Source organism: Rattus norvegicus, chromosome 3 (assembly GCF_021556685.1).
Source record: "Rattus norvegicus strain SHRSP/BbbUtx chromosome 3, alternate assembly SHRSP_T2T, whole genome shotgun sequence".
Taxonomy (NCBI): Eukaryota; Metazoa; Chordata; class Mammalia; order Rodentia; family Muridae; genus Rattus; species Rattus norvegicus.
In genome coordinates, this window is record NC_141536.1 from 14,602,324 (window position 1) to 14,673,791 (window position 71,468).

Consider the following 71,468-nt stretch of genomic DNA (forward strand, 5'->3'; position numbering starts at 1 on the left):
ATAGTTCAGTCTTCTGTTAAGAAGGAAAACAAACTGGTGGCTTAAACCTACAATCCCAGCAGTTGGGAGGTGGAGGCAGGAGGATGGAGTTCAAGGCCAGTTCTGTGGTATATAGCAAGATTGTCTCAAATGAAACAAAAGGGGAGAAAATCTCACAAAAAACCTAGGCACTGCTCTAACACATAGGCTCCTTGGAGTCAAAACAATTTAAACATCTCCTTGGCACAGAAGGAGCCCCTATGGCTGAGGGAAAACCTCATACTGGCTGAGCCCCTATGACAGGGAAAACCCTTGAAGTCTCTCTGGTTCCAGATCTCCCTTCAATGTCCTGATAGCCCTGGGCACCCAGGGGCCAGGCCAGCCTGCTACAGGGATAGCAGAAAGACAAGCTGTATGGCTTCTTAGTACCCTGCTTGTGGAGCCCGGTAGGGCTGCGGCATGACTCCCAGATTGATATGGAGAGGAAGACTTTTTAACGTGGAATCCAGTGAAATACACCATCAAGTGCACCGTGCTTTGGCGAATGTCCCTCCTCTCTTCCTTGAGATGCCACTCTCTGTGCTCCGCAAGATGGCCACCGTTCTAAAGGAAGATTAGGTGAGACCTACTAGATGGCTTTTTTTTTTTTCCGGAGTTGGGGACCGAACCCAGGGCCTTGCACTTGCTAGGCAAGTGCTCTACCACTGAGCTAAGTCCCCAACCCCTAGATGGCTTTTAATAACGAAATTATTTTTGGAGGGGCGGGGAGCAGGCTTATGGTGAGGGGACAGCTTGTGGTAGTAGTTGTCTCCTTTCAGCAATGAGGACTGGACCCAGGTCACCAGGCTTGGCAGCAAGTGAGTTGATCGATCCACTGAGTCATCGTGCTGGCCCTTACTGTGTTAAGACTGTCCTGTAATTGCCTATGGCTTTAGGAATTAATTCGCATGTAGCCCTCCAATGCCGTGACAGAACGGTTTGGAAAACTTTCCTTGCTGATGGATGTCTGTACTGTTTCCAGCTTCCGGATGCTACAGATGAAGCTGCTCTGAGCCATAGACCTGCTTCTGTGGTGTGTTTATTTAGTGAATGAGTGTTCCCCCGCCAATACATCTGTGTATCACGTGTAAAATGGTGCCAATAGAAGCCAGAAGAGGGCACTGGATTCCTTGGAACTAGATAGTTCTGAACAGCCGTCGGGTGCTGACCATTAAATCTAATGGTCTAATGGAAGAGCAGCCAGTGCTCTTAACCACTGAGCCATCTCTCCAGCCCCTTGTTTTTGTTTTCTGAGACAGGGTCTCACTCTGTAGCCCTGACTGTCCTTGAACATGCTATGGAGACCAGGCTAGCCTTGAATTCAAAGATCTGCATTGTGGAATTAAAAGCCTGCGCCATCATGCCCACCCCAAATTGTAGGGGTTGTGTTTTCCACTATTTTTAACCTTTTATGTATACAAGTGTTTTGCTTGCCTGTATATCTTGCACACCTGATGCATGTAGAGGTGAGAATAGGATGTTGGATCCCCTGCACCAGCATGATTGTGAGCCACCATGTGGTTGCTGGGAATTGAACTCAGGACCTTTGACTCAGTGCCCTTAACCACTGAGCCGTTTCTCCAACCCCATTTTTGACTTTTAATAGCCTTGCTACAGACTAGCCTTCAACTCACCCTCCTTCAGTCCCTCTCCAGTGCTGGCACAACAGGACTAAACCACCATACCTGGGACAAACTACTTACTATTTTTATTTTTGAGACAAGGTCTCACTATGTAGCCCTGGCTGACAGAAAGCCCAGACCAGACCTGGCTGGCCTCAGAACTCAAGAGATCTACCTGCCTCTGCTTCTTGAGTGCCCACCAAGCCAGCACAAGCTACACAGTATGTTTTCACTCAGAGGGAAGCAGACACAGGCTTAGAGATAGAACTGCTGATTCACACGGAAAATGTCTGGTTGACATCACTAGAACAAAGGGTTACTTACACAGCTCTTAGAAGAACTGGACTGCTTCAGGCTCTCAGCAAACTTGGACGTGGCCCCCTTCAAATTCATTCTAATGCTTGTGTTCATGCTGGGATCTCTGGCTTCCCTGACAACTCATCGAACAGGGGCCCTTTGTCATGTATTGTGTCCTCTGTGTCCCTGTCCCATATCCTCCCCATTCTCCACCCCACTTCCTTGGTCATTTGTAAATTACTTTTGTGTGTATGCATGTGTGCACCACAGTATGTGTATGAAGGTCACACAACAGCCTAAAACACCTTCTACCAGGAGGGGCTCAGGTCATCAGGTTTGGCACCAAGTGCATTTACTACTACTATTACTATGACAGCCTGTGGAGTGTTTCCCATCCTCCTCCCTTAGAGACAAGGTCTCACTGTGTGTTCAGGAACTCAATTTGTAGACCAGGCTGACCTTAAATTCAGATCTGTCTGCCTCTGTCTCCCTAGTGCTAGGACTAAAGGAATGTACGACCACGCCCAGCTAAGTGTCCAGTTAAGTATCATGAGATTTTTATCTACATAGCATGCTTGTGTATACTATGTGTACAGGGCCCACTGGAGCCTGGCCCTCTGGGAGGAACTGTCTGACACAAATGGTGGTAAATGCCGACCATTGAGCTGTCTCACTAGGCCACAAATGCCATTCAAATAAAAATTATGATTTTACTAATTTACTTTGAGGGTTTATGTATGTGGATGTAGATGTGGAGAGTTAATACACTGGTTGCCCCCAGCCTGTGGCTTGTTCCCTCAATGGAAGGTTCTAGGTGACAGGAACCAGAGTTCAAGGTTTAGGTCTAAGATTCACTCAGGTAATGTGTATTACTCAGAAGAAGGGGAAGAAGGGGAGACAGACATAGGAGCTTTGGCAAGAACCAGGATGGGGATAAAGCGGGCAGCGGGATGAGCAGTGGGGGCCCAGGCCTACCAGAAGGTAGATGTGTTCTCTGACAGACAAGACTAGAATGAGGTTAGGAGGGAAGTAGGGTGCTGTTGATGACCCAGTGGTTTTTGGCTTGAGTCTTTTAGAAGGATGGGGGTTACTTTTTGTGGGGTGACAGACAGAGATGTAGCTCCGGGAGGAAAGCCTGGAATTGCCCTTTGACATGTGTGACAGCCACTTCAATGGTCACCAGCTGTCCCCACAGAGAGGGTAAATTGTGCGTACAGGGACTCATCTGTGTTCAAGTACAAAGTGAGAGTCCTTGAACAAAGCTGAGACAGGCTGAGTGTGACAGACAGGTCTGAGCTGCCTGGGCCTCGAGCACCTGGGAGGCCTGGGCAAAAGCCGTGTGGAGACTGTGAAGCAGCTCCCAGAAGGAAGGGAGGCCCTTGCCACGGAGCAACCCCAATCTAAGCAACACCCAATAAAGGCGAAGTGCCCCCCTAAAGATGAGGGGTAGCTATGCAGGCAATGATGAGTTAATGTCCCCCAACACCCAAGCCCAGAGCAGAAAACCCCCGGCTCCACTGTCACATTTGAAGCGACTTTATTAGAAGGTTGCTCGTCTTTGACAAACTCCAGTTACAGCACAGACTATGCAGACTGGTGACTTTTGCATTGATCTTTGCATCCTATTTGGATTTTCCTCATCAGGCCATTCTGGGGCAATGGAGGCATGATTGCCAAGTGGCCAGCTGGCCACTCATTGAGCATGGGCAGTCTCGGGCCAGGAGCGAGACCAGGTCACAGGTTGGGGAAGGCAGGCCCTTCAGTCCTCACCCTCACACCAAATTCCTGGTGAATGAAGCACCTCACTGCCGTGTTTTCCAAAAGGGCAAAATAAAGAAAACCTCCCGGTCCAGGAAAGAATGTCAAGAAGTCGCCACCTTTCCCACTACCCTACCTGGCCTGAAGAGTCCTCCCTGTGCCTTTCCTTCTGTTTCCTGTGGGACGGACATGCCGTCAGTGTGGGCAGCAGGTAAGGTCACTCTGTGGCCACTTTCTACCTTGTCTCCCCATGCCCCACCAGCTGGTGACAGGAAGGTACAATCAACCATGAACATAAATATGAATAAAAAAAATGAACTTGAAAATGACAGGCTATTAATTAAACAAATCTATAAAAATAGTTAGGACATAACTCTGTTCAAATAAATACAAAATAAATAGGCTCCAAGCAGAGTGGCGCACGTGTGGAATGTGAGGCTGGTCCCCCTTGGCCCCACAGGGCCCTCAGAACACACTTTCCCCCAGGCTCTCCGAAAGTGTGGCACGTGCAGTGTCCAGCTTGTCCTTCTGAACCAAATCCTTTACCCAGTAAGACATAATTAAGGCCTTCAGCATCTTCTCACCAGAGCAGCAGACCTGGAGCAGACACCCTGCCCACCCTCTCACCACAGAACCACCATGAGTGTGGGCACGAGCTGGTGCCAGTCCTGACAGGGTTTAGGGGCAGCTCAGAGGACATTAGGCCCATGCAGGCAGCACAAATCCTCTGGGTTCCAGGTTCTAGCACTAGCTTTTAGCAAAGCCATGCACCATGGTGTCAGGCAGCCGGTGCCTGAGGACCTGGGCGCATCCAGGTGGCCTTGCTGGTGAGCTCAGAATAGGTGAGTGAGGACATAATGGTACTTCTCCAGCTTCCCGTACCACAGTCCTCATGGATGCTACAGCTTGGGAACCAGGTTTGGAAGAGCAGCACTGAGGGAAGATGGACAGAAGGATAAGAGTGGGGGTGGGCCCACTTCCTACCCCAGCGCATCAGTGGGAAGAGATGAGGGGCACAGGAATGCTCTTTGGACCAGAGGGATGCCATGGCTGAGGTCAGGTTGCGTGACGAGATGGAAGAGCTAAGCTGGCATCCAAGCTCGCTACCTGGCAGGCACTGTGGAAAACGTCCTGTCTCTAGGTGCAGGAGCCCACATCTTACTGACCCCTGGACCCCAAGGAATGTCCACAGGTCTTCCTTGGAAGAGACACAAAGGTCTGCCAGGTCAGCAGGACCAGCCCAGCGCTTGCAGCTCCCTGCCCGTCCCCTGCAGCATCCTGGGTTTCACAGCTTGGGTAAGTCAGCTTAGTGTTGGCACATTCACAGAATGAGGCGGCTGCACACCCTGGGCTGCAGCCCAGGGTCACCAAGTCCGCCACCCTCCCGTCACCGAGACTGCACGCCCAGGGTGATCTTCAGGTTCTCGTAGACCACGTAGCTGATGCTCACAGCTGGAATCACCTTCATGAAGTTGGGGGCCAGCCCCCGGTAGAGCCCAAAGGCCCCCTCAGTCCGCAGAATCTGTTTGAAGAGGCTGCTCATGGTTACCTCAGGTGCACCCTCAATGGAGGCTGTGGAGAGACGTCACTGGTCAGATGCCATCAGTCAGCCACCCCAAATGCTAGGGCATGAAAGCCAGCCCAGGTCCAGCCTTACCTTGTGCCTGCATCCGGGTCCTGACCAGGGCTAGTGGGTAGCTGGCCAGTTGGCCACAGGTACTGGAGATTGTGCCACAGGCCAGGAGAACAAACACGCCAGGGTCTGCACTGTTTACAGCATAGCGCTGTAGCCAGGTATTTTTCAATGTCTAGAGGGAAATGGGATCCAGGAGTTAGCTCTAAGGAGGCAGTGTGGGAGAAACCCTGGGGCTGGGACAGCTACTGAATCCACAGGAAAGCTGTTTCCTATCACATGGGATCTGAGAAGCCAAAGTAACCTGACTCACTTGGCCTGGGCCTTGCAGAACTCCTGACTTGCCTGCCTTTGGCATCCACTGTCACTTGAGGCTCTTGGCTAGGACAGGAAGCAGATTGAGGGCAGAGGGAGCACTATGTTCCCACACAGAGCACCTGGCTCTGTGCTCTCAAGTATGTAGAGATATATGTGAGTCCCCAGTGGCCACTGTTCTTGGTTTTGCCTGCTGAACCCCTTTAGGGTCCAGAACCTGGGACAGTGTTTGGGCCTGCTATGCAGTAGGTGGAGGGTGACAGGAGACCACTGCAGTAAAGAACTGACTCCCCCTCACCCCCTCTCTCTTATCTGAGCACCTCTAAAACAGAGGGTATTGGGACTAGGTGGTGCTTTACTTCCCTTTCTCTCCCAGGCCCTCACCTCATAGACAGCTAGATCGATGCCCGCATACGGGATGATCCCCAGCATGTTGGGGATGTAGCCTTTATAGAAGGCAGCCACACCCTCTTTAGCCAGGATCCTCTTGGCACAGTCCAGCATTCCCGAGTACTGGCCTGTTTTCCGCAGGGCCATTCGGGTCTTCAGAACCTACAAGGAAAGTATCAAGAAGCATAAACAATGCCTATTCCTCTTGGGGCCCATGACTACCGCCCACACCAGGGTGGTGGCCCTTACCTCCATTGGGTAGATGCTACTCTGGGCAATGGCCCCAGCCAAGGAGCCTGCCACTAGCCTTTCGTGGATCCTCAGCGTCTCCTGATCACTACCAACAAGGCGTTTCATCTAAAATAGGGAAAAACAAAGGGATGCACCCAGGGGCCACAGCACTTCCGGCCCCGCCCTTCCTCTTACAACCAGCTCTGGGTGAGACCTGTGACCCTGAAGCTACCTATGCTGACCCCTGATGGAAGAAGGCAGTAAGAGAGCTGGGTCATGCCCAGGCCATCGATCTTGCTATCCTTTAGGTACAAACACTGGCTCCAGCCTCAGGGACCTGCATAAGCAGCTGCCAGCTGTCCACCCTCTCCCAGGTCCTCACCTGCTCATATGCCATGAACTTGATGGCTGACTCAGGAGCAATTTTGAGGACATTGATGCCATTGCCCCTCCAGAGGGACTTGGCGCCCCCTTCTCGAATCATCTGTGTGAATCCACCTATGATGCACATGTTGTTGCTGCGGGAGGCATGGACCTGAGGAGGAAGAGAGATGAGAGGACTCAGCAGATCTGAGGGAAGACTCCACTGGCTACCCTGGGAGGAGCCTCTTCAGAAACCTCTTCCCTCTGAGTATTTCAGTTTAATGTCCTGAGGATTCAACAGGCATGGCTGGGGTTTTTTATTATTTCATTTGATTTTTTTAGTTAAGTTTTTGTCAGGCTTCCATACTATGTAGTGCAGGCTGGCCTTGACTTTCATCCTTCCTGAGTGCTAGGATTGATGGAGGTTTGCCCCACCAACCCAGAGAGGACAGCTCTTAATCTCTTCGGTATATCCCTGCAATTCTGTTACAAACAAAGTAAGAAGGAACTATTCACGCTTCTGTTTTTTTCAGAGGCTTAGGAAGGAGAAATGGCTACTTAAGGCCACCAAGCTGGGAGGAGGGGCCAGCACACGCTAGATTAAACTTTAAAGCTCCTCTAAATCTTTGGCAGTTTCTGGAAGATCCCGCTTAGTTACTTATGCCAAGGGGGGTAGGGGTGGTGCCCGCAACGACTCCAACTTCATTAGCTGGCGTGGGAAGTTCAGGCTTTTAAAGCAGAGCCACAGCTGAGGGAGGGAGGGGAGGCTGAGTTGACAATGAATGATGGGTAAAAATCTGCTCGCTTTTCTGCCCGCTTGCAGGGGCACCTTCAGTCTGTCCGGGGGGCTTCTGGGAGGATATGCTGTTTCTGGGTAGGCCTCCTGGCACAGAAAGTGCCAGACAGAAGCAAAATGAGGTAACTAGTCACTGTTCAGACAGACATCAAAGTCCACTAGTGTCCGCATGTGGGTTATTTCACAATGCTTTCCTGACATCAGACAAGCTAATCTCTGCCCTGTGGACGTGGAGTTGCATGCTCAGCCAAGGTAAAGGCACTGCTTCTTGATGGCCTCTAGGTCATGCAAGGATCTGCTCCCCCTGGCCTCCATGAGATCTCTTATCCATCCTGAGATGCACTTAAGGAATCAGGTCTTGCCACACTCCAAGTAACAAGCCCAAGTAAGGGGATATGCAGCTCATGTTTCTCTGATAAAATTAGACCAGCTAAATGCAAACCTAGGCCTGGAGCTACTGGTGCCTGCCAAGCATCGACTCCAACTTCATTAGCTGGTGTAGGAAGTTTGGGTTTTTAAGGCAGAGCCACAGCTGAGGGAGGGGAAGCCGAGCCACCAAAGAAGGATGGGTAAAGTCTCCCCGCTCGCCTGCTCACCTGCATGAGCACCTTCAGTCTGTCCAGGGGGGCAGTGCAGGTTCTGGAAACTGCCCCTGCACCACCTCCTGCCACCAGGTGCCTCCACCACATCCCTGTCTGCCTCTCCTCCACTGTGAACTCATCTGGGACTGTCAGATTCTCACCAACATCGAAGATCTATGGGGAAGACAAGCAGAGACATAGGCAACTTTACTCACGACATCCGTGGCCAAGGTGCTAGCCACCTGGCCATGGTCACTGCCTTCCACTCTCTCAAGTGGCCACACGAATGGTGAGGATGGCAGGAACTCCCCCTTTGCCCCGACAGTGGCTGCAGCTCTTGTACATGGTCTAGAAAGGAGCAGGTAATGATCAGGGAGAATGTGACATCGCTGATGGGTTGCCCTTTTAAAGGAAGCTCCTAGAACTTCCCGCAAGGACTTTAGGGCTAGACAGTACCAGGATCAGGGAAGCTGGGTACAAACCTTGCAACCCGATACAGAACCAGATTGCCAGCAGAACAGTGTTATGCAAGGCCTAAGCAAGCAGGGTGCTCACTGCCTGCGTAACACCTTTTCTCTGGAACTGGTCCCAGCCAGCTCTGCTGACCTCTGGGCTGTAGGCCAGAGACAGGCTAGCTGTTCTGAACCCTAGAATCAGCCACTTACTTTCCACCCAAGAAACCCTGACTTGGCGCTGTGGGTGCAAGGTAGATAAAGCAGGGCAACCCAGCTAGAACACCAGAAGTCTTTTAAGACAGACCAACATTTCTAGTTGGAGAACCACATCACATCTGTCTTCCTGAATGTGCACCACGCTATCAGAACAGAACAAACAAACAAACAAAACCAGTATGCAGGCCCTACGGGGCATGCTTATAAACCAAACCCCAAATTCAGAGTTTAACTCTAGCCTAGGCTGGCCTGTAACTCATGAGGCTCCTCTGCCTCAGCCAGAACATGTACTTTTGCCATAAAGAGAAATGATACTAAAAAAGAAATGCAGAGGAGGAGGAGGCATACTTAACAAGGTTTCTTCCCCCATCCCGTGTAAGGCAGACTGTTTCTGGGAGAAGCAGCAGCATAGGAGAAGGGAGGTAATTGGAGTGGACCGTAAGGGCGTGTGGGGATAGGAAGGAACACCTAGCAAAGGGTCAAGTGTTCAGGCTGGTCACTGTATGGAAGGAGGACTGAGTGGCAGGCAACATCTCACTGTATCATCACAACCCCCACCCAGCCCTGGAATGAGAGGATGCCAGACAAAGATGGCTGCCCAGTGGACAGTGCTCACCGTCGAGTGCTTCCAGTACAGGATGATCTCAGGGATGTTCTCCACAGGGTGCAGGAGGTGGTAGTCCCTCCACTCGTTCCAGTCGATGGTCATTGTCCCATTCTTATCCATGCTGGAAGCAGAAGCATGGTCACTCACACGTGTCACATCTGCCAGCTGTGTGCCCCACCACCTGGCTGGGATGAAGGCAGGTGCCACAGCCACCCAGGAGACCAAAGGCACCTTGCCCATGGGAAAGGGTAAGGTGGCTTATACCCCATTTTTCACAAAATGGAGATGTGCTGGCCCACAGGAACCCCATTCTGATCAGGGAGGGAGGCAATCACTGGGAGACACAGATACTTACTAGGTGACAGGGCCCCAGAAGTGGCCCGTCCGTATTCTGACAGACAGACAAAGGAGGATGCAGAGGAGAAAGGAGAAACAACACAAATGAATGCGCTTAGCAGGTTAGTGAAGCAAGCACACACCCAACAGCAGGGGTCAGCACAGCTTGAGGAAGTGGGCGGAAATGGGCTCCTGGGGCTGCTGTCCCTGTGACCAGCTGGCTGTCAACCCAGCCAGGCACAAACTGTTCTATTTGCATGGCTTTCCAGCAGCCCTGTGCTTACAAGGGAGCTGTTTCTCCGGCCAGCATATGTGGCTCAGAGTAAAGAACAAGCTACTACAGCAACCCAAGTCCAGGACCACACATGGTACAAGTCCCTCCCCAGGGGCAGAGAAAGAGTTCCGGGGACACTTCTCACCAATGTGAAATGCCCACAACTAATCTTGTCATTTTAAGGGTTGCTGGCAACAGGCTAATTCTAGATTTAGGACTCTTCCATGAGAGTAGGGCCGCAGCCTCAGGAGAAGCTTGCTTTGGGAAAGGGCTTCTTATCCCTCTTTCTAAACACAGGGCCAGTTTCAGGGAAGCAAGGCAACACTGAATAGTGCTGGATTAGTCCAAAAGCCGTTAAAGCCTCCCATAGGACAGAACTCAGCCACACTCCTCACCTCTTAAGAATCTTCTCCGCCTGCTGTTCAGAGATCTTGACACCCAGATCCCGCAGGGACTGCATGATCTCCTGAGCATCGATTCGCCCTGTGACGACAAGGTTGGTGAGCAGGGTCCGGCCTTCGGTAAGCCAAGGCCGCCCAGCAGGGGAGCTACAACAGGCCAACTCACCATCATTCTTTTTGTCCAGACTCTTAAACACCAGCCTCAGTTTTTTCTCATGGTCTTGGAGGTAATGTACAAACTCTTCGAAGTCCAGTTGCCCATCAAGGTCCTTGTCACCTGCTTGCACAATTTTCTAGAAAACCAAAGCAAGGACTTTAGGTGTTGCTCAACAGACTCTTATCACAACAGGGAAATAACTGTTCTCCAGAATGACCCAAGGTGTCCTCTCTCTAAGGATGTAAAAGCGGTGGGAATCATAGGGCATCATGTCAATTTTTTTTTTTTTGTTCTTTTTTTTTTTTTTTCCCGGAGCTGGGGACCGAACCCAGGGCCTTGCGCTTCCTAGGTAAGCGCTCTACCACTGAGCTAAATCCCCAGCCCCCGCATCATGTCAATTTACCCATTCACCAGAGCCACTACCCTGGTTCCCAAAGGCTATCCAGAAGCCAAGCAAGGGCCCACTCTGCTTTGGTGAAGAAATACTCCTCTGAGAAAGCCTTCAGAGAGGCCAGCAGGGCAGCCAGGTGCTTGCTCTCTCCAACATTCCGCAGACCAGCTTGTTACACAGCCAGCGCCAGTGGCTTGGCTCTCCTACAGAAGTCTGAAGGCAGACTTCAACCTACACTCCTGGCTGAGAGCTGGGGAGAGCCTTGGAATCCAGAGTCCCTTAGGAACCCTGCTACTTGCTCTATCCCGTGTGGCATTAGCCCAGTAACAATTTGGTGGCGAGGGTAAAGGTTCAGACAATGCCTACTTGGCAGAAACGTTGCCAGGGAACACTCTGGAGGGTATAGAGACAGACAGGAGGAGCCAAGGGCAACTATTCTTGGGCTCAGGCTTGATGGCACTGGGCACTGCCAGTCGGGTCCCTAGTCTCACAGGGATACAAGATATAGCCAAGCCCAGATTCCCAACCAGGCACTGAAGGCCAGGTAAGCTTTACTAGTTTAGGGGGCTAAGGCTTTAAGAGACCCTGATCTGCAGCCGCACCATCTGAGGCTAGCACAGAGGCTGTAACACCAGCTGGAGGTTCTCCCCTCAGCAGGGGATGGGGGGTGGGGATGCAAAAGGTCTTACTGCTCTCTCCAGTGAGAGGATAGCCCATTCCTCCCCACATGTTACAAAGCAAAGGAACAGCAGTTAGAGAATGGTGTTCACAGGAGGCCAGGGCCAGGGCCAGGGCCATCATGGGCATTCCTGAAGGACCTTCTGCTACCCTAAAGGTTAATCTCAAGACAGAGAGAACTCTGGGAGAAATAGCGGTCATTTCAGCACAGAAGCACTTAAGTTTTCATTTGTTCTTCATTACATTTAATTACACTTAGCCAGGAGTGGTGGTGTGTGCCTTTAATCCCAGAACTCCAAAAGCAGAGAGGCAGGTGGATCTCTGTGAATTCAAGGCCAGTCTGTTCTATCTAGTGAGTTCTAGGCCAGCCAGAACTACAGAATGAATGAGACTCTGTTACACCTCTGTCTGTCTGTCTGTCTGTCTGTCTGTCTATCAACAATCTATCTATCTATCTATCTATCTATCTATCTATCTATCTATCTATCTATCTAATTTATTGGGAAGAGCACTTTATATCCAAAACACAAAATCTCCTAAAGAAAATGCCTCTTGGTTCTCTTACGGACAAATCCATTCACTAGTCAAACCAACACATTAGGTCAAAGAGTTTTAGAAACCGATGGACCACTGGCTAGCTTGCATTCCCAGAAGGCGATCATCATGGTTTCCCTCTTACTTAGCCACTGACTTTTGGGGGAGGGTAGACATATATCCCAAGGAGCCAACAATGTTTGGGTGAGACATGTGGCATGTGGGACAGATGGAGCACTTCTTATCTGTCAGCTGGGATTATGTTAACTTCTCACCAACATCTGTGCTCTTAGCCAAGGGTCACCACCCATTATGTCAAGTAGAAAGGAAAAAGTCTCTCTCTCTTGCCCTGCCACCAAAGTACTCTGTTCTGGGGCAGTGCCCCATGACACAGACCACCCACAACTGTGCTAACTGTACTCTATTTAAAAATACTCCCCAACAGTTTGTCCTGCATCTGTGGGAGTGGGGGTGCACACCTATAATCCCAGCACTAGAGAGGCTGAGGCAGGAGTATTCCTGAGAGTTTGAGGTGATCCTGGTCTACACACCAAGACCCTGTCTGAAGAAATGCCAAGTGGTGCCATATGGCTTAACTTCCAACACAGGGAGCCAGAGAAAGGCAGATCTCTTTGTGTACCAGGCCAGCCGGGGCTACATAGAGACATTAAAAAAACGGGGAGGAAGGAAGACTTGCTTCTTCCCCCCTTGCAATTACTCCATTCTGTGTGTCTCCACTCTGAGATGCGCAAAACAACACACCAGCATTGGGGGACAACATGAAATTTAGTGCAAAGCAAACCCCAAGGTCAAGTTCCATTTCTCATCACACAAGGGCCAGGATCACCGCTGGCATCCTGTTCCCTGGGCCACCTAAGCACTTGAAAGTCCAAGTGGGAAGGAAGGCTGCCCAACATTCTAGCCTCTACACCCTGCCCTGGAGTCACAAAACTTCCCATGGCAGTGAGACAGCCCAGGCCTCTATGACATCTTGTACATTTTAGGAAGCTTCATCTCAGCCAAGGAAAAGAACTCCTATCTAGAGATTTCATCTCCCATAAGTGCCTTCCCTCCCAGTCCAGGAAATTACACAAAAACCAGCCATTGCCATGACAGTGACATAGAACTGCTGGCTACAGCCACAGAGGGATGGGGAAACACCCACATTTCAGACATTCTTCCCTCCAGGCCAGGAAGTCATGCCTAGGTACCATTCATCCCTTCACTCAAAAACCAGTCCCTGCCTGCTCCTCCTGGCACCAGCTCAGCATACAGACCTGCTTCCATTGGCGGTATGTGGAGAACTCCTGAGAGGGGATAAAGACACTGAGTTTGAAGATGGATTTCAGCTCGGTGGGAAGCCCCTTGGACTCAAAGTATTGGAATTCAGTCTGAGCCTCTCCAGCGATGGGCACATACAGGCACAGGCAGAGCATGCTGGTGAGACCCGGTGCTCAGCTACCACCAGGAGCAAGTGCCGGCAGAAGTCAAGAGTAGGGAATGCCGGGTTCCTGGGAAACTAGCACAAGATATGCCGGCCTCTGCTGTCACTGGCTGCTTAAGTCCTGCCCTTTTACTTAATTGAAAAAAATTCCGCCCACTGTGCGCGCAGTCAGCAGCCAATGAACAGTCCCCGGCAGCCGGCAGTATCAGGTTGCTCAAGAGCAGAAGAGCAAAGATCAGGACTGACGTCACTGCTTGCAGAGTTAACTCTTGGAGCCCAGGCAGCAGGCACTGCCTAAGGTCGCAGTCCCATGCCCAAACAAACCTTCACCCCAGCTGTCAACCCCTCCAAACAAACAAACCGCCAAGTGTCTGTTCTCATACAAGGCCCTCAAATGCGTCACCCTGTATAGCAGCTCTCTCCTCTTAGTAAATCATTCCCAACTGAAAACTCGGTGGAAACAGAGACTGAATCAGAGATGTTAAAAATCAACACAGGCTACCGCGGGAGAGAGATCTGAATGCCACGTCCCCAGCTGTCCTGGAACACAAACCCAACAATTCACACACATGCAGTGCCTGGGAATCACTTCCATCAATCACTGGGGTTAGCCAAGGTGAGACTTACAGTTGTCAAAGGTCATGCCCACTGAGAACACTTGAAACCTTGGTCTGATGGTAGCTCTGAGAACTCTGCTGTACCCCGCTGAAGCCTTTTAACATGAACTACAATTCCATGAACCAGGAGTATCGGCTCACATATCACATCCTAGCACTCTGGGGGCTGAAGGAGATTCTCCAGTTTGAGGCTGTCCTAAACTACACATTAAAACCTGTCTAAAAAACGGGGTAAAATGCTTGTTGGCCACACAGAAGGCTCTGGGTTTATCTGGACGGATTGGGAAGTGCCTGAGAGATTAGTAAAGTATACCTCTGGGCGTGTCTATGTAATTCCAGAGAAGATTAGCTAAGTGGGGGGGACTTACCCCGAGAGCCAAAGGAGTAAGGGGGGAGGGAGAGCAGAAAGCCAGCTGCTGTAGGCTGTTCTGATTCCTTGCCGTTATGATGGAACCAAGACAAATCCTTCCTCCCTAAAACTGTTCACAGTAACATAAACCTGACCAGTTGTTGGTCATGGTACCTCAGGCCTGTAATTCTAGCTCTCAGAAGGCTCAGGAGGATGACTGTAAGAGTTCAAAGCCAGCCTGGGCTACCGTGTAAGAATATCTCAGAAACTAATAAAACCACTAGCAAGACTTAGCAGCCAGAAGAGGGAGAGAATGAAATGAAACTGGCCTCCTCATCTACACTCACTGCCAATGGTTGTGGCCAATCCCATTATTCCTGTGTCCACTGCCAGCCCAGCTAGAGGTCCACACTTTAAGAAGAAAGTGCTGGGAGGACCTGAGTTCAAATCCCAGAAACCACATGGTGGCTCACAACCATCTGTAACAAGATCTGATGCCCTCTTCTGGTGTGTCTGAAGACAGCTATAGGGTACTTATATATAATAAATAAATCTTTTTAAAAAAGTGCTGGAAGGATCTGTTAAAGTTTTATTATTTGTATCTGTGTGTGTGTGTGTGTGTGTGTGTGTGTGTGTGTGTGTGTTGTGGGCTGTTGTGCACAAGCCACGTGCATGCAGGTATCCTCAGGGCAAGGGCACCATATTCCCTAGGGCTAGATGTACAGGTGGCTGTGAGAAGCGTGGTTGGGTGCAGGAAGCTCAGGTCCCCTGCAAAAGCAGCACATGCTCTTCACTGCTGAGCCGCCTTTCCAGCCCCCAGATACATCATTACTGAGGAAGATTCTTCACATGCCTGCTGCGTTCTGCTTCCGTTCCTTCCTTCCCTAGAAATGAGAGCTGCTGAGGGGAGATCACGTCACTATGACACGACAGGATCCGTCCCACCCCCATTCCTTCTACAATGTATCCCCCATCCCTTCCTAATATAGACTAAGTCTTCGCACTCCAGGGGTGGATTAAAACAGATAGCTACCATTTGGGGGCCAGCGAAGGTGAGAGGATTCTCAACTCCAAAGTGCTTCACTAAGACTCTATAAAGATACCATAATACCTTTAACCCCACACTCAGAAGGCAGGCAGGTGGGCCTCTGAGTTCAAAGCTAACCTGATCTACACGGAATAATCCTATGCAGAAGATTCTAGAATAAGATACGGCTGAATTATTGTGTAACACTGAAACAGAATCTGACGAACAGGGCACTTTGGGTTGGCTGAGACTTGGAGTGCCCTGGGTCTGATGAGGAGGCTTTATCTAGGCAGATTCTTGCTCAGACCCAGACACCAATGAAATTACTCAATCCAGAATGTTCTGCTTTGGAGTTATTTTAACACACATCTGAAGTCTACTGCTGGAGTCCCAAAGACAGAAGGCTTTAGCATATAACCTGGCCTTCACCTCTTGCCTGACTCACAGAATGGGCTTTGCCAGAAGTTTCTGTGAAGGCTGGTGAGATGGATGGTTCAGCAGGTAAAGCTGGTTGGCATCATCAACCCTGCCCACTTAGTTCAATTCCTGGGACAATGGTGGAAAGAGAGAGCAGATGCCTGCCTGTTGTTCTCCAACCTTACACACACACACACACACACACACACACACACACACACACACACACACACACACACACAAAATACAAAATGTAAATGGGGTGGAGATGGCTCAGAGATTAGCAGCAGCATTTGCTGTTCGTCCAGAGGATCTGGCTTCAAACTCCCAGCACTCACTCCCATGATTCACAAACATCTAACTCTAGTTCCAGGGGACAGAACCCGAGTGTGGGCATGCACGTGGTGCATGGACATACATACAGGCCAAACACCCATACACATAAAACGCAAATTAATTAAGAAGGATAGTGGTGGCACAAGCCTTTTAATCCCAGCACTCAGGCAGGTGGATCGCTGTGAATTCAAGGTCAGCCTGGTCTGAAGAGTGAGTTCCAGGACAGCCATGGCTACACAGAGAAACCTGTCTTGAAAAACAAAGAAACAAACCACAAAAACAAACCAAAAAGGGATTTTCTAGGCTATAATGGAGGTCTTTATCCTACACAGACCAATTGTTTTGGAGGCAAGGAATGCTCTCTGAAATGCCCTGCAAGTGATTATCGACGCGCCATTTCACAATGCTACCTCAATTCTAGTTCAACATTACTTCTGTTTCGTAGTTTGCTTCCTAGAAAACAACATTAGTTTGTTTTCTACGGTGATGGGGCCTGAACCCAGGGCCCAGAACGTCAGGCAAGTGCTCTACCCTGAGCCACACCCATAGGTCCAAAAGGGTTTGTTGGTGGTGGTTAATTTTGAGACAGTTTCTCTAGGTAGCCTGGGCTGGCCTTGCACGCCCAATCCTCTACCTTGCCTGCCTAGTGCTGAAATTATAGACGTGAACCGCCATTAATTTAAGAAACTCTGAAACATTTTTCTTTCACCACTGTGGTTGAATGCTTAGGTTGTATTCAGTAGAGGCCAGGCTGTGGCACTTATCTATATCCCTAGGAGACAGGGTTGGAGGCCAGCCTGGGCAACACAAGCAGTCTTTGCCGCTGTGTCCAAACCACATTCCCCGAAAGAAAACAAAGCAAAGCAGAGGTCTTCACAACGTAAGCCTGACTTAACGCCATCTTGTAATCCAGAACTCCATCTTCAACACAGAAATCGACTCTTCCAGAATGAGGCAGTCTCTGAATACCTTGTGTCCTGAGACTTCAGACTGTAGGCCACCAGGGGCTTCTGCAGTCATCTTTACCTAGAGCAAAGAACCCTGGAGAATGGTGTGCCCTAGTCTCAAGCCTAAGGGTGACAGAACGAACTCAGGCTTACAACCAGGCCAATTTCAGTTACAACAGCCACTTAGCCCAACACTGAGACCTCCCATGATCAACATATCACGGTGCATTTAAATGTGAGCCACACATGCGCAAACAGCGACGATCCAACTGGTGTCATTTCTAGGCAGTTCATGACCCTTGGGACCTAAGCACAGCACACTGTGCCCTTCTCTGCTCTTTTCCTTACTCTATCTAGTTTGGTGACCCAGATCTGTTTCCTGTCCTCTGATGCACATTTCTATGACTAATACAAAAATGATAGCAGTGGCACTAGAACCCTTAGGACTCTGGCATCAGACTTCATTTAATAGATAAAGGGACAGGTCTCTTCATGGGTATCTTTTCACTTGGATCTGCCAGGGCCACCATCAGTTCTCCTTATCCTGCCACTCCATCATGTGCCCCCTCTCCCCAGCCCCTCCCATAGGAACTTCCGGTAAGGGCTGGAATACACTAAGAGGGCAGGTACTGTGCCTCTAGGAGTGTAACGCTGGGTTGGAAAGTAATTCCCCGCTCATCTGCAATGACTCAAACCAAGCCAGAAATATTATGTGAAGGCAAGCCCCACCCTCAAGGCTCTCAAATATCATTGGCTGCTCTGTCATTTTATGATCACGTTGCCATGACAGCCCAGTGTAGCAGGTTTCCAACGAAACCTGCCTACACTTGGTAATTACACACACAATGAGCACAATCCTGGGATTCCGAGTAGACGCCCATCAGGATCTCAGCTCCACCGTGCAAGGGCACCTCCCACTGCAGACAAATGGCTTTCTTTCCCAACTTTGGATTAACTGTGAGACAAAGATAAAGGGGGAAACTGGAGCAGTTCTTATAATAAAGAGTTTGCAGGAACCTGGCTCACAGACACATATTTACGTGGGGGTGGGGTTGAGACTGAAACGGTAGGGCTTGGACAATGAGACGCCGGAGAGCTAAAGGTGCTCCAGACGGCTTTCCCAAGCCTGCTGGGCTTCTGCTGAGAAAGGCAGAGGCCGAGCATCCTGTGCACTTTGTGTGGTGTAAATGTTGACGGTTTCCATCCTTCATCACTGACTTTCAAAGAGTCAATGTTACCCAGAGATTCTCTCTCTGGTTTTGAACCACACCAGCTGTTCTATCTACCTCCCTCTTGCCCTTCCCACCCAGTGCACCAACCCATTTCCCTTCCAGAAAACAGAGCCAGTATATAGTGTGGGTCTCCGAAGGCCAGGCTAACATCCCACCCAAGGCAACTCCCTGGGGGAAAACCTGGCATAGGGCATCCATGCAGGCCAGGAAGTAGAGCAGTTACTAAATTAAAGTTCAAAATGGATAATTTTTTAAAAAGGCAGCCATTTAATTTAAGAGAGAAGACTAGCAGGGCTCAGCACGAGTTCCTCACAAAATCAGCACACCACCATTTCTAGTCCTGTGTAAAGTTGAGAAAGGGCAGAAAGTGGCACTCTCTCAGGCACGTTAAGCTCAAACGGCTTATGCAGGAGACGATCTCTGTGAGACCTTGACAGCACGGAGCTCAGCACAGTCTAAGTACTCCGCTCACTGTCAGTGCTCAACGACAGTAAAGTTCAGGGAGTAAACTCTCAGGGAGACCCAATGTGACATTTGGGAGCATCTATCATACCAAGCATTGGGTAGACTCTTGTTGCTTTCTGAGTGAGGAAGAAGATTCAGGAATAAACTCTGGGGTTGAATAAGGCTGTGCATGCTGGAGCCAGTCTCAGTCTGTTCTACGTGAGAGCTTGGCCAGTCCCATGAACAGCTTCCGGAAGGAAGGAAGGAAGGAAGGAAGGAAGGAAGGAAGGTAGATAGATTCTAGAAAGATTGGGGTCAAGCTTCAGCCTTCCTCTCTTTAAGTAATTCTGGACAAACCACAGAATTTCCTGTTCTTTACTTCTCCCACCTCCAAATCGGGAGTGCTGTCACCTACCTTGGCTCCTGGGAGGTCTGGATACAAGGTTGAAAGGTCCTGACACTCGGTGGACCCTGGTGGCTGTGGTCAATTCAAGAGTCATCAGCCTCTACCCTTCCATGACTCCAGGCTCTCCTAGGTAGGTTGCAGCCCAATTCCTGAACTTTCTCTGGGACCTAAAGTAAACCTTGGCCCACCAGGCAAGGGCAATGTGACCTTCAAAATGCTGACAAAATCTGTCCTCTTTCAGTCTACCATAGTGGGCACACACTTTTAATCCTAGAACTTAGGAGACAGAGGCAGGCAGATCTCTATGAGCTCGGAGGCCAGCCTGGTCTACATAAGTTGCAGGATAGCCAGTACTACATAGTTAAGACCCTGTCTAAATTCAAGGCACCTTCTCTTTCAACTGAACCAGTCACATTCTTCCGGTAAGCTAAGACAATATACTTTAGTTTGTCACTTTCTAATGGCTTGTTCAGTGAAACAGACACTCCTGAGGCTAATCTACTGAAATAAATCTTTCCCCTCAATGACCAAGCAGGTGCGGTTGCAGTGTTAAGAAAGTTTTTCAGTGGTGACAGACATCTTGGACCAAATTTGTGGCCTTCTCCATCACTCATCGTTTCTCCAGTACCAAACTAGATTTTTTAAGTTCTCCCTCCCACACCCATTCTTTTTCCCACTTCTGGGAAAATGACCCCAACCCAGCCCCTCAACTAGAATGTCTCTTGAAGGTGCTGTTACCTTAGGAAACTGTTCTGCAGGTCCGACCACCAGCAAGATGGTGGGTCTCTTTTCCGTGGCCTCAGCCCTTCCGCTTTGTTTCCCCAAAAAGGTGGACATCTGGTCTCCCTGAGCAGGGGCCTGAGTGCCTCTGACTCCATGATCGATGCCCTCTCTGGAGTCCTGGCACCCAGCTCTAGGGAGAAAGCTAGACAGAAAGTGCCACAGCATCTGTAGCATCCCAGCCTCCTCCGAATGCCAACTGCTGATGACTGCTCACTTCTTAGGGATGTGACCACAATACCAAGGGTCTTTAGCTACACGGTTGACTGGGGAGTTTCCAGGCTGAAGCTCTACATGCAGGGGCTGGTCCTGCTTTTTCAAATTCACTTGCTTGTGCCCAGCCTGAGAAGTAGCTCACTTAGGAGCCTCCCCGGCTGCTGGCAGTAAGAAGATCGGCTAGGCTACTTCAATCAAAACTCACTTCAGCAGGCAGGGGGATCAAAGGCCTGGCTCCGTTTTTGTTCTTTTTGTAAAGCAAAAATAATATCCAGATAGACCTCTCCCGGAGACGCAGACAACTTGGGGCTCCCAGTCATTCAGCCGTCCTCGCGTCCTCGCTCATTCCGTAAACCTAGGACAGAGCATCTAGTCTGCATTCTCACTGCAGCAGGGCCTGGCCAATCACCTCTGCCGACACTACTAGGTTCATTATCCCCGACCAGCATCAACCGTCCAATCACAGGCGGAGTATTTCCTGCTTGCAGCCCAGCTAGTCCACCGGGAGGCACAGACCAGGTTCATTTTGCAGAATCCCAGTAGGCTTATCTTTAGAAGCAGCTTCCCGTTCTCCCCGGGGTAGCTTCCAGAATGCCACTCACTACATTCAACATGATCCAGGGTCCTTAGCAACAACACCTCTTAAGCGACTGGCACCACTCCCTCCTCCCATTATTCAATTTTCTCCAACCCAAGCCAAGCAGAAAGCAAGCCTGCATTGATAGTTGTCTGCTGGAGATCACACTGACTTGTCAGGCAAGAGAGACTGCTCCCACCCTCACCCCCACTCCCCCACCTCCCCACCCCGGTTTACCTCTAGTCCCTCAAACCAGATCCAGACTTAATCTGTCCACTTCACTGGGCAAATGACAATGATTAATCTCTAATTGTTTTCAGTTTAACAGCAGACAAATGTAGAGACCAACTATCATGCTTCCCAGTGGTGATCAAAGTGTACCCTTCACATCTTACCTCCATGTGTGCCCACAAAAATTAACACGCACATACTTACACAAATACATAAATAAATAAAATTACATTAAAAGATGCAGCCCCCATCACCAACAAAGCTCATTAAACTCTTGGGAGAGGATGGAGATACCTACAACGTCACCCCCTACTACAAGAAATGTAGTCATAAGTACCAGCTCTAAAAGCTCTAGCTGTCTACACTGCAGTCCCACTTTTAGCTTATACTGTAGATACATTTGCCTATGTGAGAAATACACAGAAACCCACAAACACCTTCACACACACATATCTTCATTATGTATAAAATAATTTTCCAAAATGTTGCTTTTAAGTTTCCCTTTATTTGTGAGACTTCCATAATATATATATGTTTTGGTTTCTGGAGACAGGATTTCTCTGTGTAGCCTGGGCTGTCCTGGAACTCATTCTATAGACCAGGTCGGCCTCAGACTCAGAGCTCAACCTGCCTCTGCCTCCTGAGTGCTGGGATTAAAGGTGCGCACTCATTACCTGGTTGAGAATTTCATAAATGTATCCAAAGAAATATCTACTCATTCCCCCCAACTTCCCTCATATCCCCCTTCTACACGCCCATCTCTCTCTCTTTTTTAAAATAACCCACTAACTCCTGTTAGTGCGGTTCATAGGGTCTAGGAAAACCTATAAAGAGAATGGCCCTCCCTTCTTAGCACCTATCCACTTCCAGTGGTGCCTCAGTGTGGGGTGGAGCCCAGAGGCCATCTATCCCAGGATTCTGGCTGGCTTGATCTTGTGTAAGTCTTGAGCAAGTAGCCTTGGCTGCCGTGAGATCATGATCCTCATACAGCATGTGCAGAAGCCCACATGTCCCAACACTTCACCCCATCCTCCAGTTCCTACATTCTTTCTACCTCATCCTCCGAGAAGTTCTCTGAACACTGTTTAGGGATGGGCCCTGAGCTCAGTCTCTTTCTAAGGACTCTAAGCAGGTCCATATCTCCTCCTACTTCTGTCCAATATAAAAAAGCTTTTTTTAAAAAAGGAAAATGCCTTGCCCTGGGGTCCTTTATTTCCTTTCTGTACATAGGCGGTGAATTTGTGTGGAATGGGTTCAGCAGCTCAGGCTCTTTTCCCTTTGTCCCCACAAGGTGTGCTTCTCCGGGTGGCGCAGACTGGCGCTTCTTAGCTGGCTTTCTTGATAGTCTTTTTTTTTTTTTTTTTGGTTCTTTTTTTTCCGGAGCTGGGGACCGAACCCAGGGCCTTGCGCTTCCTAGGCAAGCGCTCTACCACTGAGCTAAATCCCCAACCCCCTTAGCTGGCTTTCTTAAGGCATTCAAGACCACCAGCCCAGGGACAGCACTGCCTACAATGAGCAGGCCCGATCCATCAAGAAAATGTACCACAAGCCCACAGGCCAATCTGATAGGGGCAACTTTCTCAATTTAGTGTCAATTCAAGCACCCTCTTCCGAAATGTCTCTAGCCTGTGTCAAGATGACATAGAAACTAGCCAGTACAGAGGTTCTTGAGTTTTTTAATAAACCGTGTAAGGGTGTTTGCCTACATTGTATCTGAGTACCACATACATGTCAGATGCCCACAGTAGCTGGAACAGGATGTCAGATGCCCTGAAACTAGAGTTACAGATGGTCATGGCCCACCATGTGTGCACCATGTGAGTCCAGGACCTCAGCCAGTGCTCTTACCTGCTGAGCTATCTTCTGCAGCCTTTCTTGGTTTTTGAGGTAGTCTTAACTATGTCACCCTGGTTAGCTTTGATCTATGTAGACCAGGCCTCAAATCACAGAGATCTTCCTGCTTCTGCCTCCTGACTGCTGGGTCTAAAGGCGTGCATCACCACAGCCTGCTAAATCTGTCCACATTTGCTTTGTTTTGTGTATATGTATATGCATGTGTGTCCAGGCATGTGCCAAGGCATGTATGTGGAGTCAGAGGACAACTTGCGTGAGTTGGTTCTCTTCTACCTTACGAATCCTGAGGAATCAAACTCAGGTCATCAGGCTTGGTAGCCTCTGAGCCATCTTGCCAGCCCAACAGCTGATTCTTTTAAGAGAAATGGCATCTAAATTATGGTACCCTCATGCAATAGAACCCTTATGCAAGAGTTAAAAACAAGACAGCTCTTACAGTGTGCTATTATGGGATGAACTGAAGATAAACTTTGTACAATTAAAAAAACACCAGTTATTTCTATATTTTCATATAGGACAATTACCTCTGAAAAGGACCACTAAATTCAAGAGGGCTGGGGCAGAGACTTAGGATTACGAGTGAAGGCTGCCCAACAAGAGTTCCCTTTTCCTTAAGTTTAACAACTGCTTCTACATTTCTCCTACCACATGGGTCCCAGGGAGTTAACTGACATAAGGCTTAGCGGCTTCTGTAACCACTGAGCCATCTTGCTGGGTGACTCAGTTTCACTGAATATTCTCTTCTATCTTTCAAAACCAAACAATGGGCCTGACTGAGGCTCATACACAAGCATCCACAAATATTTAAAAGGAAGCTGCAAGGCCAGAGAGGCAGTCAGCCTGGATCAGGCTTCCTAATGCCTACGGGAAACACTGAGGTACTGTGGTATCTGCTGTCTCCATGGATGCACACAAAACTTTCAAAGAAAGTTCTCTGTAATGACAAAATCTAAAGGTCTTCGATTGCAGGCTGAAATTCCAGCCATAACCTACAGCTCTGAGATCTTCAGTGACCTTAGTTGTATATGCTTTTTAAAAATGAAAATCAGATGGTTGCAGTGCAAGCCTTCAATCCCAGGACTGAACCTAGAGTCTCTGTGAGCAAGGGCTCTATCACTGAGTTCCTTGGAAAGCACTTTCCCCCGCAAGACAGAGTTTCTCCGTGTAACTCTGGCTGCCCTGGAACTCACTCTGTAGACTGCACTAGCCTCAAACTTACTGAGATCCATCCACCTGCCTCTGCCTCCCAAGTGCATGTGTGACACAACTGCCTGGCACAAGCACTTAAAAAACAAAACCAAACAAACCCTTTTTCATTTTTGGAAGGGGTCTCTAAGCTGCTCAGGCTGCCCTTGAACCCATTCTATACCAAGCAGGCCTTAAACTATTGGTTCTCCTGCTGTACCCCACACGAGAAGCTGAACTTATAGACCTTTGCCACCCAGCCCATCCCTGATTCAATATTCTTATCCGCAAAATGAGACATGAGACAGTAATAGGATGTTTTGTTACTTTGGGCCAGTCTAGAACCAAGACCCTTAAATAAGCACATCATATACATCTCACATATAGTCCTAGAGATTGAATTTAGGTCAAAGGGCATCCTTAGCCTAACAAGTCAATCCTTTTATAAATCTGAACACTGTGTAGGGGGAGGCTGAAGAAATGAAGGACAAAGTGGTGTTTGGGGTTCCCACCTACAAAACCCACATAGGTAGGTGTTGGCTTTAATTGAATAGACTTCTCCATACCATGAAGCTGAGTTACAAACACCAGGGCTTCCAGCCAGGGCAGGGTATCAAGGAACTAATTCACACTTTCCTGTGTGTAACAAGAAAAAAACTCAGAATACATGAAGTAATGTTTTCAAGCCACTGAACAGGCACAAAGGCCACCACTTCCTGAGAAATGTGCATAGGTGAGGCAATTCCTAGCACTGCCACTGCTTCCTGCCTGCAGTTCCCAGGCTCTCATGAGGAGGAAGGCCTGGGACAGAGCTGGGCAACCTCCCATGAAAGAGCTGCTGCTACCAGAGCAGTCTGAGTATTCAGGACTGGGTACCAAAGCGGAAACAGCTGCAGAGCTGCAGAGGGTCCCCTAGGAGTCAAAAGACACCACTGAGCTCACGGAACTGGTCCTGACCTCCCAGCCAGGGTGAAAACTTCAATATAGAGTTTAAGGAATAACACTCATGAGGGTCTGGCTTCATACAAGGGCAAAGTCATTAGACTGCACCTGTCAAAATAAGCCTTCTAATATTCGATCTGTTTCAAATAATCACAGCCAGACGAAGATTGAAGAATATTTATAGGAATAATAAGGGGCTGGAGAGACGGCTCAGAGGTTAAAAGCACTGACTGTTCTTCCAAAGGTCCTGAGTTCAATTCCCAGCAACCACATGGTGGCTCACAACCATCTGTAATGGGATCTGATGCCCTCTTCTGGTGTGTCTGAAGACAGCTACAGTATACTCACATACATTAAATAATTAAATCTTTTAAAAAAAAAAGTTAGCTGGCATTCAATGGGGTAAAATCCAAAGCCAGGCATACTTGGCTATAGTTTCAGTTACTCAGTGGCTGAAGCAGGAAGATCAAGCACTCAAGGACAGTCTTAGTGACCTTAGCTTTCACTGTTAAGTCAGGAAAGAACAAACTCAACACCAAGGAATCAATTAGGCCAGGGAGGAAGCCACGCCCCATGTATCACACTCTCCCTTCACTTGCACAGACCAGGATCTTGGAGCTGTGGTTTACTGTGTCTTCGCCAATGTTTTGTTAAACACCGCCATCTCTGCTGTACATCTCTTGTTTCCCCAGTGGTTAATTCGGTCCATTTCTAATGCCACGGCATCTAAATCGGAGCTCTGAGGAGATTACTGGTGCCCTGCGGACTATTTGTCAATTACAACTCTAATTCTGGGTATGAGATCCACCCACCTCCAGAGCAGGGCTGGCAAATCACCCCCCTATACCTGTGCACATCAGCAGCTCATTCAAAAGAGGGTGGTCATCTGCAGGGGTAAACCACACTTCAAGAACCTAGAAAACAGGGCTGGAGAGATGGCTCAGCGGTTAAGAGCACCCGACTGCTCTTCCAGAGGTCCTGAGTTCAATTCCCAGCAACCACATGGTGGCTCACAACCATCTGTAAAGAGATCCGATGCCCTCTTCTGGTGTATCTGAAGACAGCTACAGTGTACTTATATATAATAAATGAATAAAAAAAAAAAAAAAAAAGAACCTAGAAAACAAACTGACCGGATGAAAGCTGTTAGAAAAAGACCCTACGGGAATGGACCTAGTGGCAAACAGTCAAATGGCTGATTACAAATCACCCAAGAAGGGTGTGCAGGGTACAATGTGCTAGCACATCCCACAGGACAACTGTGGAGGGCCGAGAAGTGTCGCAGCACCATGGTGTGTGCACCCACGCTGGCCATGCCGTCTCAGTCTCCAAGTCTGGTCTACCTCTTTAACTACTGACTACTCCTCTCGTCTTATTTCCATCTCTGCCTAACATTCAGAACGGTGTTGTCAGAGGGAAGACTATCAACACTTTTTAATGAAGTAATGAAGCCAGGCTTCATTTGACAGAACGCCAGGTTGATTTGGGTGACTGGTTTCATAATGAGGGCTGATTATGCCAATGAGGTCAGAGGAAGGGCCTTGTCCACCAGCTAAATGGGTCAAACCTGAAGCTGTAGGTCAGTGGTTTCCAACGTTCCTAACGCTGCAACCCTTTAACAGTTCCTTACGTTGTAGTGACCCCCAACCATAGTTACGTCGTTATTTCACGTATGTAATTTTGCTACTGTTACGATCTTAATGTACGTGTCTGCAATACAGAATATGTGATATGCACCCCTGTGACGCGATCGTTCAATTACTCTCCAAGGGGTCTCACCCACAGGCTGAGAACCGCTGCTCTGAGGCTCTTACCAAAATGAGAACCAAAACCAACAAACCAAAGATGCAAAATGTGCAGAGCCGCAGGGGTTCAAAGCCATGTGGTCACGGCTGACTGTGCCTAGGCTGAGATGAACCAAACCAGCTACATCACCGGACTTCCTCCCTAAGCCACTCTGGGAGCCATGTAAGGCAGAGTGAACAGATTGGGACCCTCCCACCAACGACTCAGCCTTCCAATTGGAGACTGAGGAGCCAGCGCTTGTCTCCCCGGCACTGCTCAGGGGACAAAGGTGGCAATGATGAAAAGGAAGGAATCCCCTAACCTGCATCTTAGGAAGTAACCCTGGAAACCCCTGACTGTGGCAGGGAACAAGTCTACATAGCAACCTTTTCCAATGGTTGGCTCCTGCTGGTGAAATCCAGTTCACATCAAGGGCCCTCGTTCAAGGTGAATGCCTTTTAACAAAGATGTCTTTTTCTCTTCTCTAAAAGAAAAGAAGTGTACAAAATTAAGCAATTTTAAGCACAGGACTCTTGAGCCCTAGGATAAGAACGAAGTCAGTCTACACTGGAACACACCATAAGCTATGTTCTTCTAAGACCACGGTTCTCATTCAGATTAGATTATCTGTCTTGAGTATTATAGTCTGAAGGGAATGTAGGTATAAACTGAGAAGAGCATGTAAAAACCCACTTGCCTAAAATGGTCAAGACCTTCTCCGCCCCTCTGACATGCCACATCTCCTTGAGGATTCTAACCTCCTGCTCTCCTTTCTCATATGTCAAGAGGCGAACTGCAGACCCAGTGTTACAGCATTTGCCTGCTTTGCACAAGGCCCTGTGACTTGATCCCAGAGCTGCCAAAAACAATGTTTTTAGATTCTCAAAAACTGACTTGGGATCAAGCTAGATCAGGTCATGCCATCTGAAGCCCCAGCACATGGAAGGCAGAGGCAGGATGATTATTTGAGCCAGATATTCCCAGCCAACAGGGATAACACAGCAGAGTCAAATAGAACCAGCGTAACTTTCCAAGCCTGCCTGTGGGGCACTGTTCAGGACTGCAGGCTCAGGAGCAGAAGAGCCCAGCCGCGCTGGCACAGCACTGGGAAGATAAGGGCAGGCCCATCTCTGTGTCTTTAAGGCCAGGCAGAATACACGCGGAGATTCTGTCTCAAAAATCAGCAAACAGCAAGGACAAGTCCACCCAGAGACTGCCTTCTACAGACAGCAGAGCTGGTAAGGGAAGTTGGAAGAATTCTAAGAATGACTGGTTTGAACGAGACAGCTCTTGGAAACAATTAGAAATAGACGTAATTATGGAACAATTTGCTTCTAATCCTATTTTTTCCTTTTTCTATAGGTTAAAGATGAAGAAACTCTAGTACACAGCAAACAACTATAATGTGAAAGACAAATGAGGAAAATAGCAACCGTGTCCCAGCGTGTTACTATGGAGTGCTACAGGAATCTGCTTCCAGCACCTCTGTAGAACCCTGGACAAGCCATTTAACCTCTCCGTAAGCACAGTGTGGAGGCTGAACTACACACCTGAATGCATCCTAGATCTAATATCCTATGGGTTCAAAGTCCACCAGAAGGAATGTAACATTCCCAGCAGGCACAGATTGTTGGGAACAACTATAATTTCAATGCTTGGTGGGGTGGAGACAGAAGCCTGGACTACATAATGAGACCACTAAATACATACATACATGTGTGCATACATGTATGCATGCATACATACAATGAGATGGTAGTCGTGGCACACAAGCCTTTTATCTCAGCGCTCCAGAGGCAGAGGCAGGCAAATCTGAGTTCAAGGCCAACCTGGTCTACAAAGTAAGTTCCAAGACAGCCAGGGCTATACACAGACCCCCCTCCCCCAATCAACAACAACAACAACAACATCTAAATGGCTGTCTACAAATAAATATACATGACACGAACCAAAAGCCAAAAGCAGTGTTTTGTTGTGTAGAGATGAGCAAAGGGCCAACAGGATGATTCGAGTGTGTCACACAACTGATCTAACTCCTCCCTTGGGCTAGGGGTGTGGCTCAGTGAAAGAACATTGGCCTAGCATGGGCAAGACCCAAGGTTTGATCCCCAGCAAGGAACAAAACCAGAATGGAACTAACTGTTCCTCTACTGTTTTCACCACTGGCAATTCACTTGCTTCAGAACGTTCTCAAGAAAGTAGGGTTTGGGTCTCAGTCAGAACACTAACTCTGCAGGCGGAGGGAAGCTGGAGGAAGTTAAGCCAAGTTAAGTCTGGGAGATCAAAGAAATGTCCTAGCTTATGTTTTAAAACAATCGATGGGGCTGGAGAGATGGCTCAGTGGTTAAGAGCACTGACTGCCCTTCCAGAGGTCCTGAGTTCAATTCCCAGCAACCACATGGTGGCTCACAACCGTCTGTAATGGGATCCGATGCCCTCTTCTGGTGTGTCTGAAGAGAGCAACAGAGTACTCACATACATAAAATAAATAAATCTTAAAAAAAAAAAATCAGGGCTGGGGATTTAGCTCAGTGGTAGAGCGCTTACCTAGGAAGCGCAAGGCCCTGGGTTCGGTCCCCAGCTCCGAAAAAAAAAAAAAGAACCAAAAAAAAAAAAAAAAAATCGATGGGAGGCAAGCTACCTGGTATATAGCAGACTCAATATGGAGGCACACGCCTACAGTTCCTGCTGCTTGAGACTAAGGACAATTGCCTAGGCTACAGAATAATTTAAAGGCCAGTCTGGGCAACTTAGAACCCACTCTGACAACCCCTCTTCTAACCTCTACAGGCACCAGATACACGATGCACATACATACACACATGTATTCAAGCAAACATTCACACAGGAAATAAAAAAGTCTGAAAAAAATCATAATTTTTAATATAAACAAAACAAAACCTGGAGGCTAGCAGTGGTACACACAACTTTACTCGAAGCACTCAGGAGGCAGAGGCAGGCAGCCTCTAAGTTCCAGGCCAGCCTGGTCTTCAGAGCCAGTTAGTTCCAGGCCAGTCAGGGCTACAAGAAACCCTGTTTAGAAAAAGTTAGAGGGCAGTAGAGGATCCCTGTTTCCCCAAACACATGGTGGTGAGGATTTAATACTTGTTGCCATGTTCCAATGTCTCTTCTTTCTATCACATCATGTAGCAATAAAACTATTCCACGGGGGCTGGAGAGATGGCTCAGTGGTTAAGACCACTGACTGCTCTTCCACAGGTCCTGAGTTCAATTCCCAGCAACCACATGGTGGCTCACAACCATCTGTAATGGGATCCGATGCCCTCTTCTGGTGTGTCTGCAGACAGCTACAGTGACAGTGCACTCATAATAAATAAACCTTATAAAAAAAAAACAAAAACCAAAACTATTCCACGAAGTAGACCACTTAAGGCAAGGCCAGGAACAAACGTGCTGTTCAAAACCTTGAGACTTGCTGTGTAAGGCAGGACATTTCTTTGGTCTCAGAGACTTCTTATCATGGCAGACAACAGGTGTCACAGCATGACTCATTTGCAAGCTTCCTAGTGGTCAGAAAGAAATGGGAGCACAGTGTGTCTGGGTGAAGAGACAAAACCTGACTGCTATTTTGACACAAACTAGAGTCACCTGGGAAGAGGGGACTTCAAATTGAGCCAGAACCCCCCCCCCCCCCCAGCCCCTCAGGCCAGGGCCTTGCGCTTGCTAGGCTAGTGCTCTACCGCTGAGCTAAATCCCCAACCCCGAGGGCTTTTTCTTAATTGCTAATTTATATAGGCAGGGACACTGTGGGCAGTGCCATCTCTAGGCAGGTGGGCCTGGGCTGCATAAAAAAAAAAGTGGGTGAGCAAGCCACAGGAAGAAGGCCAGCAAGCTTCCGTGGTCTCTGCTTCAGGTCTTGCCTCTAGGTTCCTGACCCGACGTCCAGAACTGTACCGTGAAAGCAAAAACCAAATAAATCTTTCCTTCCCCCAAGTTGGTTTCAGTCAGCATTTTCACAGCAACAGAAAGCAACTGGAACAACAACAAAATCCACATTATTAAAGGTAGTCAAAATCTGGGGGAAAAATTGTATATAATATACATATACACACACATACAAACATATACACATATATGTGTGTGTATATACATATATGTGTATGTATGTGTACACACACACACACACACACACACACACACACACACACCTCCACTCCCCCACCTCCCTGCTGCTGGTTCCTCAGGCCAATGCAGGTTGCTGCTGGATTGCTAGTTGGAGATAAAATTGCCCCTAGGAACTTGATGCCTCTAATCAGCAGAAGCAGTCTAAAGAGATCCATATCCCTTTGCCTCTAACCTTCTTTCTCAACTCCCTCGGGTTGCGAGGGTAGGAAGGGATTGGGGTGGAGAAGAGTAGTAGGTAAAAGAACCCAGTAAAGTAGCTTACCAGTATGGCTACAGCAGTCATGTGTTACCTGAGAACATTTGATCACTCAGGAAACCTGACCACCCTTCCTTCCACATTTCTGTCTCTCCTTCGGATTAGGACACCTGTAATCTATTTTCTTGGTTCTTTTTTTTTTTTTTTTTTTTTTTTTCCCGGAGCTGGGGACCGAACCCATGTAATCTATTTTCTATCCCTGTGGATACCCCTATTCTGGATGTCACGTATACAGGCCATAAAATATATATCCTTCTGTGACTGGCTCCTTTTGCCTTTGCTGAGTCTTGGCAAATACTCACTTCTGGGAAGCCACACAGTGTATGTAAGGTGTACCATGTGAGCTGTGAGGCTAGTACCTCCAGCCTTTAGCAGGAACAGCAGAGATATGGGACGATAATGGCAAGTTTCCAAATTGCCTGTGTGTGCTGGGGGCAGAGGTCAACAAGGTCTTAACATTATACAGCCCGAGCTGGTTTTTAAACTTGCAATCTTCCCGCCTCCTAAATCCCGGGGTTACAGACTTACACCACCATGCCTGATGGCTTTCAAATCATCATTAATGTCTTTTTAGTCAGTGTTCAAAATAATGGGTTTCATTTTGGCTTTTCTTTTCCTCTTGGTTTTCAGGGCTTCTTCATTTAACCTGGAACTCATTCGGTCTCACCTGCCTCTGCCTCCTGAGTGCTGGGATAAAAGACATACACACAGCACCACTGCCCGGCTCATTTTAACATTTTCCTAGAAGGGTACTGGTTTCTGGATTCCTAAAGAGCTCCTGTGTGGCTGGTCTTCTGTTCTGGAAGGCCTGTCAGCACATGAGTAGCTGATACAAGACAACTAGTCTCAGATAACAAAGAACTAACATGATCCAGGTTGTAAGTTGGATGGTGACCGTCCTTGAAGGAGGATGCCACAGGAGAATCCTACCTCAGATGGAGAGCTGGACAGTAACCGCTTGCCCTTGGTGGTCAGTGACTCTTTCACATCCAGTTCTTGGGAGGCAGAGGCAGTTAGATGTCTGTGAGTTCAAGGTCAGCCTGGTCTGCACAGTGAGTTCCATCACAGCCATGGCCTCAGAGAATAACCATGTCTTGAAAGAAAAAGAAAAGGAAAAAAAAAAAACCACAAAAACAAAAACAAACTAGTTCTATTGGGAAATGGTTAAAGTCTATGCACTTAGTGTAATGAGATCAGCTTTACAGTAACACAGTTCTGTCCACTGACTTTACCCACGGCTCTATTTAGCTGGACCGTAAATGAATTCCAGCAGACGCTCTGTTTGCTTCATTCCCATGTGGTTTCTGGGAGAGTTCAACAATCAGTGACTCTCTGAACATCAAAGGGCTGCATCTTCGAGGCCCCACTCAGACAGAGGAGAGAGTAGTCCTACTCATGACAGCTTTGGGGGGTATTATTTTGGAGGCAAGGGCTCGACTGCACTTCAGGCTAGCCTTTTCCATTAGCCTCCCCAGTGCCACTATGCCCAGTTTCAAATATTTATCCACTTTTCAAATTGGCCCCATGATCGTGAATTTGAGCCAAGAGCCAATTTGACAACAATTTGGCACAATTGATTTAATAACTATATTGTCTACTATTTTCCAATGGGCCATTACATTGTTCCCAATGATGTCTATCCCCTCCCCAAAACAAAGGCTCTTCCTCAGCTGGCATAAAGCTCACACCTGTAACCCTAGCACTCTGAGGCTGAGGCAGGAGAATAAAGACAAATTCCAAGCCAGTCGGAGCTGTAAGAGACCCTGTCTCAACCTAAAGGAGATTTTAGGGGGATTAGAGATGGATCTCAATGGGAGAGTGTAGCCTAACAGGCACAAAGTCCTGGACCAGGTACTGTGGCACATACCTGGGATCGCAGCACTCAAGAGCTAGAAGGGTCAGAATTTCTAAGGTTAGTCTTGGCAACTTAGCAAATTCAAGCCCAGCCTGGGCTGAGTGAGATCCTTTCTCAGAAAATAAGTTATCTTTTCTATAGTCAAGACTAACTCTGTCTGGTTTTAGCCAACGTGAAAAAGGTAAGAAGTTTAGGAATGCTGTCTGGTTGAGTAATACCAGCTCAACACTAACAGTCATTTGATGATTTCAAGTCAACAGAGACTACCTCATGTGTATATGGCTCAGGTCAAGGAAAACACCAGGGCAGGGTGGGCTCTTATTCCTTGACCGGACAACTGGGATGGCCTTAAAGCTATACTTTAGAAGCAACATGTGTGGTTCTGAAAGGGCTGGGGATGTGGCTCAATGGAATACCCCTTGTTTAGACCCTGGGTTTGACCTTGCCAGCACAAAAGAGGGGGACATCTCATCTTTCTCAAGCTCTCCCCCAAAGCCAGGTGTGGATCTCACTTCGTTAGTTAAAGATGAGAGGAGTGTGCCTTGCAGTATTTGGCAAGCTGGGGTTGAACTCCTGGACTCAAATCATCTTCCTGCCCCAGCCAGGCTACAGCTACAGGCACATCCCACTACTAAAGACATCACCCTTTTGGATGTTTTTTCCCTTCCCTTGTAAAATGATGTAAAATCATGTTACTGTCATGTTTGTTTTTGTAGGATTCAAACTGTGCGCCTAGCTCTCTAGATCAGCAAACTTAACACAGCATCTGGAATGTTCTCCTACATGAAACCCTTGCCCACGTGAGAGCCCACAAGTCTAACTAGAAAACACAACTGCTTATGGGTAACACACACTGCTTCTTCCTCTGCTCGGCTGCCAAGTCTGAACCTATGTTTTACAACATAGATTTTGTTTGGTCACATGAAAATGCCAAAAATAGTCAATGCTATAATTAGCCCAAGCTGAGTCTCATCTCCTAAAGTCACTACCGGTGTCGTCATCTTTTATTCCCTTCCTTTTGTCCCCCGTCAGGCTTCCTCCTCAAATGCCCCTTACAAAGAAAACCTCCCTGGCTGACTGCCATGGACTTCTCTGCCCATTTCCATTTTAAGTAATTTTTCTGTCTCAGGCTCTTCCAGAACAAAGGCAGAAGAAGGCAAAACTTGCCGATTTATTTTTAAAGAAAACTTCACTTCAAGCTGTTATAAGCTAACAAGAGGCTTTCTGCAGTCACATGACTCCAGTACACTGCATCTGCTGATAAGGGCTCACAGAGGATTCCTGTGAAAACCTCCACCTCAGACCAGTTTCCCATGGGCCACAGGAAGCAGCTTCCAACTGTACAGTGTTTGTCAAGGCATGTCCCACAGCAGGCACCCCTTTCTACCCAGGGGGCGCCCCCAAGTCCTTTGGCTCTTACCAGTTATGTAAAAACAGCAGCGCTGCCTCTGTCTTGAGGCAGCTAATAGTAATGGATTCAACAGGAATTGGTGGGGTGTGTATGTGCGTGCCTTCCCCCCCACTCTGCTGTTTTGAGACAGGGTTTCTCTATGTAGCTTTGGCTGTACGGGAACTACTCCTCATATAGACCAGGCTGGTGGCTTCGTTGAACTCATAGAGATCTCCCTGACTCTGCCTCCTGGGTGCTGGGATTAAAGTTCACTGGCACCACCACCTAGCTAAAACTAACGTTTAAAAAAAAAAAGGGGGGGGGGGGTTGGGGATTTAGCTCAGTGGTAGAGTGCTTGCCTAGGAAGCGCAAGGCCCTGGGTTGGGTCCCCAGCTCCGAAAAAAAGAACAACAACAAAAAAAAAAAAAGAACCAAAAACAAAACCAAAAAAAAAAAAGATTTTTTTTTTTTTGGTTTTGTTTTTAAGCTAGGAGAATTGTGTGTTCAAGGCCAACCTGGCTACAGAGAAAAACCTTATCTCTAAATCTCTTGGGCTTACCCCAAGGATTCTGCTTCACTCAGTGCTGTCCTTGGACTTCTACGCTGATCCTAAGTAGGTTAAACACCTTGGGTGCTGATCCAAGATTTTCTTGTACATGACACTTTACGTGGCCACCTAAGTAACAAACTGGCATAATTCACTGCCACCTTACCAGGTTTTCTTTTTTTTTTTTTTTGGTTCTTTTTTTTTTTTCGGAGCTGGGGACCGAACCCAGGGCCTTGTGCTTCCTAGGTAAGCGCTCTACCACTGAGCTAAATCCCCAGCCCCCCAGGTTTTCTTTATATTTGGCTAGGAAATTCATAATTACTGTCTATACAAATGAACCGAACACCAACTTTGGCCACAAACTGTTTACCAGGCAAACTGCTCATTAGAACCACCCCAGATTGTATGACAGGCCAGGCCAGAATAATGAAATACTAGGTAAAGGGAAGTCACAGTTAAAGTCAAACTGAAAAATCAACAGTGAAACTGAAAGGGAAGAAAAAGCCACTGCTCAGGGCTTCTGGTGCAGAAAGGATAGGACTTGTTTCTTATAGACCCACAGATGGCCATTTCTCTGCCCCTGTCTCCCAGTCTAGGCCCACTCCTTTCCAGCCAACTATATCCTTAGAAGTATCTCACTTTCACTTTTTGGAAAAAAGTTCCAGTTGAGCTGTGGTGACACACACCTTTAATCCCAGCCCTCCAGAGACAAGAGGCAGGTGGATCTCTGATCTGGAGGCCAGCCTGGTCTACAGAGTGAGTTCCAGAACAGCCAGAACTACACAAAGAAACATTGTCTAGGAAAAAAAAAACAAACCACCAAACAAACAAACAAACAAAAAGGGAATCTTTCTTCACATTCTTTAATGTATCTGCACTCCAACTGAGCAAAGAGATCACGACCCAGTGTTCTGAAACAGCAGTAGGGGGCTGGGCCTAAGCCAGGAGAAAGAACTGTTCAGTCCTCATCACCCACATCTACACAGATCTGCCTAGAACCTCAGTTCCCATTTTTTCTTCCCCAACACCCACATGTCTCTGCGAGCAACCAGATTTGGGGCCTCGGTGGCATGGAAACGAGTGAAGAGGGGGGGCTGGGGTGCCAATGAGAATGGATGGATAGGAGTCGGTGTAGGGGGAGGGGGAGCACCAACTTGGCCTTGAGGTCCGAAAGGCAATCTTGAGATCTGTCCTTCTACCTTGAGGGAAGCAGAAGCAAGAAGGGGCTTTCTGTCCGTCAAAGAGACCCAAGGATGTCCACCTGTAGTCATGACGAGCCTGTCCCCGGCCCGAACACCCACCTGAGGAGCCCCACACTCAACACGGTGTGAATTCCCTTTCCATCTGTCAGTCGGGGGACACAATCCCCGAACACCCGGGCTGCTGCTCAGCTCCAGCAGTGTCCATCGAAACCTGACAGGCTCCAGAAAGTTGCCCGAGAAGTCCTGCCATCCTGACCCGTCCCCTCGGCGTGGGTCTACTCTCCCGGACCTCCGGGATCCTCCCCGCCCGCGCGGACGGCGCACGCAGACTTACCCGGAGCTCGCCCTCCGTGCGGTGCAGTCCCAGGCGCCGCAGCCCCACCGCCAGGTCGTTGACACACAGGCCGCCGTCGCGGTTGACGTCGAGTGTTTGGAAGAGGCTCCACAGGCGCAGTTGGTGGTCCGGGCCGCCACAGACTGCGCCGCCACACGGGTCCCCTACAGAAGCCGGCGACGAGGCGGACGACGAGGCGGTGGCGGTGGCGTCCGGCGGCGGGGAGGCCACGCAGCGGCACAACACACTGCTCACCATCGGGCGCGAAGCGGGGGCGCCGGACGCGGGGCTGAAGGCGGCAGGAGGGCGACCCGAGCGCGGAAGCACGCCGGCACTCCTGAGACAGCAAGCGCGGGCTCCGAGAAGCCGGCAGACTGGAGGGAGGGGCCGCTTCCGGGAGCCCCGCCCCGCGGCGCGCGGAGGCACTGACCGCGCCCTCTGGCGCACTGCCCACCAATCACAGGCCGGGATGTCGGCTTCGGGAATCAATGAGGGGGCGGGGCCACTGTGCCAGCTGGAAGTCGATTCAAACTGAGGGAGTCGGGGATTGGCTGAAGTTGGGTAATAGGCAAGCAGAAAGCCCTGTGTCCAATTCCTATTCAGAAGCTCTATTTAGACTGCGGAATGAGGCTGGGAGGGGCGTTTGTGTACGAAGAGATCGTAGCTATCTGTGGAAACGAAATGGGTATGAGGGCAACTGTGGGCTGAAGTTAGAAGACACAAAGCACCATTGAATAAAATGAAAATTTAATGGGCTAACGACTCAAGACCGAAAACACGAATCAAAATCAGGAGGCTAAGCTTCTAGTAGTCTCCTAAACTACCAATAAAACAGCTGAATTTCACAACGTAATAGTCGCGATACCAACAACTGAACGACAGTCTGATTTTCCAATGGAAGTGACTAATGTCCATGTGGGAGGACACCCTGAAGCGACAGACATGTCTTTAGACCAATGACCAGGCCAGATCTAGAAAAGAGGTGTGTCCTCTGAGAGGAATGGCAGGCCTGGAGAGCCAGTGATCGGCGAGACATTTGAGCCACGCCAAGCCTGGAGGGCGGGGTCTCTCAGGGATGTGCCGAGGGGCGGGAAGAAGGGAAGTGGGCGGATCTCCGCACACCCCAGCGGAAGAGGCAGATTCAGGAAGCCATTACGCAGCTGGCTGGCGGCGGTCGGGCCGGTCAGGGCTGGGCCCTACGCACTTTGCGTAGCGAGGGGGGTTACTTAAGGCCTGGTACTTGGCCTTGAACAAGCCCTGCCTTGTCCCCCTAAAGGGGGTGGGGGTGAGAGAGAGGCGAGGCTGAAAAAGAAGAGAAGAGAAATTGGGGCTGTTAAGGGCATTATAATTTCTTTAAAAGGAGAGGAAAGGGGAGGCTATGGCTGTCCCAGCCAAGAAGAGGAAGATGAACTTTTCAGAGAGGGAAGTGGAGATCATCGTGGAGGAACTGGAACTGAAGAAGCACCTGCTGGTGAACCACTTCAATGCTGGGGTCCCTCTGGCTGCTAAGAGTGCGGCCTGGCATGGCATCCTGAGAAGGGTCAACGCTGTGGCCACCTGCCGTAGGGAGCTGCCCGAAGTCAAGAAGAAGTGGTCCGACCTCAAGACCGAGGTCCGTCGCAAGGTTGCCCAAGTCCGAGCTGCTGTAGAAGGTGGCGAGGTTCCAGGGCCCACAGAAGAAGATGGAGCTGGTGGACCTGGGACAGGCGGTGGCAGTGGTGGCAATGGCACAGCCATAGCTCCTGTACTGCTGACCCCAATGCAACAGAGAATCTGCAACCTGTTGGGTGAGGCCACCATCATCAGCCTACCCAGTACCACAGAGATCCATCCCGTGGCCCTCGGACCCACGGCCACTACAGCCGCAGCCACGGTCACCCTGACACAGAGTGAGTGAGCTCTCCTGCTCAGTTCAGCTGCATACATGGGACGGGCCAGCAAGTGCTGGGACAGCTTGGGGCAAATTGGCTGCCAAGGGTCAAAAGTCAGATAGCGATCTTGGAAAGACCTTGAGGCCTTCCAAGAACTCCCCAGACTGAAATGATCGTGTTCTTTTAGGGTCTTTCTCAGCATGTGGATAGTTGGATGTCCATGACTTCCACATGCTGACCTATGTAGTGTTGAAGACAGAGACTAACTGTAGACCTACAGGACTCAGGACCTCATATTAATAGGCAGTCGGGATATACTCACTGAATGACTGACTGACTAGGACTAATACTGCCCAAGTGAGACATCCATTGTGCACAAAGACGTACTGTGTTTTCGGTATACAAACACACACCAGGCAGCATCGTGATTCCTGTTCACCAAGCAATTTATGCTGGGCACCAGAAATACCAAAGTATTTAACATTCCCTAGCGGCTAGACGGGTAGCTCAATGGTAAAGTCCTTGCTTAGCACTGCAAAAAAAAAAAAAAAAAAAAAAAACTAAATGTATAGGCCAATTCTGTTTTACTAGGGCAGATGAGGTTTATTGATGAATAGCTTTACTATGAAATGGGAAAACCCAAGGACTCACAAGAGGAAAGGGATTTCCCGGTGTGTGGGGAACACATGGTTGACGGCACTGAGAAATAGGGGAAATAGGAAGTGGGGGTACATGCTAGTAACTAGCATTCAAGAGGTGGACCCCTAGGGCTCAGTAGCCAGCGAGCCTCACTTAGAGAGTTCTAGGCCAGTAGAGGGACTCTGTTTTAAAAAAGGAAAAGGTGTGAATAGCACCTGAGGAATGACTCCTGAGGGTGTCTTTTAATCCCTCTCCGTATGTATACAAACACACATGTGTGCACACATGTGTACCAGCATATACATGGACATATATACACAGTTTTTAAAAAGATAAACAAGATTGACACCTCCCACATACATGAAGGCCAGAACAAGAAGGTCCCTTCAGAGGTTCTCTTCCATGAGTGCTGACAGAACTATCTGGTTGGGTTTTGTGTTTGAGATAAGGATGTGTGCCCACAACCCTGAATTCTGCTTAGTCATGATGGGATTTGAACTGGATCAATGGTGTGCTCTGAGACCAGAAGGGGATGAAAAACACTGGTCTAAGTCAGGTACTGTTCTGGAACAATATCTGCAAGGATGCTCAGGTATCTTAAGGACCAATGTGATTAAGGAGACAGGGAGACATTTTTCTGGACATGCGAGCTGCTCTGGCCCTCGTTCTTCTTTGATTGGTCACACAGGCTGGCCAGAATTGGCTCAAAGCAGGACAGAGAAGTGGTTCTGTTGTCCTCTCTGAAACTGAAGAGGACAGTGTCCACCTCTTGTCATTTGGAGGATTCATTGAGCTAATCAGTATGGAGTGGTGCGCAAATCTCCCAGTGTGGCATTCTGTATCAGGATTAGGATTTGCTGTTCTAATGCCGCCATTCTTGTTGGCGTCTCTGCATTTGTCAGAGCCAGTAGAGTAAAATCCTGAAACCCTATTGGAGAAGTATCTTGTGGTGGAACATATGCTTAGCATACACAAAGGCCTGGGTTCTATCCCAGCCTTCAGGGACAAAGAGAGCGGAACCTCTCAGATTCTGTGTTTTTATGTGAATACAGCAAGGGGGGGCGGTGAATTCCCTCTGACCCCTGCTGCACGGGGTTTAATGGCCCCCTCCCCAGGTTGCAGAGTCAGCAACATTCCTTCCAAAAGATGACCCACATCTGCTTTTGCTCTTTCTTCCCGGCAGTCCCCACTGAGACCACCTACCACACACTGGAGGAGGGAGTGGTGGAGTACTGCACAGCTGAAGCCCCTCAGCCCCTGCCGACAGAGGCCCCAGTTGAGATGATAGCCCAGCCTGCAGAGACCTCCGTCAAACCACAGGCACTCAAGAGCCGTATTGCCCTCAATTCGGCCAAGTTGATCCAGGAGCAGCGGGTCACCAACCTACACATAAAAGAGATCGCCCAGCACCTGGAGCAGCAGAACGACCTGTTACAGATGATCCGGCGTTCTCAGGAGGTGCAGGCCTGTGCCCAGGAGCGGCAGGCCCAGGCCATGGAGGGCACCCAGGCAGCCCTGAGTGTTCTCATCCAGGTCCTACGGCCCATGATTAAAGATTTCCGACGCTACCTACAGAGTAACACTCCCAACCCAGCCTCAGCCCCTGACCCTGGACAGGTGGCCCAGAACGGGCAGCCAGACAGCATCATCCAGTGAGGGCAGGGGTCAAACCGGTACTCTGCTTGTGATTGAAGGAGACGTCTGTGGAATTTTAAGTGGTTTCTGTGGGCAACTTGAAGTGGGCCGTGTGGATAGCTCCCTCTTGGATAGGTACGTGGGGTTTGTTAGTCTGAGAAACATGAAGGAGACTAGGAAAAGGAATTTGCTGGGTTCCTCGAACCCAGTATATCTTAGTTCAACCCCTGGAGATGCCTTGCTGAGAAGATTTTAGCTGGGAGCCATGTATGCTGGCAATGGAACATGGGTTGACATGGTCTAAGGCTTGAGACATCACCCACACTCAGTTTAAGACAACTTTAAAGACAGACTGGTTCTCGCTGGGGCTACGTCTCAGCACACGATCGTCAGTCAGCGAGCTGCCCCACCTCAGGTGCACCATCCTGAGTGCCATCCTGCCAGGGTCGCTGGCAGAAATGCAATAACACCCTAAGAAGAATGTCTCCCAGCACCACTGGGAAGTCCCGGTCCTTTCTCCCTCTCACTGTGCCTCCGTTCTCAGGGGACTCTTGACTGCTGTATGCCGCAACCACCCAGGCACAGCCCAGCTCTTGGATATGCCCCGAGACACATGCAGCCGGCCTGGCTCAGGAATGCTGCTGTGTGTTGTGGGTTGGCCACGCTCTAGTCTTCCACGGCCTCTCTGGGTAGCTGTTCTGTAGTTTGCCCCATCCCCAGACTTCAACACAGGTGGGCTTCCGGTGCTGTCAGTGTTAGAAGGCAAACGCCTGTGGAATCCTGTTTCCTGCTGCAGTGTACTTGAGATGAACCTCTAGTTTTTATTTTGTTATTTTTTTTTCCTTTAGAAAGCTCACTTCCTAGCCAGTCATATTTATTCTAAAGATGAACCCTTTCTGGGAGGGCTTCAAGCTCTGTGGCCACCCTTCTTTCTCCTCCACTGGACCACATGTCCAAAATACAGTGCACATAGATCCCTGGCCCACCCAGTACTCGTCTCCCTTACTCAGTGCCTGGAGCCCTGAAGATGCCCCCGCCCCCCTCTGGCTGAGTGAGTCCAAAGCAAGGACAACGGTCCCTGAATGTAAGAGGTGGGAGATAGCAAGTGGACACTTTGAACCTTGTGCTCTAGCAGGACATAGCCCCAGAGGGCTGAAGCACGTGTTGCCTGGCTTTCTACCTTCTCTCTGAGGCACTTACAAGAGACTCTGCCAGGCAAGGTTTATTTGGATCACTTTCAGACTTGAGGCCTCAGTCTCCCACGTTACTACCCCCATTCGCCATGTTGCTGCCACATCTGGGACACTCATGATTACAACTCAAAGTTCCAGATCTTAGCCAGGCAAAGAGCCCAAGTTGCCTTTCCAGGCATGCGCACATAGAGATGCTCAGCTCCACCGAGGTCTCAGGAAGAGGTCCCCTGGAAACAGTGAGGTGGCTACCCACTGTCCCCTTCTCCAAGGAGGCATGTGTAATGCTAGCTACTGAGAGATGGAAGGAGGTGGGGCCCCAGCAGGGTTGCTACGGGAGCCTCCTAAGGATTTGTGACCTAGTTTGGTTCTCTGGGGTTGGAAATCTGAGCCAATGTTGTATCTGTTCCATTTGTGCATAAAGAGGAAGCCTAGATTACTTAAGCTAACTTGTTCTTCCCAGGTTACAACTTTAAATTAAAGAAATTTCCCTTTTTTATACACACTCCTCTTGTCATTATTGATCACACATAGCCCCCAGGCTAAATCTGCCCGGCCATTTTGTTGTTATTTTTTTCCTGAGCCAGGGACTCACTGTGTCTCCCTAACTGGCCTTGTGATGGCTAAAGTTGTTTTTAAGTTTAAATTGCTATGCTTACAAGATCTATAAAACAAAAGCCCCCCCGCCCCGCCCCAGTACAGATAACTCCTTGGGGTGGTGGGGGCTGTTGTTCACATAATAAGACAGGTGTTTTCACTCCTGTCAGCAAGCTTGGTTGCTCCAACTGCACAGAATGTATTTGATCGCACGTAGGTGGAAGGCAGGTCGGCAGGAAGTAAGTTAGGATGTATGCTTGCCCTACTTGGGTGTAGGTGTAAGTATGTAGCCTTGTGGGTTGTGACTTGATAAGCTCCTGTCTGTTCAGTGCCATACTCTGAGATTCCCAGCTATGGACCACTGGTCAGTGCCCCTCATCCTGGCCAATATTTAATCAAGCTTGTGCTTCAAGCTGGCTCAAAAATTATGGCAGTGGTCTTAGTCTCACTCCATGGGATCAGGATTTTCTGGAGACCCCAGCAAGACCAGACCACCCATCAAAATGCTTCACTCTGGAACTCCAGGGCTGAAGGGATACCTCAGCCGGTGCACATCTTGAGACCATCAAGGCTCCAAAGTAGGCTTTCCCCTCGGAACTGTTAGAGTAAACTGCCACGCTGAGAGAAGCAGCAGGTATCTACAGAGGCCTGCCCTGGTTAGTCAGAGCAGTTTTCTGTGACATCTAACTCCGTTGGGATCCTGATCTGGGATGTGGAGGGGTTCGACAGAACCCAGTACTCTCCTGTCCAGGGCCAAAATAGAGACACTTCAAGGCCCACCTGAGGTTCTTGGTTGGATTTTGGGTCTTGTTTGTAGAAGTTTTGTTGCAAACATGGGAGCCAAACCAGAAATGAATCAGGCTCAGTTGAATGCATAAATGGTGGTGAGTGTGTGAGTTTTCTGTGTTCTATGTTTATCCTTTTGTTTTCTCTGACTATCCCTGCCCCTGCCAGCTGCCAGCCACCACAGCTAATGTTTTGCCATAGATATTTTGATGGTCCGGAATCAGAATTTATCTCTGAGCTTTCTGGTCACTGGATTCAATGTAGGAAGGATTCAAACATCCTTTGGGTGTGGGTAATGCTAAAGTTATGTTATTTTATTTTTTTGCTGTTCTACTTTATTGAAAACCTAGTTCTGAAGTTGAGTTAGAGCTCTCCTCTCTCTAGACCCAAGCATTCTTGTTTAAAAGTCTCTTCTCTGTCCTGTGTCAGGGAAGCCACCTGACTCTGTGACAGGAAAAAGAGAAAGGCCAAAATAGCCTTAAAAAGTTAAGACTATTAGCTTCACAGAGAAACCCAATCTTGAAAAAACCAAACCAAACCAAAAAAAAGTCACCCAGGTGGTATTGGTTTTAAAGACTTGACAGGGCCATGCACTGTGTAGCTGTAGTTTCTTTTCTTTTTTTCTCACGGAGCTGAGGACTGAACCCAGGGCCTTGCGCTTTCTAGGCAAGCACTCTACCACTGAGCTAAATCCCCAACCCCAGGGCTGTAGTTTCTAAAGAGAGTCTGGGAAAGGACCCCAGCAGTTTTAGGGACTCCAGTGCCACATGATGGCTACAAGGAACAGCAGCCTCGGTAAAATGGGATTAGGAGATAGGCTGTGTGCTGCCGAGGGCAGAGCTGGGGCGGTGACCTGAGCCTCTTGGGGAAGCCCAGAGGATTCCGAGTAGGTCCCAGACAGTGAACACTGAGTTGTTCACACTGTTGGAATTTGGTTTTGCCTTGTCTAGATGGTGGTTGTACCTTGTTTCTTCCCTCTTGAAGCAAAAAAGGGGTGCTTTATTCTTGATATCGCAGAAGCTTATGGTAGAAAGATTTTAAACTTCTTTAAGAAGAAATTTTGGAGGTTTTCTTTTAAAAAATTTAAAAAATTAAAAACGATATCTTCTCTAAGTATTTATAAAGCTATGAGACATTTTAGGTTTATAAAATATTTTATATTATGATGTCTTTGTTAATATGTAATCTGAAGAAGTAAATAAATAAAAGGATAAAAGACTTAGGGCCATATCTACGAGCACCAAACACCAACACCAGAAACTGGGTTTTTCCTGTCTTATGATATGCAGCAAGTCATTGGCCTAAGCAGTCTGACAAAAGGGCCTAAAGGATGCCTCTCCCTCCCTACGGTCTATTCAGGCTGACAGGCTGACCGAAGAATGTACGTCTAGCCTCCTTGGCATTTTCTGTCTTTTTTTAGCTTTAGCTATTTTGATAAATTGAGACACACGTGAAACTGTGGTGTTCTTTAATGGTGCACTCTGAAAGGGCCAGTGTCTCTTTGGACTGTATCTATGACTTAAACTTTTATTTTGATGCCAAATAAACTTCCATTAAAAATCTGTTATTCTTTTTTAAGGCTAAACTTAACAGGGACAGAAATGCAAATCCTAATCTTATAAAAGCTTCTAACGATAAAAAAAAAAGGCTGCTGTAAAAGATGATTGAGGGGGGAGCTGGAGAAGTGGCTCAGTGGTTAAGAGCACTGACTGCTCTTCCAGAGGTCCTGAGTTCAAATCCCTGCACCCACATGGTGGCTCACAATCATCTGTAATGGGATCTGATACCCTATTCTGGTGTATCTGAAGACAGCTACAGTGTATACATATACATAAAATAAATAAATCTTAAAATAAGATGATGGGGACATGCAAGCTAGTACTCAGTCACCTTACACGGGATCAAATTCCTTAGTGTGTTCAGATCTATGTGTGTAGTCACGCTAAGAATTAGCATAATGAAATATAGAAATGAACTCTCTCTACTTAACCTCCTGTATGTGTTTTCAAGGTTAGGCCTAGAGCAAATAACTAAAATTAAGCCTCCTTAACATCAGGTATACTTAATAGGTGGTATCTCAGGGTTGCTACAGCTGCATCAAACACCATGACCGAAAAGCAAGTTGGCTCACACTTTCAGATAATAGTTCATCATTGGAGGAAGCCAAGACAGGAACTCAGTCAGGGCAGCAACCTGGAGCAGGAGCTGATGCAGAGGCCATGGAGGGTGCTGCTTGCTGGCCTGCTTCCCCTGGCTCGCTCAGCTTGCTCTCTCTCTCTCTCTTTTTTTTTTTTTTTTTTTGTTCTTTTTTTCGGAGCTGGGGACCAAACCCAGGGCCTTGCGCTTCCTAGGTAAGCGCTCTACCACTGAGCTAAATCCCCAGCCCCACAGCTTGCTCTCTTATAGAACTCAGGACCACCAGCCCAGGGATGGCACCATCCACAATGGGCTGGGCCCTCCCTCATTGATCACTAATTGAGAAAATGCCTTAGAGCTGGATCTCATGGAGGTATTTCCTCAACTGAAACTCCTTTCTCTCTGATGGCTCCCTTGTGTCAAGTTGACATCCAGTTGAGATGGCTCTCAAAACTTTTCAGAGATCTGTCTACTGTGACGTTAAAATGTTTAATGGAGAAAGCTTCCTGTGATTGGCAGAAATGCCAGATCCTAGCGGCAAACCTAAGGCCTTTGTCTTAGTAGGGTCTCCATTGCTGTGACGAGCACCGTGACCAAGGCAACTCTTAGAAAGGAAACATTTAATTGGGGCTGGTTACAGTGTCAGAGCTTCAGCCCATTATCATCAATGGGGGAAGCATGGCCCCATCCAGAGACACAAGATGCTGGAGGAGCTGAGTGTTCCACATCTTTACCCACAGACAGCAGAAAGGGACCACATTTTTTCACACTGGGTGCAGCTTGAGCATTGAAGACCTCAAAGCTCCACCTCCAAGGTGACAAAGTATGATGCAGAGGCCATGGATGGGGGCCTAACAAGGCCATACTTCCTCTCATAAGGCCACACGTCCTAACATTGTTACTCCTTATAGCCCAAGCATTCAAACACATGAATCTATGGGGACCAAACCTATTCAAACCATCACAGTCTCCAAAAAAAGACAGATGGGGAACTGACCTGGAGTGTGGTGATGCTAACCACGGGGCTAAACTGCCCATGCCTCATTTGCGGTCTGTCAGGGACCTGCACAGACTGTGAACACTGTTGACCTCACTGCCCTCCTCTGCCTACCTCAAGGTAGGCCAATTTTCCCAGGTTCCTCACACACAAGAACATCTCTCAGACCTTCTGTGTCTGGCGGTCCTTCGGGCTAGGCTGTCCTGTGTAACAGCGGAAGACCAATGACTTCTGTCCCCCAAGGAAGCCTGAGGCTGTAACTACCTTGTTAGCTCATTTCATATGTAAAAATTAGGCCTTGCGTTGTCTAGAGCAACTAGAAACTTTCTTGTGCTGAGGAAGACAGATGGGTTTTCCTTGCTAACAGGCTTCCTATTAAAAGGATAAACGGGCTTCAGATGCAATGTTTTACCATTCCTTTATTTAAAGGGACTTGCTTTGCAATGACTGCTCTTGATAATAACTTCTGATACCTACGGTAAATATATAGCTGGAAAGAAGGTTTTAAGTTTATGTAAGTTCTGAGGGTCTAAGAAAGTATCCAAAGGTATCCAAATACGAGTTGTAAAAGTGTAATAAAGTGACAAGGTAATACAAATGTTTCGTGTCACTTTCCCACCATGCTACTGTTATGCTACAGTCGCAAAAGGTCACAGATTGCACATCAATCAATGGCATTCTGATAGCCAATCTAACCCTGGTAAAGCACGAGCGACATCCTAGTCATAAACTCAAAATTTTAAATCTCCTTTGGTTGTTGTCCAAGTATAGACGTAAAGATGCTTCTCGTTGTGCTAAAATCATCTCTGTCCGATCTGTAGATCCAGCCCTCTGGCTAGAGGAAAGAACGCTCATGTTTTTTTTTTTTTTTTTTTTTTTTAAGATTTATTTATTTAATGTATGTGAGTACACTGTCGCTGTCTTCAGAGACACCAGAAGAGGGCATCGGATCCCATTACAGATGGTTGTGAGCCACCATGTGGTTGCTGGGATTTGAACTCAGGACCTCTGGAAGAGCAGTCAGTGCTCTTAACCACTGAGCCATCTCTCCAGCCCCACGCTCATGTTTTTTAACCCAAAGCCATAGCTTTTGCTATGACTCAAAGGCACACATCTACTTTAGCAGCTTACAGACTCCTAGTAGCTGCTTTTCTCTATGATGTGAATTTCTGTACAGATTGCAAACAGCGGTAATGCTAACGTATCTAAACGTTTTATCACTTTTTGTAAAGTAAAAACAATATGTAGGCTTCAGGGAGTTGAGTGAGACTTGAATCTACCTCTCGCAGGTCAAACAGACTCCAGATAAGCTCAGCTTAAAATTTCCACCTGCCCATTCCTGAGACGAAGCTGGGATTTCTCTTTCTGTCTCTCTGTCTCTGTCTCTCTCTTTCTCCTTTCTCTCTCCCTCTCTCTCCTCTCTCTCTCTCCCTCTCTCTCTCTCCTCTCTCTCCTTCCCTCCCTCTCCCTCTCTCTCCTCTCTCTCCTTCCCTCCCTCTCCCTCTCTCCTCTCTCTCCTTCCCTCCCTACCCTCTCCCTTCTCCCTTCTTGAGGCTTTCCCCCAACTACCAAGACCATGGGCCTGGAAGTTCCAAATATAAGATTTCTTTTAAATTCCTAAGCCTAAGCTTTAACTTCCATCTCTAGTCTACACCTGTCACAGCAGATTTCCACTTAGCTGACAGAGGTCATCCAGGAACCAACTGCAGACTACGAACTGCTTCAAATGGACGTGAACCAGCCCAGCCGATCTGACTGTTCCCTGTCTCTTCAGCTGGGTCAGTGAGCCAGATGCTTCTGATGAATGCTCTACCACCTGCATCCCCTCCTGGTCTTTGACTGACATTCCAGTCTTTCTGGGGCCTGGCGATCTAATTTCAGCAGGAAAAAGTTACAGAAGAGAGTAAGATGCTCCTTATCCTCATCAAAGGGCTGCAAGGTTGGGTCGAAGAACACAAATTGGTTACCTATAGTACCCATTGGCATACCAGGAGGGGTACCACATGAACCAAGACCTACCAACAGGTAGACTCATTAGCTGAAGTAGTTCTACGTCACGATAGGGCACTCCAAATGCTCTATGCAGGACCAGGAGAATATTGTGTGGTTTTAAGAGAAAATTGTTTTCAGACAAACCACTCTGATTGGAGATTATCCAGTTATGCTCAAAAGATGCAAAAAGAGGGGGACCTGAGAGGAAATAAATGACTGGTCTCTTTCTTATTTTTGCGTTCCTCCTTGATAGTAACCCTGATGTCAACCATTGCACAGCCTTTGACCCTTCTGTTTCTGCTAATTACTCTGCTGGCCCTTGCATCATTAACGCCTTAGCTAGATATGTAAATTCCCACCCTGGCACCTTTTATCTGATGGTTATTAGGTCCAGTATAAACAGGCACCCACTAGAGTCAAGGATTTGGTTCAGGACACAAATCGGGGGTGGGGGATACAGTTGTGTTTTAAGTTCCTATCATTGGGTTTAAGAGACCTATAAAACATCTGGGAGGTGGTGGTGCACACCTCTAACTCATGAGGCAGAGGTTATTGGATCTTTTAAGTTCAAGGCCAGACTGGTCTACACAGCTAGGACAGGCAAGGGTACACACAGAAACCCTGTCTTGAACTTCCCTTGCCCTGCCCCCCAAAAGAGAGAGAGAAAAGTCTATAGAACAAAAAATACCTCTAACCTTTAAGCCTCACTTGCTCAAGGACAGATAACTTTCTGGAGTGCTTAGGCAGTCATTCATGTAAGATGTCAAACCACCCACATGCTTTTGCATCTGTAAACAAACCTGGTTGCTCCACCTGCACAGGATGTGCTTCATCACATGTACACTTAGGCAGGAAGTATGTCAGGACGTATGCTTGCCCATAATGACCAAGCTGGGAAGTGAGTCTCCTTGTGGGTCGTGCTTTTATAAGCCCCTGGCTAATGCAGTTGAGCACCGTACTCTGGGAATCCTGGATACCACTGGTAAGGATCTGTTGCGCTGGCAACTATTTAATAAAGCTTGCCTCAAATTCAGTTCCAAAATTGTGGCAGTGATCTCATTCTTGCCCAGTGGGATTAGCAGTCTGGACCTTGCTATGTAGACCAGGCTGCCCTTGAACTCACAGAGATCTACCGACCACTGCTTCTTGAAAGCTGAGATTGAAGGCGTGTGCCATTTATTATGCCTGGCTGCCACCTTATCTTTATAAATAAAGTTTAATTGGAACATAAGCATGCATTCACTCAGGGAAGTCACTGATTTATATTATGATAGCAGAGTTGAGTAGCTAGAACTTGAGAGTTTATTGCAAAGCCCGAAGTATAAACCCAGAAGAATACATGGCTTCTCGTGTGGTGAGAATTATCCAGGTCTTACCAAGAACCTAGACTAGACTGCAGCAGACACAGTGCTAAGGCTGTATGGTGTGCTATGGCACACCCTGCATTTGGAGTAATACTTGTGATTTCCTAATGGCTAAGACCTTGGCCAACCCAGCAGACTCGGACTTGGCTGGATTCCAGATCCCGCTCCAGGGTAGGCTGGCTCTCAGGAGTTTCTGCTCAACGAGTGAGATCTGGGTTTTCCAGGGCAGACTCCATTCTTACTTAACACTGTTTAAAGATAAATACAAGCCGACAGTTGTCAGGCCCCACCTCGGAAGCTGTAGGCACTGACTTGTTCCAGCAGTTGCAGGAAGTGGGTGCTGATATGGTTCTCACAGTGCAGTTGAGGACACTAAAGGATCAGAGGTCAAACAGCCTGGGTAAAGCCACAGCCAGGGCAGCCCTGCCTTTAGCTACTTTTTCTTTTCTAGGCACACACTCTTTCTGTTGACCTGGACCCCTGAAGTAGAAACTTTTGGGTGTTTTGGAAAGTCAGTTAGGCCGAATGATGTTTTGCTGGGACACACAGGTAAAAGGGTGTTTTGTTAAAGTAGGCACGTGAAAAAATGTTTTCTTGAAGTAGACACAGAGAAAAGGATGTTTTGCTAAAGCAAACATGTAAAAAGACTCAATGTTACAAAGGAATATAAATATAACACAACAGACAGTGGACGACAACAGATGGTATCGGTGTGCCTTACCATTCTTTAACTAGTCATCGTTCACAGAGAGAAAGTTACCAATTACCTTCTGGTGGTTTTCTGGCAGCTTCTTGCTCCTTCCACAGACTTGGGCTAATTGTCAGAGTGAAGTGGAAATGTCTGGATATGTCAGCTGACAGAGACTCAGAGAGTTTTGCTAAGACAGACTCACGAGGTGTTTTCCTAAAAGACACGTGATGTTTAGAGGGGATGTAGATAGGACTCAGCGGACAGTGACAACCGGCTTACATAGCTAACTTTACATGGCTTTATTGGTCTCAAATCTTCGTCTTCCACAATCTTCACTTCATTGAGGGAGGCACAGCAGAGAACTTCTGACATCCCTGCTGGTCCTGGTCACTCCCACTGACTCGCACCGATTCCTCGGAGGCCTGGCTATTTCTGAGAGGTCATATCACCACTGCCGGTCCGTGTTTGCTATCCTGACACTACTGAACTGGACGCTGGCTGGTATATACCCTGACAACACTGATTGGGTTTGCTCCAAAGAACTATTTCTAAACAAGTCCACTTCCCCCATATGCTAATAACCTTGCTTTCCCGCTACCTCTGGTGGGTGGTGGGCTAGAAGGGTTAAAATATTTAAGAACGCTTATTAAGGGCCTGGAAAGATGGTTCAGTGGTTAAGAGCACACTGACTGCTCTTCAGAGGTGCTGAGTTCAATCCCCAGCAACCACATGGTGGCTCACAGCCATCTGTTATGCGATGGCTCTTCTGGTGTGTCTGACAGTGCCAGTGTACTCACATACATAAAACAAATAAATATTTTAAAAAAATCTAAGTCGGGCTTGGGGATTTAGCTCAGTGGTAGAGCGCTTGCCTAGGAAGTGCAAGGCCCTGGGTTTGGTCCCCAGCTCTGAAAAAAAGAACCAAAAAAAAAAAAAAAAATCTAAGCCGACATATCCTTAGCCCTTTTTGGTGTTTAACCTTTTATTCTGAGTGAGCGAAGTCACCCTGGCTAGCTCTGAACTCATCCTGTCACCCAGGAAAACTCTGAACTTAACATCTTGCTGTTTTAGCCTCTCAGCTGAGTTTACAGGCCTGCACCACCAAGCCAGTTTTAGTTACTGTCTGTCTGTCTGTTTGTTTGTTTTGTTTTTTTAGCTCTAAACTTACCTTAACCATAGGGCCTATGAGACTCGAAGTCACCTGGAAATGAGTTAAGCCTGTCCTTAGGGAATGTCTAGATCAAGAAAGCTCCCTTGTTCATGACGGCACTGTACTTCTATTAACAGACAAGAGACGCCAGGCTACGGTGGTGCACACCTTTAATCCCAGCACTCAGGAGGCAGAGGCAGGTGGATCTCTGAGTTTAAGGCCAGCCTGGTCTACAGAATAAGTTCCAGGACAGTCAGGGCTACGCAGAGAAGAGAAACCGTGTTTAAAAAAAAACAAATGCTTTGTTAATCTACTCACATAGTATTGGCCTAGGCAACCTAGGAAGCATAGAAAGGACCAAGGCTGGGTTTTAGGTATGGCCCCACCTCTTACTGTGTCTCACACCTTTGTGGGTCTCAGTTTCACTAATCCTGACAGAGGCTCTAGTTTCAGATGCTTTGAAAGGGAAGACTGTCTCAGTGTTCAGGGCTCGATTACATTAAAGTAGTCCCTTGGGAACACAAGGCAAAGTGTAAAGGGGAGTGGGTACGCCAAGTCCCTGCCTGAAGCATCTCTGGAGTCTGGTACTTAAGAGGCAGAAGCTGGAAGTTCACAAGTTCTAGGCCAGCCTGGGCTTCACAGCAAGGCCCTCCCTCAAACAAAACACAACGATTCTTTCTTCAAGGTTCTCCCCATTTGTGGCTGTGACACGTAGAGACATGTGGGAAGGCTCAGGCTTCGGTCAGAAAACTAAGAATGGAGTTCAGTGATAGAGGTCTGGTGCTTGCTTAGAAGGCCTGAAGCCCTGAGCTGGATTCCCAGCAGCACGGTAACTAGACATGGTGTTACACGCTTGTAATTCAGATGCTTGGGGAGGGGGAGTCTAGAAAACCAGAAGCTTGACATTATCCTAAGGTACATCTCCGGATACTTGCAACCCTATATTTAAAAAAAAAAAAAAAAAAGGGGGCTGGTGGATCTCTGTGAGTTTGAGGCCAGCCTGATTTATAGAATGAACTCCAGGACAGCCAGGACTACAAAGAGAAACCTCGCCTTGAAAAAAAAATGGGGGAAAAAGGGCTTTGGCTGTCAGTGATGGGTGGCGGCATACAGCTTTAGTACCAGCACTGCAGAGGCAGAGACAGGGGGATGGAGCTTTGAGTTCAAAGTCAGCCTAGTCTCCAGATGGAGTTCCAGGAAGACCAGGACGGCAGAGAAACCCTGTCTTAAAAAGACAAAAACAACAAAAACTAACCAAACAACCAAACAAAAGGGCTTTGATTGGTTGAGCATGCCTACTCAGCAGGTCTGTGGATGGATCTGTCCCAACCTAGAACACAGGTTTGTAGCAGTGTATGGACAGTCAGGGAAGCTGTCTGTTGGCTGACTGTCTGTCTGCACCGAATCTGAGAAGGGCAGGAGCCGGAGGCTTGCTGTCTGAACCTCTGTAATTACCTGAAGTCTGCCTACATGATCACATGGAAGTCTCCGGCCAAGCACGAGTCTTCAAATTCAGCCTGTCCTTTAATGAGGCTGTGCCTTGGGAAAGGGCAGTCTGGTTTCTCCATGCCTCCACTTCCTCCTCAAAATACCTTCTCCACACGAGGCTGATGTAGGAGTTAGCAAGTCGCGGCTGGTAGACGGAGTCACAGGGTTCCTGGAAGTTGAAGCACATGATTTAAAGCAGGCTCTGCTAGAAGTGGTTTTGTCCTGTAGCAAATGACCCCAAAGACTCGGGGCTTTAAAACCTCCACCATTTCTTCTCCCTGGATTTATTTATTTATTTTTTTTTTTTTTGGTTCTTTTTTTCGGAGCTGGGGACCGAACCCAGGGCCTTGCGCTTCCTAGGTAAGCGCTCTACCACTGAGCTAAATCCCCAGCCCCCCTGGATTTATTTTTTTAATAGATTTAACTCATTTTATGCCAAGTGTTTTTGGCTGCATGTATGTATTCCACAATGCTTGTACCTAATACTACTGGGGAAGAGATCACTGGCTCCTCTGAAATTGGAGTTGAGAAACGCCATGTGTGTGCAAGGTGCCAAGCCCTGACCTCTGCAAGAACAAGGACCGTTTATACCCACTCCAGCCTCATAAAGATATTTTATTACGTTCTTTATTTATTTATCAGAATTATTTCCAGACATTATTAAATGTTGGGGGGCAGGGCACAAGAATCTCTTCCTATGACCACACGAGTCTTAGTCATAGTTACTATTCAGTGCATGCCACAGACCTAAACCATTTTGCTACAGCTCTTACTGTGGTGTTGACTAAATTGAGGGCTGGCAACCCCATCATAAGACGATTTGGACTCCTCGCCACTGGAGCAGCAGATACCAAAGCCAAGACTCACTCACCAATGGCGTGTAGCTGAAGTAGCAGAGCCAGGAGTCCACCCCAGGTGTGTCTGCTGCGGCCTCCCTCTGTGAGTCAGCCTCCCGTGAGAGCCTCCCCTGAGCATGAATCACCCTTCCATACCTGCAGCCTGGACCCTTGGACCTGTGACAGCAGCATCAAGAGCCTCACCCCGTGAGTCCCAGACACACCTGAGTGTGGGGACCTTGGGCAATCCTCCCGCTGGGTTACAGGTGCTCTGGGGTTAACACCTGCCCAAGGGCTCAGACCGGTTTCACTGAGATCGATGGAGGAGATGGTGCCCTAGAGCCCAGAGCCTCGCTAGGAGGGTAATAAATGGAAAGAGATGAGAACCGTGCTGGGGCCCATCTAGGAAGTCAGAGCATAGTTCTCCAGGATGTGTAAACTCCATCTCAGAATTTCATTTGTCTGCAGTCCAAGGCTACTCAGATAACAGCAGAGGCACTGATAAGGACTTCCCTGCCTGCCCCTGCAGGTGGAGGACGGAGCTGGCTTCTCAAGGTCAGAAATAAGCCCTTGTCTGACTGTCCAGTTCAATAGATTCTATTGAACAGAAAGCGGGATACTGGGATTGAATGGGAAATCCTTCATTTTAAACGTATTGTTTGCCAAACACTTCCAAATCTGCTACAGGTCAACAAGCGCCATTGGACTGGCTCCACCACGGAGGTCGGCTTTCAGGTTCCAAACTCGACACTCGCGGGCCAGTGACTAACTCCCCAGGCAGGGCCAGAAGAAGGCATTTGGAGGTCGTGGCTGACCTGCAGGAGACTGAAATGCTAGGTCCCTTTTCCTCTTGAGATCTTATTTCCCCTCCTCAATGGAGTGGCTGTCCTGGCTGGGCTGGCTCTGGCCCAGGCTAGCCTGACTCACCTTGGGGACCTAGACTAGTCTCTACGTTGTCCTCATTGTTAAGTCGTGGTGGAAAAGCAGCAGTGACACCCGCCCCCTTGTCAGGAATCAAGCACAAAGGGAGACTGCATGCCACAGGAGACCCCATCTAAGCTGAGGTTACAGAGGACCTCCAGCCAGGTTAACAAGATCCTGGCTTGAAATGTATCCTTGATAGCTTCTGGCTCCGCACGTGGCGCGCGTGGCGCGGTCTTCATGTCTTCCTCAATTGCTTTCTACCCATTTCCTCCTGTCTGTGTCTCTGACCCTCTCACCCAGCACTGGGTTTACAGGCGTATGCAGCTTTTTTTGTATATCCTCAGATTCAGGCACGTGCACCCATCCCCAGATTCTTCCTACCAGTTTAATTTTATTCATAATTATTGTGTGTGTTTATGTGCATGCCCCAGAGTATGTGTAGAGGTCTAAGGGCAACTTTTGAGGCCCTTCTTTTGACCTCTTGAAGTAAAGTCTCTCTTAGTTTTTCTTTCCTTCCTTTTAAAGATTTTACTTATTTTTATGCATAGGAGTGTTTTGCTTTGCATGCTTGAAAGAGAATCACATGTGTGCAGGGCCCACAGGGGCCAGAACAGGGAGGTAGATCCTCTGGAACTTGAGTTAAAGATAGTTTTGAGTCTCCATATTGGAACGATACTCCGCTCCTCTGTAAGAGCCACTTATGCTCTTAGCCCTGGACCCACCTCTTTGGCCCCTTCTCTTGATTCTGCTGCTGGCAAACTCCAGGCTAGCTGTCCTACGAGCTCCCTGTCATTGCCCTGTCTCTGCTTCCCATCTCACTGGATATTACAAACCGCAGCCAGTAAACCTGGCTTTTTGTGGGTTCCAGGGATTGAACTCAGGTCATCAGGCTTTGACTCCAAGCACTCCTACCCACTGAGCCATCTCACAAGCCTCATAGCTTGACTTTGACTGTGAATGCTGGGGTCCAACTTTAGGTCCTCCAGTTGGCACATCCACTAAGCCTTCTCCTCCTCGACAGCCTGTTTTGTATCTCTGCTGTGTGTGTTGTCGTTGAGATGGGGTCTCTTATGTTCCAGTGTGGCTCAGACTCACATGCACTTAGGGTGACTTTGAATTTCTGACCCTTCTCTTCCTCCTCCTGAGTGTTAGGGAACATGTACACAACCATGACCAGTTTATGTGATTTATGTGATAATGGGGGTGGAACCCAGTACCTCATGCCTGCTAGGCAAGCATTCTATTAACTGAGCTACATTCCTTTTTTTTTTTTTTTTTTTTTTCCTTTTTTTTCCGGAGCTGGGGACCGAACCCAGGGCCTTGCGCTTGCTAGGCAAGCGCTCTACCACTCAGCTAAATCCCCAACCCCCTGAGCTACATTCCTAACTCTCTCTCTCTCTCTCTCTCTCTCTCTCTCTCTCTCTCTCTCTCTCTCTCCCCTCTCCTCTCCTCTCCTCTCCTCTCTGTATGTGTGCGAGTGTGTGTGTGTGTGTGTGTGTGTGTGTGTGTGTGTGTGTGTGTGTGTGTGTTTTGTTGTTGTTTGGTTTGGTTTTTAGATAAGGTCTAGGTAGCCCAGGCTGACCGAGAACTCACTATGTAAACCAGGCTGGCCTCAAACTCAAAGAGACCCAGTTGCCTCTCCAGATTACAGGTGTGGGTCACTAAGCCTCGTCTCATTCTCTTTCCCTCAAGTTACGTTTGTTTGTTTATTCCCTCTGTGTGTCCAGACATCACAGTGCTCATAGGTAGAGAGCAACTCCTGGGAGTCACTCCTCTCCATTCACCTTGTGCATCTCGGGGATTGAACTCAGGTCAGCAGGCTTGGTGGTGATTACCTGTCTCTGCTGAACCATCCCACACCCACCTGTCTGAAAATTACAGTTAGTTCTTGTTCTTGGTTATGTTTTTGTTTGGTTTTCCAGACAGGGTTCCCTGTGAGGTCCTGGCTGTCCTGGAACTCACTCTCTAGACCAGACTGGCTTCAAACTCAGAGATCTACCTGTCCCTATCTCTGGGATTAAAGGCCTGGACCACCATTGCCTTGGCTACATTTATTTCTTTTCGTGTGGGGGGTATGTGTGTGTGTGCGTGCGTGCGTGCGTGTGTGTGTGCGTGCGTGCGTGCGTGTGTGTGTGTGTGTGTGTGTGTATGTGTGTGTGTTGTTTTCTTTCTTTTTAAAGATTTTCGCATTTCTATTTTTGAAAACTTTTATTGTATTTTTCTGGGTGGTGCATGCCTTTAATCCCAGCAATTAGAAGACAGATGCAGGCGGACCCATTTTATTTATCCTTTGGGGGCACTTGTGGAGACCAGAAGACAACTTGTGGGAATCAGTTCCTTAAGAACAGTATCTGTGGGGTTGGGGATTTAGCTCAGTGGTAGAGCGCTTGCCTAGGAAGCGCAAGGCCCTGGGTTCGGTCCCCAGCTCCAAAAAAAAGAACCAAAAAAAAAAAAAAAAAAAAAAAGAACAGTATCTGTGTGTAGCTCAGGCTGGCTCCAAACTGGATCCTCCCTTCTTTAACCCCTTCTGGCTATTCTTGTTGTCTCCACAGCCCGCCAGATTCCTCCCAGATGTGGAATTCTGGTGCCTGCACAGCCCACTGGACTCCTCCCGGATGTGGAATTCTGGCTCTGTCTCAGAGAGCCAGTTCTTACTCCGTGCACTTGGAAGAGGTTGCCCAGCTGCTCTTCAGTGGGGAAAGATGTGACTCAGGACTGAAGCCAAGGGCAGATCTTCACAGACCTTCTCGCTCTCCCGCCTGCTTTGATCACCGATTTTCAAGGCTACCATAGCAAAGCAACACTCCCATTATCTCTGTCCTCTGTAACACCCTAAGCATGGTCACCATGGTAACAATTGCAGAAGTGGCTCTTCAGGAACTCAGAAGCCTGTTTGTCCACCTCAAATTAGCTGTTAGGGCTGCCCTGTTAGTTGTCTGACAGATGACCCTTCACCTTCAGAGGACTTATCATAGTCAGGGTTTCTATTCCCGCACAAACATCATGACCAAGAAGCAAGCTGGGGAGGAAAGGGTTTATTCAGCTTGCACTTCCACATTGCCGTTCATCACTAAAGGAAGTCAGGCCTGGAAGTCACACAGGGCAGGAACTTGAAGGCAGGAGCTGATGCAGAGGCCATGGAGGGATGTTACTTACTGGCTTGCAGAAGCTGGAATATGGCCCCCTTATTCCATTACCACCTTTCTGTTTTCTAACTCCCTTAGTGTCTGAGCAGGGCTGTCCTGGAACTTGCTCTGTCTCCTAAGCACTCGGATCGAAGGCTTGGACCACCACGCCTGGATTTAAGCTTTCCTTCACCTAGAACTTGCTCTTTCCTCGGCTGGCCATGAATTTAGAGCTCTGCTTGGGTTTGTCTCCTAGAATTTAAGGGTGTGCCTCCATGCCTGGACCTAAATCTAGCTGGGTAGGATCTTGCCCCAAAGTTCCACTCCCTTATCTCCTATTTCCAAGAACACAGGATTCAGTTCCATTTCATTTCCTGGTGCCCCTTTAATACTAGCACCATATATTTTATATTTTTCCCTTTTTAGCTTGTTATGCTTGTTCAAAACGCTCTTCACGAGACTTAACCAGAGAACACAGTCTGTGATGAGTATTTCTGAGACTTCTTTGTCAAGGCAGTTAATCTGAGTCTCTTCACCTTAGTCTCAGGCAGAATCTTCAGACAAGGGTAAAAAGCAGTCACATTCTTCGCCAAAATACCACAAAACAGTCTCTCGGCCACATATTGAAGTTCTCCACTAAAACCTCTTGGGCCAGGTCTGCACAGTTCAAATCACTCACAGCAACCAAGTCTTCCATAGTCCTACCAGGATGGCTCATTAAGCCCCACTTAAAATGTTCCCCTGCTTTCCAAATCCAAAATCCGAAAATCCACATTCTTCCAAACAAAAGCATGGTCAGGCCTATCACAGCAATACCCCAGTCCCTGGTACCAACTTCTGTCTTAGGGTTTTACTGCTGTGAACAGACACCATGACCAGTGCAAGTCTTATAGATGACAACATTTAATCGGGGCTGGCTTACAGGTTCAGAGGTTCAGTCCATGATTATCAAGGCAGAAAAAATGGCAGCATCCAGGCAGGCATGGTGCAGGAGGAGCTGAGTTCTACATCTTCACCTGAAGGATGCTAGAAGACTCTCCTCCAAGCAGCTAGGGTGTGGGCTATAAGACCCACATTGACTCCAACAGGGCCACATCTTCTAATGGTGCCACTCCCTGGGCTGAGCATATACAAGCCATAACAGGACTAAAACTTGACCCTCAGATCAGACAAGTGCTACTGTTTTAAGAATATGCAGCTTAGGAGCCGTGGACTTTGACCACACACGTGGAAACCACAGATAGTTTTTATCACCTCCAACCACCTTTCTCCATGCCTCAGACTACACAGAGACAGCTCAACCCTATCCGTGAGGAAAAACAAACAAACAAACAAACCAATCCCAAATCCCTTTCTATGCTTTTCCATAGGGAGGTAGAGTTGAGTCCAGGAGATCCTTTTCCTTACATTCAAGACAACTGGTGAATAACGCTGTAGAGAGAATATCTTATAACCACCACCTGTTCATGAAAAAGCCAATGGCCAATGAGCTGAGGCAGGAGATAGGAGGGAAATAGGAGGTGGGACACTGGGAAGGAAGAGAGAATTCTGGGAAATAGCAAGAGAATAAAAGAACTGCTGCCAGAGATTAGAGCAAGATACTAAGAGAGACACTGAGGAAGGTGTGAAGGAGAAGCAAGCCGTGATTGAAGGAGAGATGACTAGCAAAGAGGGAGACAGAGAACAGTTTGAATGGGATGCTCTTGCAGAGTGCCCAGCATCCAGGTCAGGTGACTCCTAACCGCTCATAACCAGCTCAAACGACCCAGCACCTTCCTGTACACATGAGACACACATGCACGCTACACATACTCAGGCACATTTAACAAAAACGGTGGCGTTTCTCTGTAGAGAAACAACCTGGGAGAGAGCAAAACACAGACGCCTTTGAAAGATCTCAGTTGGGGTTGGGGATTTAGCTCAGTGGTAGAGCGCTTGCCTAGGAAGTGCAAGGCCCTGGGTTCGGTCCCCAGCTCCGAAAAAAAGAACCAAAAAAAAAAAAAAGAAAGATCTCAGTTAGAATTTGGGTGTACAAAGCTAGCAGCTTCTGGAGATTAATCTGTTTCCCTAGATTTACTGCACCTGCTGGCTGTCATTGAAGTAGGTTTCTCGGGAAGGCTAGAGAAAGGCTTAGTGCTTGACAGCACTGGTTACTCTCCAGAGGATCCAAGTTGGCTTCCCAGCACCCACATACACACAGTGCCTGACAACTGACACTAATGATGCTAACTCCAGTATCTGACGCCCACTTCTGGCCTCTGCAGGGACTGCATGCATGTGGTATTTGAACTCAAGACCTCTGGAAGAGCAGTCAGTGCTCTTAACCACTGAGCCATCTCTCCAGCCCACATATAAATTAAAAAAAAAAAAAAAAAAAAGTAGGTCTGCGGCTGACAAGATGACTCAGCTGATTAAAGTGTTTTCTGTGAAAGCCTGGTAAAACGGAGTTGGATCCTTAGAACCCATATAAAGGTAGAAGAGAACTGACTTCATGAATCTGTCCTTTGATTTCTGCACCAATGCCCTGGCGTGGTTTCTCACAACCAGCATACAGAAGGAAGGAAAGGAGGGAAGGGGAGGCAGGAGGAAGGATGGGCAAACATGTAGGTGCCTGTGAAACTACACCTATAGTTCCAGGTCTGTGGGAAGCTGGGGAGAATTATTAGAGCCTGGAGTTTGAGGCTAGCCTGGGCAACACAGGAATTCTGGGTTTCCTGAATCCATCAATCGTCAGTCATTGGCGAGTCCTAACGACTTTTCCCACCCTAAGAGCCTATAATTGAGAATTCAAGTCAAAATCTCATTGTGGCGCCTACCGCCTACCGGCACTTCAGACCCGAGGAGCTCTATTTTTGAGACCACCCCGGCCACTACTGCGCATGTCCGGTTCCTGCCTCAGAACCAGGTATGGGTGGGGGACATGGGGTGTTGATGATTAACCAAACCACAAACCTTGTGCATGATCCTTCCCCCCCCCCCCCCATCCTCCCCTCCAGGAGTGAACTTCCTGATGCTGCCCCCTGTGGCCACAGCTGACTGAGAACTCAAGGTCCAAACTCAGTCAGTTGGAAATATGGAACTGGATCCAGAGGCCTCCCCAGTCTTTGCTGCCGTCCGAACTTTCTGGTACCTCACACGCTAATGGGCAAAGGATACAGAACAGCCTAGTAACAAGGGAAGGTCCAGGGAAAAGCTATGCTGTGATAGCCCACTAGACAGCTCCGGCTTCCTGAGCATCTCAGGCCGGGCCTCCGCTCCCCTATGCTCCTTTGGGAATATTCAGTCATGTTTTTCTGACCACTCCTTTGGGCTTTGTGGAGACTCCTTTGGATCAGTTCTGCGAACACATCTGACAAGAAGCCACTTACAAGAGGAACGGTTTGTTTTGGCTTACACTTTGAGGGTTCAGTCCATCCTGGAGGGCAAGGCCGGGTGGGAGAGGGAAGCTCTCAGCTTCTCCACAGCTCACAAATAAGGTAGCGGAGAGCAAAGTGTGATGCTATGACCAGCTTCCCCTCCTTTCTTCACTTCAGTCTGGCAGTGTGGGAGAGGACACCAGCCCTCTCAGTTAAACCACCCTGGAGATAAGTCTAACGGACAGACACACTTCTAGGTAATTCTAGACACAGACATTTACAATACCCACCAACTAGCACGAGCTGCCTCCCTAAGGTGCAGTTCATTTCAAGTCCGGTTTCCTCACCTGTAAAATGGTAACACTCTCTATCGGTAATCGGCCAAGCCGGTCCCTACCTAAACCTCTCTTTGTATAATAAAATCTTTTTTTAAAAAGTTTTTTTTGGGGGGGTTGGGGATTTGGCTCAGTGGTAGAGCGCTTGCCTAGCAAGCTCAAGGCCCTGGGTTCGGTCCCCAGCTCCGGAAAAAAAAAAAAAAAAGAATAGAAAAAAAGTTTTTTTAAAAAATGCATATTCGGGAGTGTGAGCATGCGCATGCCCTCGAGCATGAGTGCGCTTTTGCATGGTGCAGTATCCTCAGAGGCCAGTGAGGTTTTTGATTTTTCAAAACAGCTTTTCTCTGTGTAGCTGTGGCTGTCCTGGAACTAACAACCTCTGTGGACCAGGCTGGCCTCGAACTAATTTGGGGAGGCACTGAAATACCTAGGAAGCTTTATTAATGTGTTTATTTTTATTTAATTTAAAATCCTTTATGTGTGTGTGTGTGTGTGTGTGTGTGTGTGTGTGGTGTGTGTGTGTGTGTGTGTGTGTGCGTGTGTGTGACTTGTGTGCTCCCCTGGAGCCGGAGTTACAGGTGGTAGTGAAGTACCTAATATGGGTTCTAGAAACCAAACTCCAATCCTCTGGGAGAGCAGGAAATGGCCTTAACCACTGATCCATCTCTCCACCCCCTTATTTATTATTATATAAATGCCTGATCATAGCTAACAGCCTGAAAAGTGATGCCATGGGATGCCTCTTGGATTGCCTAGGACTTTGTGTAGAAGCTGGGGTCATTAGAAAGGCCTGGTGAGGGGCCGGAGGAGGAAGATGGCGGTGGAATCGTGCATTATCCAGGAGGAAATTAAGAAGGAGCCGGAGAAACCGATCCACACTTGAGAAACCGATCCACCGCTCCTGCTGCGGGGTCTTCACCACAACCAATGGCCGCCACCACCGAATGGGCGAGTTCTCCCGCGGGAACATGCCTTCGAGCGAACTGCAGGATCTACACCTGGATGGATGTAACCTTGAAAGAACTGACTAGGAAAGGAAGTCTACCCAGAAGCCAGAAAGAAGGGCACACGCTTCGATTATGCGATTGTTTTTATGGATCTTAAAGGACCTGGATATTGGGGGCGGGGCAGAGCAGCAGCAGCAACAACAACAACAAAGAGACCTGGATATCGAGCTAAGGAGATTGGCAGTGCCATGACTGGCAGGAAGAGCACTGATGACTCCAGGATCCTGCAGTCACAGCTCCAAATCGGGCACCGCCTTGTCAGGGAGGATGAGACCGTACTGAATCCTGTTGACTTTCTTGAAGTTCTTTTCAGCCAGTTCGTAAAATAAACTTACTTAATTTTTTTTTAAGGCCTGGTGGAACCTAGTTATTTGTATTAATTAATTGATTGATTGATTGATTTTTGGACAGTTTTGTTGAAGTATAATTGACTATAAATGACATACAATAAAGTCCATACATATAGTAATTTGATTACTCTGAGAGTACATCTGGGAGACCTGTCTATGATGAAGAGAATAAAAGAGCGATCGTGCAAACCTCCTATTACTCCCCTCCCCCCAAGTTCTCAGTGCTATTCTGTAGCCCTGCTCACTCCTCGCTGCCCCCCATCCTTATCCCTAAACAACCTCTCTCTCATGTCCAAGTGTGAAGACCCAGAGACGAACCCATGTAAAGCCAGACCGGGTTGCTCCCAACATCTGGAATTCCAGCATTTTCAAAGGTGAGAAGGGCAGCACAAGCCGGAGACTCCCAGGGCTGACCACCTAGCCTGTCACATGCCATAGTGAACACATTCTCAAATAGGGCAGCAGATGAGGGATGCCCCCAAAGCTGTGATCTGACCTCCGAAAGCCTTGACACACCCATGCTCACACCTCCACATGGGAACACAAACACAAAGTTTTCTTTGTTTTCTTTTAAAGAAAATTAGCCAGGCGTGGTAGTGCACACCTGTGGCCCCAGCACTCCTAAGACAGGGGCAGGCAGATCACAGCAAGTTCAAGGCTATCCTGGTTTACATAGAGATCTCTGAGATCTACCACGAGCCAGATAGACACAGGGAGAACTCAATAAATAAATGTACTGGGGGTTGGGGATTTAGCTCAGTGGTAGAGCGCTTGCCTAGGAAGCACAAGGCCCTGGGTTCGGTCCCCAGCTCCGAAAAAAAGAACCAAAATAAATAAATAAATAAATGTACTGGTCATGGTGGTACACATCTTTACTCTCAGAAATCTACAGGCAGATGCGGGAAGAGCTCTGAGTTCTATAGCCTGGTCTATATAGTGAAAGCTTACCTATAAACAAACAATTGAATGAATGAATGAATGAATGCAGATTCTTTTGACTCAGCAGCTTCATTCTAGAAAAAAAAAAAGGTTTTTTTTTACTGAAAAAAAAAAAAAAAAAAAAAGCAAGCCAGAGCAGTGAACTGTCTGTCCCAAGATCTTTGGTCCTGGGGCTGGGCTGAGGGGACAGGCTGCAGGCCTGCTTGGCTGGCTGGGTATGGATTCGAGAACCATCCATTGGACTCTGTGTCCCAGAGCCCTTTGGTCCCTGAGCACAAGCTCTGGTGGGAATTGCCACTGAAGAGTCACAGAACTGAATTTCAGCCTGTGCCCAGCCGGGTGGGCAGAGCTAAGGGTAGGGCAGGTGTCACCTGCTGCCTCAGGAGTCCAGGTCCACTTGGAGCCTGCATGCGCTAGGAGAGCTCCAGGTGGCTGAAACCAGCCACCACCAGTACAGGCTGAGAACCTGGCCCCAGCTGACACGGCTTCCTGGAACACAGGGATTCAGCCCTTTGCTCTCCAAGCACCAATGGTTTCTCTGGGGCTCAGAAGGGTGGGGCTGGAGCTGAGGCCTGACCTGCCTGCTGCAGTTGAGTATGGAGCCTGGGACCCTGGAGACCTCATCTCTGAATTAGACCCTGACCTGCTGTGCCCTTTAGAGGAAGCCCCCTACCCACTTCCTACGTCCCCACTTCCTGAGGGGGTCAGAAAGTAGGTTGGTCAGAAAGGGGTTGAAAGTAGATTGGTCCACTCTGCTTCTCAGCTAAAGGGACTGAGAGCTCAGATGTGGGAGCAAAGCAGGCCCCGAGTCCTGTTTCCACCAGATTGCTTTCTATGACTCGAAGTTTTATTGGTACCATGTAGCCTAGACTGGCCTGAAACTCCTGATCCTCCTGCCTCAGTCTTCCAGTGCTAGGAGTACAGGAACTTGAGCTAATTCTTAAAGATTTATTTATTTATGATGTATAAATACACTGTAGCTGTCTTCAGACACACCAGAAGAGGGCATCAGATCCCATTACAGATGGTCGTGAGCCACCATGTGGTTGCTGGGAATTGAACTCAGGACCTCTGGAAGAGCAGTCAGTGCTCTTAACCACTGAGCCATCTCTCCAGCCCATGAGCTAATTCTTACATCAAAATGTTTTTCTCAGTCTGAAGCTCAGCAGTTCCCCTCCCTCACTGTATTTTGGAGGTTGATTCTGACAGATCAACCCCATCCTAGCTCCTGTCTCTAACTCCTGTCCCCTCATCTATCCCATGCCAGCCACACTGGCCTGATTGTCAGTGCACAGAAGCCCAAACTCTCCTCCTCCAGCTGCACAAGTCTTACTTTCTGGCCTCTGCCTCTCAAGTTCTCTCTCTTCCCGGTTGACTCCTCACAGCTCATGTGTTACTTCCTCAGAGTCGTTGTCTGCTCAAGCCCTTGCACTGGAGACTTATCTGTAGGAGACAACGAAGGCACGATCTGGCAGCCAGCCAACCCGGCACACCGTGCTTCTAAATAAGAAGCATGGTACACCATGCTCCAGAGTGTGCCCAAAAGTCAGAACACAGAATTCTGAAGTAGCCTGACTAGTTGGGGGCTGGCCCTGCTGAGACTGCTCTCTCCACAGTTCCTTTTATGTGCTTGTTTCTCCTGCACTGAGATCCTGATGGTCTGGGCGGGCGCTCACTGTCCAATCTAAGGTAAAGTGCTAACCCATCAACAGGCTTCCACTGTATAAGTGGTTGCTCATATGTAATAATGCTGACGCTGACCCCTTGAACCCTCTCCAGAGTGATTTATCATCTCTGCATTCTTTACTGACCAGTAGGCGTTGCAATCTTATCTAGGGACACCTCAGTAACGACAGCATGCCACCCCGCCCCCAACTATGTGTTGATAGGGTTTAGAGACTTTGGTGAAATGACTCAGGGTAGATGAGCTAAATCCTGGGCTCTCACTACAGTATGGCTTCTTTCTAAGGAGAGTGGGAGGGGCTCGAGATGCATGCCAGTCAGCTGGCACAGCGTTTACTGTACAAGCATGAAGACCTGAGTTCTATCCCCAGTACACAGGTAAAAGCTGGGCCGGGTGGTTCATGTGTCCGTGATCCTATCACTGCCTAGAATTCCTGCATATGCGCCTGCCAGACTAGCTGGTCTGACAAGCTCTAGATCAGAAAGAAACCCTCTCAAAAAGAAAAAGGTGAGGGTTGGGGATTTAGCTCAGTGGTAGAGCGCTTGCCTAGCAAACACAAGGCCCTGGGTTCGGTCCCCAGCTCCGAAAAAAAGGAAAAAAAAAAAAAAGGAAAAAGAAAAAGGGGGCAGAGATTGAGAAAGACACCTGAGGATAACCTCCAGCCTCCACAGGCACCTGTACAGACATGTGTGTTCATGTACACATACACAGGGTCACCTGTCCATACAGAGGACTGTGTATTGAGGCTGGAGAGGTGGCTCAGTGATTAAGAACGCTTACTGTTCTCGAAGAGGACCGGAGTTCATTTCCTAGCACCTACACAGTGGCTTGCAACTACCTGTAATTCCAGTTCCTGATGTTCCTGCGCCCTCTTCTGGCCTCTGAAGGCACTGTATGTAGACGAAGCACAGACGTGCTGCCAAAACCACCCATACACAGAAAGCTAAAACATAACACATCTTTTTTTTTTTTTTTTTTTTTTTTAGCGTGAAGCTGAGTGATTGCTTGGTTAAAAGCACTGGCTGCTCTTGCAGAGGACTCTGGGTCAGTTCCCAGCACCACATAACAGCTTACAACCAGCCATACTGTTGGGGACCTGTTCTTTTCTGATTTCTGCTAGCACCAGACACACAGGCAGTGCACTTACATACAAGCAGGCAAAGCCACTCAAATGTGTTAAAGATTAATCAGCTGCACATGGTGGCACACACCTTTAATCCCAGCACTTGGGAGACAGAAGCAAGTGGATCTTTGAGTTCAAAACCAGCCTGGTCTACATAGGACTATGTAGAGAAACTCTGTCCCCATCCCCCCAGATTCAAAGAGAGATGTGATGCTTGCCCCGCTCCCGAGTAACATCTTTTTTTTTTTTTTAAAAACAATTTAAACGTAACATTCGGCTTTTTCTTTCTTTTTTTTTAAAGATTTTATTTATTCATTTTATATATGATGAGTACACCGTCACTCTCTTCAGACACACCAGAAGAGGGCATCAGATCTTGTTACAGATGGTTGTGAGCCACCATGTGGTTGCTGGGATTTGAACTTAGGACCTCTGGAAGAGCAGCCAGTGTTCTTAACCACTGAGCCATCTCTCCAGCCCCCGAGTAACATCTTCCACCATGTCACGAGACAGCAAGAAGACCCTCCCATGTGCTGTCGCTCTGGGCTTCTTTCTTATCCTGCAGAAACATGAGCCCCATAAACCTTTAGTCAGTTATAGAAGCATCTTCAGAGAGTGACCCTCAGTGACCCCAGACCCTAACTTCACTCCTCTCATCCTGAAGCCAGTGAGTGAGCCAGGTGGCTCCCAGCAACTCTAGATTTTCAGGGTTGTGTCTCTCATGCTAATTAACCTCTAGACTGCTGGATAAGAAAAGAATCAGAGGGGGGTTGGGGATTTAGCTCAGTGGTAGAGCGCTTGCCTAGGAAGCGCAAGGCCCTGGGTTCAGTCCCCAGCTCCGGGAAAAAAAAAAAAAAAAAAGAAAGAAAAGAATCAGAGAACACCACCGGGCACAGACCTCCTGCTTGGTAGTCTTTATTTAGTTCCTCTTTTTAAAAAAAAAAGGGGGGGGGACAAACAAACAAACAAAACCATCCCAGCCTTATGTAGCCTAGGCTGGCCTTGAGCTCACTACGCAGCTGAGGATGGGCTCGCTATGACCTTTCAACCTCCACCTCCCAAGCGCTGGTACTGCAGCCTTGCATCGTTGCACGGGGCTTTTTTTTTTCTGGAGCTGAGGACCGAACCCAGGGCCTTGTGCTTGCTAGGCAAGCGCTCTACCACTGAGCTAAATCCCTAACCCCACACGGGGGCTTTCTTAGGCTTACAGAAACGGGGAACTCCTGGAACCTTGGGACCCTGAATGCAGCATTAAACCACCAGAGGGGAGTTGATGCTGGCCAAAGTCGGCTGCTCCATTCAGGGCACGTAGGCTTTGAACCTTCGATCTCTGAGTGAGGGCTGTCTGCTCCAAAGAAAAGCTGCGCCATCTACACTCAGCTTGGCATGGAGGTCAGGATCTGGGAGCGCAGCTCAGTGGTGGTACTAACAGCACGCTTGAAGACCCAATGCTCCTCCCCAAAGTCATCTCAGGGAGTCCGACTCTGCACATACCGATTACTTAATAGGAATACATAGTCATTTTTACCGTAATTTTCTGTTTTAATGTATGCATAATCATGATCCCAGCACTCACATGGCAGCTAAAGATTGTTGGCGACTCCGCTTCCAAAAGCATCTGGAGCCCTCTTCTGGCCTTCTTAAGTACTGCATGAACTTTGGGTATTTGCACACAAAATACCAAAACACACAAAATGAAAGTAAACAATGCTGGGAATAGTGGCACAAGCCTTTAATCCTTATTCTTGGGGAGTAGAAGCAGGCAGATCTCAGATCTCTGTGAGTTCGAACCCAGTCTGGTCGACATAGTGAGTTCCAGGACAGCTAGGGCTACATAGTAAGACCCAGCCTCATAAGCAAAAAACAACAAAAATGGGGTTGGGGATTTAGCTCAGTGGTAGAGCACTTGCCTAGCAAGCGCAAGGCCCTGGGTTCGGTCCCCAGCTCCGAAAAAAAGAAAAAAGAGAAAAAAAACAACAAAAATAAACAAAAGTCTTTGAAATTAAAAAAATAATAATAATAAGGGTTGGAGAGATGGCTCAGCGTTTAAGAGTACTGACTGCTCTGAGGTCCTGAGTTCAATTCCCAGCAACCACATGGTGGCTCACAACCATCTGTAATGGGATCTGATGCCCTCTTCTGGTGTGTCTGAAGACAGCTACAGTGTACTCACATACATAAAATAAAATCTTTAAAAAAACATAAAAGTCTTTTAGGTGTACTATAACTGTGTATGTGTGCGTGATGGCACAGAGCATGTGCCACTGCACGTGTGTCACGCGGCATGTGTGTAGAAGTCACAGGACAACTTTGTGCACCACCCTCCTTGTACCAGTAACTTCCTGGGATCAAATTCAGTTTTCCAGGTTTGAATGGTAGTGCCCCCACCCCTGAGCAGTCTGGGAAGTGAACCCAGATCCTCAGCAAGAGTAGCAAGTGCCATCCCCCAGGCCCCACACTACACAGTGTTTCTTGTAACCCAGCCTGGCATCAAAGTTGCTACATATGGGAACCTGCCCTTGAACTCCTGATCATTCTGCCTATGTCTCTCAAGTGCTGGGTTACAGGTGTGTACCCACCATGCCTAGCTCAAAATAGAATGTCCAACTAATAAGGAAAGGTACTGAGATACGTGTGTGTGTATCATATTATATGTATATGCATAGTATATGTATATATTTGGTGGTGGTGGTGGTGGTTGGTTGGTTTAGATTTTTAGAGACAGAGTTTTTCTGTGGCCTGGCTGTCCTGAAACTCACTCTGTAGACCAGGCTGGCCTCCAACTCACAGAGATCCGACTGCCTCTACCTCCTGAGTGCTGAGATTAAAGGAGTGTTCCACCATGCCTGACAACAGTGCTGTTACATTTTAAAGGGCAGCATTTCTCTTTTTTAGGCAGTGAAATGAATGATGCATTTTTTCAGGTGACCCATATAAAGCACAGGTACTAGCCTGGGGCCTACAGGAAGCATTGTAATTAATTTGCCAGAAGCTGGCAGAAGCTGCTGGACGTGAACTTCTCTGTCCTGTAGGTGGCGGTAGTTAACAATACCAAGCCTCCAGCTCAGCTCCAGCAGGAAGGGGCGCTCTAGAGGGGTGGAGGGAGGTCCAGAGTGTCCAGCTCTGGCCAGGAGCCCTCTTCGCCTACCTCAGAGACAGGACCTGCTGGTTCCGCCAGTCCTTCTAGCTCAGGGGCTGTCCTAGGTGCAGAGAGCTCAGGAAAAGAAGTCAGGGTTCCCACCCATTCTGAACCAGATTCTGGGCCTCAGTTTCCCCTGTGGTGCTCAGAGTGCTTGGGAACTCCAAAGACCCTAGGCCTGCTCAGCCCAAGAAGGATCAGAGCCCCACGACGGCCATGTTCCTGTCCGACCTTGCCAGTCACCCTTTGGGTGGTAATGTTCTCCTTATCCCCTCAATGGGGAAACTGAGGCCCCAAGAGATTAAATGACCTTCCAAAGTGAAGCAGCAGAACACACATACACACACACACACTCACTCTCTTTCTCATACACACACTCACACACATTCTCACACACACACTCTCTCAAACACACACATTCTCTCACACACACTCACACACACATATACACATGCATACACACACTCACTCTCTCACACACACACTCATACACACACATACACACAGTAACATACACACACACACTCACTCTCTTTCTCATACACACACTCACACACATTCTCACACACACAATCTCTCAAACACACATTCACTCACACACACACACATATACACACAGTAACATACACACACACACACTCACTCTCTTTCTCATACACACACACATATACACATGCATACACACACTCACTCTCTCACACACACACTCATACACACACATACACACAGTAACATACACACACACACTCACTCTCTTTCTCATACACACACTCACACACATTCTCACACACACACTCTCTCAAACACACACATTCACTCACACACACTCACACACTCACACACTCACACACTCACACACACTCATTCACACACACATAAATAAATAAATAAGCATAAAAAATTAAAGCCATTGGTTTATTAGAGAAGAAACAGAAAAACAAACCAATAAGATTGGGCGGGGGGATAAAAGCCATTGTTAAGGAGCAGAGTAGATAATCGCACACCAGCAGGAAAATGCACTCATACTAAATCTACCTCTGACAAAAGCTTCAGAGACTGAAGATGCCCTGATCGCTATGGCTCAGCAGAACAGCTTAGTTTACAAATTGCAAAATGGGTCTTGAGAGGGGCTCAGCAGTTAAGAGCTCTTGCTCCTCTCAGAGAGGGCCAGGTTTGATTCCCAGCACCCACTTGGAAGCTCACGAGCGTCTGTAGATGATTCAATTCCAGGGAATCTGAGGACCCGTTTTGACCTCTTTGGCCATCTGGCACACATGTGGTATACAGAATTGTGCAGGCATAACACCCATGCACATAAAATAATCTGAAGCCAAAAACTGTTCTTCAAGGGCCAGTCAGGCTCCTGCCTGCTGAAGAGCAGCCAGTGCTTTTAGCCACTGAGTCATCTCTGAAACAGGATCTCATTCAGTAACCAAGCTGGCCTTGAACCCATGACTGTCCTCCTTCCTAGTCTCATACATGCCTTACAGAGCAGGGTACCCTGCCCAGCTAGTCTGTTCTTCTTTATTACTGAATAGTGTA

The 71,468-nt window shown here is 48.2% G+C and overlaps 2 protein-coding genes, 1 long non-coding RNA gene and 1 pseudogene across 13 annotated transcripts in view; 3 read left to right on the plus strand and 1 right to left on the minus strand.

The window, feature by feature from the left end:
• Positions 1-3,457: 3,457 nt before the first annotated feature.
• Positions 3,458-36,911, minus strand: Slc25a25 (solute carrier family 25 member 25). Of its 10 annotated transcripts, none has more exon segments than NM_001431502.1 (11): positions 3,458-5,267; positions 5,353-5,503; positions 6,028-6,195; positions 6,283-6,390; positions 6,647-6,799; positions 8,020-8,178; positions 9,292-9,403; positions 9,638-9,673; positions 10,288-10,375; positions 10,460-10,586; positions 36,573-36,911. In NM_001431502.1, coding segments are annotated over 11 exon segments (1,545 nt in total). In that variant the 5' UTR covers positions 36,831-36,911; the 3' UTR covers positions 3,458-5,082.
• On the plus strand, positions 31,403-35,678 carry LOC148006412 (uncharacterized). The gene is made up of 2 exons (XR_015684249.1): positions 31,403-34,832; positions 35,344-35,678. It is a non-coding gene; the product is annotated as an uncharacterized LOC148006412 (long non-coding RNA).
• Naif1 (nuclear apoptosis inducing factor 1) lies at positions 35,997-42,412 on the plus strand. The gene is given in 2 exon segments (NM_001399580.1): positions 35,997-38,461; positions 40,266-42,412. Coding segments are annotated over 2 exon segments (984 nt in total). The 5' UTR covers positions 35,997-37,950; the 3' UTR covers positions 40,739-42,412.
• A 28,415-nt stretch (positions 42,413-70,827) lies between these two features.
• LOC120101524 (mitochondrial import inner membrane translocase subunit Tim17-B-like) overlaps positions 70,828-71,468 on the plus strand; it is a 1,967-nt pseudogene continuing 1,326 nt past the window's right edge. The window contains exon 1 of the transcript XR_015683484.1: positions 70,828-71,468. This exon is cut by the window's right edge and continues 1,326 nt beyond it. The product of XR_015683484.1 is annotated as a mitochondrial import inner membrane translocase subunit Tim17-B-like (transcript).